The sequence below is a fragment of the Nelumbo lutea genome, chromosome 1, assembly GCF_056320005.1.
Source record: "Nelumbo lutea isolate HS-2025 chromosome 1, American lotus-T2T, whole genome shotgun sequence".
Classification (NCBI taxonomy): domain Eukaryota; kingdom Viridiplantae; phylum Streptophyta; class Magnoliopsida; order Proteales; family Nelumbonaceae; genus Nelumbo; species Nelumbo lutea.
The window spans coordinates 163,175,375-163,247,463 of record NC_142684.1 but is presented as its reverse complement, the minus strand read 5'-3'; the positions used below and the strand labels follow the sequence as shown (position 1 = coordinate 163,247,463).

Sequence of the window (72,089 nt, the reverse complement as noted above, 5' to 3'; positions counted from 1 at the left end):
CTTTTGTTTTGTTATTTAATAGAAAATTTTCAATAATTATTGGAGATTAAATTACTATTATGGAAAGTTTTAAATTTAATTTATTATATTTTTTATACTTATTGTATTTTTTATATAAGTTGTTGATATTTGTTAGAGATTAAACTATTATTTGAAATTTTACTATTTATTGACTAATTTAATTATTTTTTAGTACTTATTATATTTTTGTAATTTATATAATTGTTCTATTTTCATTATCAATATATTTTCAATAATTCCGTATTTTTGCTATAAATTTTCAATAATTATTGGAGATTAAACTATTGTTATTTATCAGAAATGATACTATTAATTTAGCTGAAATTATGAGTGTTCATGAGTTGGTTCGGTTTGTTCATAGGCTATTTGGCCAACCAAATTAACCTGGTTAAGTTAGGGAGTTGGTCAACTGAAACCGACTAACCTAAGAAATATGGGAAATTTCCCACTTTTCGTATTAAAAATTATATTTAAAATATAAAATATTAATATATATCCATCGTTAGGTTGTTCGGTTTTGGTCAATTTACAAATGGCCAAAGTGAAATTGGTCCAACGTGGTCGAATTGGGAAATTTTTTAACCAAAGCCAACCTAAAATACTAGAAAATAAAAAAGTTGAAAATATAAAACAATTGTATACTCTTATGTGTTTCTATTAGGGTCATTTACTAGAACACTCCTTTAGGGATGGCAATTTTCCCCATCCCCAACGGGGACATGACTTCCCCGACTCGATGGGGTTGGGGATGGTGATTGTTTTGGTGGGGCGGTGGCGAGGACAGGGATTAATAAGAAATTAGGAATCCCCGGTCGGGGTTGGGGTTGGGGATGAGGATTGAGGTTCCACCCCGACCCAACCCCGATTATCTCTCTCTCTCTGTATATATATATATATATATGTTATTTACATTAAATATACTATTATATTATTTATGTTATATATAACAAAACATATTCAAAATTTATTTATAATTTAAATTTTTTATTTATTTTAAAAAAATACTATTATCTAAAAACATTTTGGGGATTCAAGTCCCCATAAGGAACCCATCCCAGTCGGGGATCGGGGATGGGGGTTAATTTCAAAATCAGAATCAGGGACGGGGAATATAATCCATGCCCTATTGTCATTCCTACACACCTTATAGTTTTACATATTTACTTAAACCTACTTTATAGTTTTCATTTTACTAAAACATCCCATATATTTTACAACTTATTTACTTAATCAACCTTTCATTAAGGAGTATTTGTTTTGTCATTAGGCCCATGATTTTTTATTGTAAAAATTTCCTTAGCACTTTTTTTGTATAGAAAACAAAATTGACCAAATATAACCATCAAAGTGGTTGCTCGTGTCCTATTAAGGGCAAAAATGGTATTTTATTTTTATTTTCTTTTGATTAAGTTTATTTAAATGAACATTAGGGTCAACATTGTCATTTTCCTCTACCATCTAATGGAAGATTGATCAAATCCATTACAAATAATAAGTGGTGTTTTAGTAAGATGCTAACTATAGGGTAGATTTTAGTAAATCTATGAAACTATAAGGGATATTTTAGTAGATGACCCTTTCTATTATTTAGCTTTTGCTTAATAAATCCCGTACATCGCATGGGTCCTCGCTAGTATAAAATATAAAATAATACATATTCACATCTCTTTTTGATGGTCATAATTCACATCAATCCCTGAACCCCCAACTTTTACTTGAAAACATCATCAGTGGTTGAAGCCTGAAGGACGTCGTAAGCATGGTTTTCAGAACCAAACCGGTGATCAAATCGGTCAAGGCACCATTTTCTGGTTTGGTGGTTCAACCGTCCAGGTCGAACAGTTCAACCCATGATGTCATAAATAAATAAATAATTAAAAAATACTTATATATAATAAAAAGACCATAGAAATTTAAATAAAAAACAAAAAATACAAAAAAAAATCCAAAAAATATAGAAAATTTTCCAAGAAAATATAGAAAATTCCAAAAATATAGAAAAAATTCCAAAAAATTCCAACTGTAGTACTTAGACCCTTTGGCCTACCTGAAGCATCCATGCCAAAAAGATATGTAGTCTAATAACCAAAAACCCAAGGCCCTAATGCAAGGCAGCTTGGATCCATCTTGCCTTGGGGTAGTCTAATAATCTGTAGTTCTGTACAGATCTGTATTTTCAAAAGATCTGCAGTTCTATACATTCTTCAATAAAGGGGTAGTCTAATAAATATTAATAATATACTTATAGTTGCAACCAAACACCACAACCTACATATATATGAAGGTCTTTAAAGACAGAATTGCTACTGACTAATTGTCAAGAACTCATTCAAGAAGAGGGTTGAACAACCACCTTGTCTCATTTTTGCTTTAGATTTTGCAAAGAATTCCATCCATTCATCAGTCATTACAAACACAGGTTCTTCCTCTTCTTCTTCTTCTATTTTTCCGTCAAGTCTTCTTCCCCCTACTTATTAGAAAATACCCATTATAACAGTTCAATGCACCTTACCATTAGTTAGATAAATAAAATTTTTAATTAACAGAAAAATTTATAACTTATAATTGAGAAACAAAATCATTCCTTGAGAAATACCCATTATAACAGCTCAATGCACCTTACCATTAGCTATTTCAGGCTTTCAGCTTCTACTTTCTTTGAGTTTCTAACAAGCCCTTTTAACCTGTATTCCAAATATACAAAGAAAAAGGTAAGAAAAACGTCTACCGGGCCATAAGCAATGCAAACTATAAAAGGAGTACTTTCTTTCAACTTATGGAAATGGACCCCTTTAGATGGTCAAGTCTTTCAGAGTTTCCTCTGGACTCCCTGTTCAAAAACACTAAGAAGACAAGAAAAGAAATTTTGCTAAAGATTCTATACATATTGCTATAACATCCTACATTCTTAATTCATCAAACATAATACTTAAATATTCAAAAATAAAAATATCATAAACACAAGTAACAAAAAGATCAAAAACCAAGTTCACCAAGTATTAAACACAAATCAAAACTTCAAGTTCAACATAGAGTTTGGTTCACTAATTTAATCATCCGAATTCTCTAGATATGTTGCCCCACTTCTCAATGGTACCAACTACCAACCAAAGCCACGTGGCATTTCACCATCATCTTCATCTTCATCTTTGGGAGGTTGTATTTCATCTACATCTCCAACTTGGGTGTTGGCTGCATTTTCCTCCATGATTCCCCATTGCTCAATGAAAAATTTATCATCTAAAGAACGAAAATAGAAAATTAGAACTCAAAAAATAGCTAAAATAATCAAGTATGAAAATGCCATTTGAGATAATATCAATGATAGTTACCATTAGTCCTAGCTCTTTTTCTTGATGGTGATTCCATTATTGGAAGTGTTGTCTCATCATCTTTAAACATATCATCCTTCTCATTACTATCAAGTAATGGAGGATCCTCATCATCGTGCACTATCCAATCTTCCACAACATCATGTTCATGCCCAATTGGGTCAAGACTTTTAGTTTTTCTCCTACAAATCAATAAATGATACATTAGATGCAATGCAAGCATTAAAAAAAAAACAATCATGAAACATAAAAGTTAAAGCACTTACCTATCCATCACATGCAAGTTACAATGAATATATACTAGGTCATTGAGCCTCTGGTGCTCTAACCTATTCCTTCTCTTCGTGTGTATACATTCAAAAACAATCAAATTGCGTTCACATCCAAATGAGCTACACGTTTGTCTAAGGATCTATACAACAATCATTTTCAAACTTGAAGTGTCACAACAAAATCTCGACCACAATTCACATATATACAATGAAATAGAGTTAATTTAATTTATAAAATAAAATTGAAAATTGAAATAATAAACAAGTTATAAGAAAAAAATATTTATTACCTGGAGGCGTTGACTTAAATGTCTTCACTAAGAAAGGTCTTCCAAAATTACCACGACAATTTTCAAAAGAGTAAGCTCTTTGTTCAGCTTTATCTTCACATCATCTGATTTGATTGCAAACTTTTCAATGACATCAAAAGTTGCAGACATAACGGCTGGGGACTTAACTTTTGATTTTGGATCATATTGGAAGGTTGGGTTAAAATAATACCCTACAAGATGAAGCCTTTGACCCATTTGTCTATTCCATCTTCTATCAATAATGTCCATGATTGGGCCATATTCAGCTTTCTTATAATTAAAAAACTTTTTCAGTGATTCTTTTGCCTTCAACATTGCATGATACATATACCCCATTGCATGTCTAAACTCAGAATCTACAAGTCTCAATGCACTAACAAGAGGTTATGTGAAACCCACAATCATTTTGCATTGTGCCCAAAATTCAGAATCCAAAACTATTTGTATTACTTCCTTCCCCTTTGCATCTTTTGCATACCTAGAATCAATAAAACTCTAATCTGTCACCAAATTTTGCAAATCATGCATGTGCTTCAAAATGCTATTCAATGCAATGAAATTAGTTGCAAAACGAGTGGCTCTAGGGCGTACTATCTCAGTCAACTAGGTCTCTTCCTTAGCATTGAGAGTACAAAAATATGATTGTAGACAAATTTGGTAATTCTAGATGCACGTTGAACCACATTTGCAACATAATCCATTTCCCCAATTTCTTTAACATCAAGTTTAGACAATGTACTACACAAGGTGACAAATATATCCACGGAAATTCTGCTTCCAACAATCTTCCTACAGCTACATAATTTGCAGCATTGTCAGTGACCATCTGAACAACATTTTCTGCTTTTACCTAATCAATAACTTCCTTAAACAAAATAAATAAATTCTCTGCACTCTTGACTATTTCAGAAGCATCTACAGACTTCACAAATGTAGTACCTGTAGGACAATACACTAAAAAATTAATCAATGTTCAACTACACATATCTGTCCAACCGTCAGACATTATAGTGCAATCATATGTAGCCCAATCCCTACGGAGTTTATCAACTGACATTTGCACCTCTTGAACTAAATCCTTCAACAAATTGATCCTACAATTATGATATGAAGGAGCTTTGTACCCTGGACCAATAGTAGCAAGGGCATCCAACATAGGCTGAAAATACACGCTTAATTCCAGGGAATACAAGCATCACACAACCACTTCATAACAGCATGGTCCACATGATTAATTGCTCCCTTAGATGCCAATACACTCTTAATTCCAGGTTGTGCACCTGGAGTGGTCCATGGAGCAAAATGGCTAGTTATTAGCCTTGAAAGTGCATTCCCCTTTCCCGATGATGTAGTTGGTTTTTTCCCTTGATAGGTATCATGTGTACTAGGTGGATCTATTTCTCTAATCTCAATATCATCATCATTATCATTCATTCCACATTGTGCTCTAGTGTCAACAAAATTCATTGGTTGCTTTTCACTCCTTTTTTTGTCATTGATTTCATTCAACAATTGCTCCATTTTGAACCTTACATCATAGGGTACTTTACGACAAATTGCAATCTCACATTTCCTTTGGGCAAGATGTTGTTTCATCCTATTAATCCCTCCCCCTTCAATAGTCTTTTGACAATAAAGACATGTCATTGACTTTGATCCATTAAGAGGGTCAACTTTAAGGGAAACATGCTCCCAAGCAGAATCAGTTTTTCCCCTAACATTTGATGAAATAGACTCTTGTGATGGAGCTAGATCAGATGTATTAGCATTTGGACTTTGAGATTCTATCATCTTATTTCAATCAAAGAAACCCAACTCAAAAATAAATCCATTCATACAAACACAAAATATAAAATTTAAAACTTTGCATTGACTAAAAGAACCAACCAAAATGTAAAATCGCTCCATATAAACAAAAAATAATTAAGCAAATAATTAACCAAACGGTAAAATCACTTCATTAGAAATGAGAGTAAATTGCTTGCAAAAATTTAAGAAAAAATTTCAACATCTGATCATCATATGAAAATTAAGAAAAATATGCATATGAAAATTAAAAGCAAATTAAGCTAGATTAATTAAACAAAGAACTAAGCATATGATCATCAAATGAAGTTTGAGGGTTCAACAAGGCATATAATCAACAAGAAACTGATACAAAAATACAAGCAACAATTTTCTGCTAGTAAATCTATCAATTTATCGTCAGTTGCTCCTAATTATAAAATATAAAGTATTCATTAAAAGCCTCTGCCTAGTAGGTCCAAAGCAAAATGATGAACCAAATGAAGAACAAACAGGGGTTGATGAACCAAATGAATAAAAAAAATCAAAAAATCAATTAAGTCACAAAAAATAAATAAAAAAAATTATACCTTCAGGGTTTCACTACCGAGTGCCGGTAATGGTGGTGTGACAGTGGATTCACCGCCAGTGGGCTCAGCATCAGGCTTGGTCACAGGCAAGTTGCCGCTGCAAGCCTGCAAGTGCTGAATGCTGATTGGATTCACAGCCGTTGTAAGCCTGCAAGTCGGGCTTGGGCTCGCCAGTGCAAATGTTGAGCGTTGAGTGATGTTGCAAGCTCATCGGTCGTCGTCGGGTTGTATCACCGTCGGATGCCGAAGGTGATGGCCGCTGCAGGTGATCGATCGGTAGGGTGTGAGGGTTGAGAGGAGTGAGGAGAGAACTCGGGAAAATGGGAAATAACCCTAAAGCTAAAGGGAAAACCGAATAAGGATTTGAACTAGTTGGGATATAATGGGTATTTTATTTTTTATTTTTTATTTAAAACATAAAAAAAAAAAAATTAACCCACGAACCGCTACCTGGGTCGAACAGTTTAGCGGTCTGACCACCCGGGTCAATGGTTTTTTTTACTTTTCAACGTTTTTTTTTTTTCCAGTTTCTAGTAAAATTGGAACTGGATGACTAACCGGTTATTGATTTTTCCAGTCCGACCGTCCGGTCCAATCTGGTTTTGAAAACCATGGTAGTAAGTGTCCCTCCGAACGCCCAAAGATGGACACATAATTAGAACATTGACACAACGACTGAATACTTGCATTGCATTCTTCATGGAAAGAGTGAAATTGAACTCCATAATTTACTCGAAAGAGGCTCTTCTAATGATAGTGAGAGTGAGAGGAACATATGATATGAGGCCATTTGCCAAGGCCCAAACTGGTCCGAGACAATTGTAATGAAACAATGATGGCGATGATAATACAATAGAACACCTTAATCAATCCATCAAAAGAAAGAAAAATAAGGTAGGATTCTAGTGTATTAACTACCTTATTTAATAAATAAAGAGAATAGATAAGTAACTCAAATGTATTCGTTGCCTCTATAGCTCAGTGGTAGAGCGTCAGTCTTGTAAACTGAAGGTCTGTAGTTCGATCCTGCATGGGGGCAAGAGTATTTGTCTTTTTTACTTCAATTAACTGCGTTTTTATGACTTTATCAGTTGCAGTTCTACGATTTATCTTCTATGATTCTATCAACCATATTGTCTGTCGGACGATGAGACACGCCCAGCACAATGAATCGACGGAGTCCACGGGACTGGGAATGGTACTATGGTAGGTAACTAGCAGCAGATACTATACCGTATACCAGAGACACAGGTCAGGGCCTAAGCTAAGCTCCAGCCTCTAGCCGCTGACATCACTTAGAGGAATAAAGAATATATATATAGCGAAAATTAAATAATATAAATATATAATATAAGAGAATTGTTTTATATTGTAATCTTTTTAAGAATTAATAATTATTTATATTTTATATAATAATTTTAATATTTTTATAATATAAAAATAATAATAATTAATTTCATTTAAGGTTGTTCATCAAAATGATGAAACCAACCAATTGGAGCCAACTCGAACCTAGTTGTTTTGGTAATATGTCATTAACATTAATTATTAAAAGCAGTAATATGATTTGGTATTCAACTTTAGTAATTCTGAATTAATGATGAATATATAAATAATAGATTTTTATTTGAAGCTTTGGAGTTTTTAATTAATCCCAATATTAAAATAGTAATAAAAAATTAATTTAATTATTCATGAAAACAATTATTAATTTATAAATTTTAATATTCTTAAAATAATTGATAATTAATTAATTTTGGTAATATGTCGCTAATATTAATTACTAAAAAATGTAATATATTTTGGTAATTCTTAATAAAACATGGATATAAATAACAGATTTTAAGTGAATTTTGGTATTTTGTAATTAATCCTGAAAATAATTAATTAATGTTGGTAAACTATTAGTAAGTTATTGAAAATAATATAATTATTCCTAAAAATGATTAATTCTTAGAAATAGTAATATTGTTTGGGATTTTTTAATTAACCATGAAAATAATTAATTAATTTTGGAATAAGTTATAATAAAATAAATTGAAATTATTAATTATAAACCAGTTTTAATATACCATTCAAAGAAATGGGTCGTAACTGGGTTGGGTTAATGAAAACCGAACTATACCCGATCCATAAGTGGAGAGAGAGAGAGAGAGAGAGAGAGAGAGAGAGAGAGAGAGAGAGAGTTTAGGAATTAGGAGATGAGGTTTCTTAAATAATTGGAAAGTTGGTTTAGAAAGGGGAGAGAATAAATATAGTTCCAATAATTATGGTAATTATAAATGCAGTATCAAATACTTATGAAAATTATTAAAAATTTCCAATTATTTATAATTTTTAAATACTGAAAATATAAATAATAGATTTATATTTATTGAAATTACTTTTCCACTAAAAATAAATTACTATAAAATTTTAAATATTATCTGATAATATCATTAAATATTAATAAATTGACAAAAATTACTGAAAATGTAGAAAATATATTTATATTTATTACAATAAAATTTTCAATGAAAAATTACCGATAATTTTTAATTAATAAATTTGTATTTATTAATATTTAATTAATTATCAAATTTTCAGTAATTATTGATCTAAATAATTAATTTTCAAAAATTTCTGAAATTAAATTACCAAAATCAGTAATTTTCAGCATGTAATTTTTAATTACGACAAAGTATATTTTAGGTGTTGATGTTTACTGAATATTCTTCAATAATATCAATAATTATTGAAAATATCAAAAATATTTCACAAATTAATTTAACCACGTTTCTTTTTTTTTTTCAGTTGGTTTATTGGGCATATGATATAGATTAAGAGTTGTTTTAGGAGGAATTTTAGATGGGGATAGTTTAGGAGAAATTTTAGGAGGGGGTTGACTAAGTATTTTGGGAACATGAGAGAGAGAGAGAGATAGAGTTGGAATGGGCCTCTAATGAAGAAGAGAAAGCTGCCACGTTCCTACATGGATGGGCTAGGTTTTAGGCAAGTTTCCATTTGTGTGGATTGGGAGAGATTATAAGAAGAGATTAGAGAGAGATTATAGGAAAAGATATCTAAGTTAATGGGTTTTCTTCCTAAAATAAAGTTAGTGGATTTTCTTCCTAATTTAAAGGGGCAAAAAAGGGAAGATTGCGATGCTAGGTGGCAACTCCATGGGCTTCTAGAGAGAATCTTGCACCCCCTTCAGAATTGCTTGGCTTGGGTAACTGAGTAAGGAGAGGGGTGCTGACAAGGCAAGCTTTACTTTAGTATATATACTAGCGGTGACCCATGAGATGCATGGGTTTTATTAAGTGGTAATTAAATAATAGAAATAGATAAGAGTAGATAATTATTTTACATTTTAATTTTTAAATAATTAAGAATTATTTATATCTTATACATTATTTTTAATATATTTTTTACAATACAAAAATAACAATAATTAATTCCAGATAGGATTGTTTATCAAACCGATGAAATTGACTAAACTGATCCAGCTCAACATGAGTTGATCACTTTTTAGTATTTCTATTTGGCTTCGGTTCAATAATTTCCCAACCCGACCAAATTAAGTTAATTTTGGTTTGGCCATTTGTAAACTAACCAAAATCGAACATTCCTTCATTTCTCTCCTAAATACTTAAATCTCCCCTCTCTTTTTAGATCGGACTTAGACCACTCATATTAGGTGACGTCATTACAAAAATGTCCCCTCCGTTGACAATCCAGAGGGAAGGTCACAAGTGATTAATTTTGGAGCTCCTCTCACTAGCTTAAAGATCTGCTTTGCAAATACAAAAATCTTGCTCCAAATGGGGAGCCTGCTATTTTTCCTTTGTTTTGTTCTTTTTCTTTTTTTTTTTAAATGTTTCTGAGTTTTCGGTCTCTCATAGTGTGTCTCCTACTTTTCTTATTTTAGTGATCAGTTCTGTTTGGTTCGTGGCGGTAACATATTAGAAAGACAGAGGCCTGCCCATGGAATCAATCCCTTTCAAGCATCATTCATGGGCATGGAATCAATCCCTTTTAAGCAAAAATATGTCATATATTCTGGAAGGGGTGCAAATGGTCCGATCATGATCCAATCCGAAGTCCAGTCCTATATTCTGGGATTCAAATAGCCCCATTTCAAATCTTTGAATCGGATCAAATTCAGATCACCTGGTCCCTATCTAATTCAATAAGATTCGATCAGATATATATGTTATTTATTTATTTATATAAATATATAACACACATAGATATATTACTTATTTATTCATTTATAAATATATTTTTTATATTGCATTTTTGTAAATTTTTTATATTACTTATTTTTTTATAAAAAAACATGTATATAGATGACGAAAATAGTTGAAAAGATTAATGTAGTTTTGTTTTTCTTTATTTAAATTGTTATATTTATTTTAATTTTAATAATTTTTTAATTTTTTAAAATCAAATTAGATAGGATCATATATGAAAATCTAACTTCCTCATCAGATTCGAATTCAGATCGATGTGTATCATACCCGGGATCTGCAATTAACAGTATCGGATCGAATTCGGATATACCCTAATTTGAATCTAATCCAATCTATTTGCACCCCTAGTTTTGGGTGACTAACTCCCCAACCTAACTAAGTTGATTTAGTTGGCCAAACAACCTATAATCAAACCGAACGAACCCGTGAACACTCCTAATTTTGGCTAAATTCATAGTCTAATTTCTAATAACTAAAAATAGTTTAATCTTCAATAATTATTGAAATTTTATAGCAAAAATACAAATTTATTGAAAATATATTGGTGATAAAAATACAATAATTACAAAAATACAATAGATACTAAAAAATATATTAAATTAGTAAATAAATAGTGTAATATCAAATAATAGTTTAATCTTTAATATATATTGATCAATAAATTATAACAAAAATACAATAAATACAATAAGTACAATAAGTTAAACTTAAAAAGTTAAATAATAGTAGTTTAATCTCTAATAATTATTTAAAATTTTCTATTAAATAAAAAAACAAAAATAGATTTATACATACTTGTTGAAAATATATTTATCACAAAAAAATAAATAATTACTTGAAATACGACAAATATTGATTTTAGTATATTTAAATATATAATAAATACAGATTAAATTTTTAAAATTATTATTAATAAACTTTAATTTTTTAAAGTTTTTTCTAGAATTATTAATTGATATAAGTGAAATTAGTTATTTACAATATTATTTAGTTATTTAAATAATATCATTATTTAAATTTTAAAATATTAACTATTTATTGAATTTAACAATCCACAAAAGTATAATTCATACTATTATTACATAATTTCATTATTAATTTTTAAAATATTATATTATTATTAATTTTAATATTGGGTTGATGGGGACAGTGTTTTTAACACTAGATCAAACCAGATTGTTAGACCAGAAAAATTGGAAACCGAACACCTTTTCATCTCAAAACCGCTTTTTGTCCAAAAACCATTTATTTGGTTAGCAAACTGCTGACCTGGGCGGTCGAACTGTCAACCCAGACAACAGTTTTGGCCTTTTCCCTTTTTTTTTTTTTGTTAGAGTGGGTCATCTGTTTGGACCAAACAGTTGAACCATACGACCCCAAAACGGTTCTCTATCCAGTCCAATTTTAAAAACCTTTGACTAGGAGTGGGTGCCTTGCCTTGAGCTTGGCTCGGTGTATGGCATGGCCTGGCCCAAGGCCTGACCCATAGCACGACACACGTGCTCGTGCGGGCTCGGGTCGTGGGCCATGCCAAACCAACCCCCCAAATTACCCTAGAGGAGGGAGGCACGGCCCGGGACGCCTCGTGGGTCAGCACGGCATGAATCACACTTTGTACGGGCCACATGTGGGTCGTGTCATGTCAACCTAGCACGACCCAATTTACACCTCTACTTGAACCCGCCCAATACAAGGGATGGGGCAAGGAAATTCGATGATTCTCCATCCTTGATGAGGAGTGGGGTGCCTTGCCCCTGAACTTACCCGACATTGAGGAGTGGTTGCCTTGCCCTAAACCCACATGACACTAGGGATGGGGCAGGGATGGGGTAAAGTGTCTTGACCATGGGGCAGAGAAAGGGATGGGGTGTCCTGTCCTGAACCCACCCCATTGTCATTCCTATATAATCATTAATTATTAGTGGAATTAATAAAAATGTTATCTTTTATAATTATTTTTATTTATTTAATGTTAATCAAAATTTAATTTACAAAATAATAAAAAGAATAAAATTTATTAAAACTACTACAAATTATTAATAAAACTAAATTTATTAAAAAGTATTTGTTGATATTCAATTAACAATATTTATTTTTTATAAATCAATATTAAATGAAAAATAAAATTATTAAATCTTTTAGATTTTCCCATGCATCGCAGGAGTCCTTGCTAGTGAAATAAAAAAAAATAGAAAATTCAAAAAAGGAAAAAATTTCTTCGCTACTATATTTTAGTGTGTATGTGTGTGTGTGTGTGTGTGTGTGTGTATATATATATATATATATATATATATATATATATATATATAATATTAACTTGCATTCTCTTTCATTAAATCCTATATTTAAGGGATTTTTTTATCATTAATAGTTTATACTAATTGGATCTATATCCAATATTTTAATAATATAAAACTTGTCTTAAAAAAAAAAAAACCCAAAAATGAAACTATTACAAGTGGCTCGTAAGCAATTCAACCATTTAGGTCAAATCAAATGTATATACCCATGATATTATACCTAACTAATAAAATTTTTAAAATAGAAATAAATACAAAAAATTTGTAGAAAATTTGGCCATATCTTTGATATTTTATATTAATCATATTAAACAAAAATAAGTGTGATAAAAAAATTATTTTTATTGATGATGAAAATGATATACAAAATTTAAACTAATAAAAAAGCGAAATTGTTTTCTTGGTTGGTGGTGGGTTAATAGTTCTAATTTCACGTCAAATGTATTAACATTTGGTGTAATAATCAAATAATAAAAATACAAAAAAAAAGCAAAGAATACATAAATTTCATAGAAAACATTTGAATATATCTCTAATATTGTATATTCATCATATTAAACAAAAAACAATTGTGATAAATATTGAATTTGGTTTATCTCTAATTATGAGAGCAAAAAATGTAATTCAAGCTATTACTTTCACCTCACCCCCTCTTTATTAAGTCTTATATTTGAGGTATTAACTCCCATTTATTAAATCCTATATTTAAGGTGTTTTTTCTCATCAATAAATTATATTAGTTAATTCTATTGCCTTTAACAATATAAAACAAAAAAAAAAATAAAATCATTATCTTATCTAGGTGGTGGGTAAACAATTCAACCATTAGGGTTTAATAGGTCAACCTTCAATGTCATAATTAAATAATAAAAATTAAAAAATAAAAGACAAATTTATGAAAATTTTTATAAATTTTATAAATGAAATAAAAAAGAATTATTTTATACACATAAAAGCATAAAAATATGTAAATAAAATTAGCCACATTACTATTTAACATCATCATCAAGAATTGGCAAAGTATGTGCATGTTCGCTAGTTCATAACAAAGAAGATATTGAAAGGATGTCAACCATAAAATTAGGGTAGGATGGCAAAATGAAAAGATATTAAATATGCGAATGCCACTTGACTAAAAGGAAAACCCTATAAAATAGTTGCGAAGGCCAGCTATATCATATGAAACATTATAACTGGAGCCATATTGGTGTGTGAAATACCCTACTTAATTGTCATTGCCATGCTTATACAAACCAACCATGTTTCCTGGTTGAGTGAACTATAAAATAGTTGGAATCATAAATTGCTGAACCAGCATAACATTAGTTGTGTTCGCAAACCAAATGAAACACAAGCATGACCACCAACTGAGCAGCCCTAACTTGTCCCGTTATAATAAATCGCATTCAATAAGCGAATTAACAGGATGGAAAACAGAAAGGTGGTCATTCAGTTTTCCTAGTCCTAGATTCATGGCCGATTCTATAAACAATAACTTTGACACTGGAAATATAATCCCCAGCATTTCGTAGTAGGCAAAAAGTAAATGCCTCGTCAAGCTTTTTGCTTTTTCTTTGGGTAAAATAATGCCTTGTCAAGTTGGGATTGGTCATTTTGCACGATTTAGCTCAAGAACTGGAGAGATCGCTTTGAAGTTCATACAAGTGTTTAAATATGCTGGTTGGAAACGCTCTCCTTCATTGAGATGATTCAGTACTACCCTCGAACCAAAAGCCCAGAAGGATCATTCTATTTTCCAAAAGAGCAGTGAACTGAATGTTTCTTACAGCATCAACCAAAATATGTTCAGTTGAAACAACCAAACAAAAGCCCCTATCCCTCATTCTCTCACACGCACAAAGATCAAAATCTCACACCCACACAATGATGAAAGCATTACCAATCTGAATCTTCAAAAACTGGTTCAGCTCCGCAGAAATGCCACAGTGGCAACACGTGATCCTTCTGATCCTCCAAACGTGAATGTAGGGTATGACTGAACATGACTTAGATATCGGAACAGAGCTTGTTGGTCCTTGGGGGCCTCAGGGTCCTGGGAGACGAGTTTTCTTTGGTTGAAATTATCCACCTCGTGCACCAATTCATCTTTTGTATTGTTACATGATGTGATCACCTGCAACCATGACCACAAATAGGGTCAGAAATCAGAAAAAAAAAAATGGTGTTGGATTGGACCCAAGAGGCCCAGACCCGCGATTGAATATGATTAGATGGTATTTAACATCATTAACCAGTTCAGAAAACACCACAATAAATAAGAGTTAGCATTCAAAAACAAGCTTGGAGAAGATACAGTGCTAACCAATATTCCACCGGGAGCAACCAACTTCGAGACTGAATCCCAATACATGATCCTGAAAAGAGAAGATGAGCAAAAAAATAAACTCGTGTTTCTTTCAGCATTTGAAATCATGAAATGCATGGATTTAGCTTTCTTAGTTGCAGTTTGGGTGAATCAATTGATTCCAAAACATCTTGAAGTTTAAAACACATATTATGTTTACTCGCTAGGGTGATGTTTGGTATCTTGTCTGTTTCCACTTGAAACACTGCCATATCAACACCACTTTGATGGTTTGAGTTTAAACATTATTTTTCTCTTTTGTTGAAACTGTTTTGAGTTGAACCAGTCATAAAACGTTTTTACTAGAAACATAAACCAGGGGGTGTTGGGGGAAACAGCATTGATGTTTTCTCCATTGGCTGCACGTTTGAAGAAACAGTCCAATGACCTGGGTCTTAGTTCATGTCCTATGTGGCAGCATAGAAATACATTCTGGTGCATCACATACTGGATCTTAGTTCTGGCACGTTCAAATACCTATAAACCCTACCTCCAAAACAAAAGTTTATTTTCCTGGTTCTATGCTTTTATAACCATTAGATCTGCATCTAGATGTTAGTCTATGTTTAATAATGAGCCAATTAGTAGAAAACATTTATTTTTAAATTTGACCATTGGATGAGAATCAGTATAGTAGAGTGGTGTGACATTGAATATAAACATTCCATTCTAACGTTTTAGGTAGCAATGCCAATACTAAACACAATGCTGCTCAAAAGTCAAAACATTTATTCAACAGCTAGTCAGCATAAGTACCAACAAAACAAGTTTCGTGCCAAAATGTCTGTGTTGGAGTTTTGACATGAAATGCCATTGTCTCTCTAAATGTTTGAGCCTGAAAGGGCAATGGTACCAAACAAACCTAAGCAAGAAGAAAAGAAGTTAAGGGAAACTAAATTTTCCTAGCTTGGAATGAAGAGGAGGTTTCAGGCATTGAAATTGATAAAGGAGAATTCTCAATCTCTGTTCTCTTTACCAATAAGAATGATGGTTTCAGCTGGATTTTGACTGTTGTATGCGGACCAAATGCTCCCTTCAGATTGGCAGACTCTGGGAAGGGTTGAATGCTCTACATGAATTTGATGAAATCCCTTGGGGTCTTAGGAGGAGACTTTATGTCACAAGGTTCTCTCAAGAAAACTCCAACAGAAGAAAAGCAACTAGAAGCATGAGGGACTTCTCCAGATTTATCTCAAGACATAACCTTCGCGACCTCCCCCTCCATAATGGCCAGTTCACTTGGTCAAATCTTCAAGAGAACCCAACAAGCTGCAGACTAGATAGGTTTCTGGTAACTTCAGATTGGGTAGAAAAGGTCCCAAATTTTCTCCAAGAAATCAGACCCCGCTGCACTTCAGACCACTGGCCTTCAGTCCTAAGAACAGATCTGGTCCTGAATGATAAACCCCCTTTTAGACTGGAGAAAATGTGGACTTTACATAAAGATTTCCACAAAATGTAGCTTCCTGGTGGGAGGAATGTAGAGTCGAGGGCTGGGCTGGGCACAGATTGTTGCAAAAGGTGAAATTCCTGAAAAGAAAACTGAAAGCCTGGGAGAGAGAAGAATTTAAATCGTTTGCAGAGGAAAAAAGTGCCATCCTCTTGGAGTTGGAAGATCTAGATTACAGGGAGCAATCAGGAGTTCTGGACGAAGAAGGAAGAAGTAGGAGAGATGAAATCTTTTGTAGGCAGAGGTCTAGGGTCAGATGGTTAAAGGAGATAATAACTCAAAATTCTTCCACAGCTATGCGTCGGGTAGGCGTAGAAAGAACCTCATCTCAAAAATTAAGGTGGACAAGAGGGAGGTGGAAGATGCTGAAGAAATCACAGAAACGTTTCTTAACCACTTCAAAAATCTTTACTCTATGGAAAGTGGTAGAAAGTTTAATTTAAGAAGTTGGGAAGGGCCGACTCTAGCAGAAGATAAGAGAATATGGCTCAAAAAGGAATTTGAGGAGCAATAAATAAGAGAAGCAGTATTCAAGATGGATGGACACAGAACCCCTGGGCCCAATGGTTTCCCAATCTTCTTTTTTTAGATATGTTGGGAAGTTGTAAGAGTGGATCTTTTGGAGGTCTTTAAGGATTTCCACTCCATGGCGGTTGTAAACAAAGGAAATAACTCTACATTTATTTGCCTCATTCCAAAGAAAATGGTGTCTTGGAAATGAAAGATTTCAGACCAATAAGCCTAGTAGCGAGTGTGTACAAAATCCTATCAAAGGTTTTAGCAAAAAGACTTAGAAAAGTCCTAAAAGAGTCGGTCTCTCCAAACCAGTTTGCATTCATGAAAGGAAGACAAATTATAGACAGCACCCTAATTGCAAACAAAGTTGTCAAAGATAGAAGGAAGAGTGGAAGGATGGGCCTACTTGTGAAACTAGATCTGGAAAAAGCTTATGACAAAGTAGATTGGGACTGCCTTCTCCAAGTTCTGAAATTGAGGGGGTTTGGAACGAGGTGGCTGCAGTGGATGAAAGGCTGTATAAGTTCAACCTGGTTATCATGATCAATGGAGAGCCCAAAGGTTACTTTAAAGCAAGTAGGGGTCTCCGACAGGGCTGTCCTCTCTCCCCGTTCCTCTTCACTTTGGTAATGGATGTCTTTATCCAGCAAATGGAGAAAGCCCAAAGCCTTAACCTAATCAAGGGGTTTGAGGTAGGAAGAGATGCCATGAATATATCCCATCTCCTATTTGCAGATGATGTCATCCTGTTCCTGGAAGCCAATTTGGAGAATATCACAAGTATGAAAAGAGTGCTTCAATGCTTCGAATTAGTCTTTGGGTTGAAGGTTAATTACTCAGAGTATCCTAGCAACTGTGAACCAAATTGAAGATTCCTTCCTAGAAAGTTTCAAGGAAACTCTAAATTATCGAGTGGAAAATTTCCCCCTATCTTATTTGGGCTTGCCCTTTGGTGGGAATCCAAAAAATCCAAGTTTCTGGGAGCCGGTGATGGAAAAATGTGAAAAAAAGTTAGCTACTTGGAAACGTTGCTATCTCTCAAAAGGGGGCAGACTCACCCTTATAAAGGCTTCTCTTGCAAACATGCCCATCTACTTCCTTTCAGCGTTTCAGATCCCTGCCAAAATCAGATCACAGATTGTGGAGATTCCCCATTGAATCAAACTCCCTTTGGGCAGTTATCATCACCAGAAAGTATGGGTTAAATGCAAACGGTTGGGACTGCAATCTCCACTCAAACCGACTAGCTTCCTCAAATCCTTGGAAAGGTATCACTTCCATTCACCACCTCTTTCTTTCTTTCATAAGATTTAGGGTGGGTAATGGAAATAGAATAAATTTCTGGACTGATCTGTGGTGGAGTGATTCCGCATTAGCAAATTATCCTAGGATTTACAACCTTACCCTAAACAAAGATGCAACCATCTCTCAGTGCCTCCCCAATTCTCCCAATGAAAGCAACATAAACTTGAGCCTCAGAAAACCCTCAAGGGAACCGGAGATCACTGAGTTAGCTGACCTCCTCCTCTCTATCAGAGAAGTTTACATTTCCCCAAACTCCCAAGACTCCCGCGTCTGGAAACCCCACCCAGGAGGTGAGTTCTCGGCCAAGACTTTCTTCGAAGCTCTGGTTGTAGGAAACCGAGATTGTGACTTCCCTTTCAAGAAGATCTGGTGTAAGCTTGTCCCCTCAAGAGTGAGTTTCTTTGTTTGGGAGGCTTGTCTGAATCGAGTAAACACTTGTGAGGTACTTCAAAAGAAGAACCTTGGAAGGCTTTATAGACCCTCATGTTTGTATCATTTGTCTCCATGAGGGAAAGACAGCTGACCACCTCTTCATACACTGCCAGGTAACCAGCAACATCTGGAACTACTTCCTATAGCTAGTTGAGTATAGTTGGGTGGCTCCCAATCACCTTCAGGACTTGATTTCTCAGTGGCATGGAAGAGGTCTAAGCAAGAGAGGTAAGGTTTACTGGCTGATAGCAGTGTTTTAAAAGCGCAAGTCGCAAAAAAAGCGCAAGGGCCGATTTGTGCCTGATGGAAGTTCTCTGGGTAACCCTGGAGTTTCCAGCATAGGGGGAACCCTAAGAGATGAAAATGAGCTCATCTACTGGGCATACAGTGGACCGATTGGAATAGCTGATTCTACAAAGGCAAAAGTGTTAGCAGCTCTTACAGGGATTCGCCTAGTCAGCAAACTAGGTATTCAGAACTTCTCCATTGAAGGCGACTCAGCAAACACTATAAAATGGTTAGGACAACAGGAAGCTGGACTGTGGAGACTTAGTCACTTCTTAACAGAGGCAAGGGACCTATTGGCTCCTATGAATGTTTCTCTGTACTGGATACCAAGGGAGCTAAATGCCATTGCAGATGGATTAGCAAAAATAGGTGTCATTCTGGACTGATTGTATTGTGACAAAACTCCTGTGTAATTCTCAGGGATCTGGCCCCTGTTACGTATTTGTACACTTTCTTGTGTACCCTTCTCTACTTTTTATGAAATCAGTTAACTTCTTTCAAAAAAAATTCCCAATTATGACATCTAGGTTAGTTGTCTGCCCAGTGAAGAATGACTGATGCTTAGCAAGACATATCTCAGCATACAAATATGTGCATGGAAAATTGACAATCAATGAAGTAAATACTCAAGTTATTACCTTTTCAAGGTGCCATCTGGATGCAATCCAATTGCGTCTAAAGTACCTTTATCCATAACAAGTTGGAACTGCTTCTCCAATTTTGTCTCAAGAACATCATCAACCTACAACAAATGCATTGAATAAAAATTGGTGTAAAAAATTCCATAGAAAAAAAAACTGTATAGAGTTAGGAGCTCTAGAAGGCAATCCAGGCCCTTCGGGTATAGGGGGAGTATTCAGAGATGAAGATGGTAGAATTTTGCTATGTTTTCAGGGCCAATAGGAGTGGGAGATTCATTGAGTGGAGGTTATGGCTTTGCTTCAAGGTGTAAGATATGCCAAACAGTTAGGGCTACACCAAATTGAGATAAGAGACTATAAATTGCTAATTGAAGGGTTGCAGTCAGGTAGCTTGGGAGCTTGGATATATAGACAGTCCATAAGCAAACTCCTTAGCATAACAAGCGAGACAGGTGCTTGTTTCAAGTGGACAAGGTCAGCTAATGGACTAGCTGATACCTTAGTCAAACAAGGGACTGCAAGGGAGCCTTTATTCTGGGCAGTGTTGTAACAAAAATTACCTTGGGTTCAACACCCTATTTCAGGGGTTGCCAGTTGTACCTTGATATTTCTTTATATTGCTTTAATGGAGTTACCATTTCCAATAAAAAAAAAAGAAAAGAAAAAGAATCATAAAAAAAGTGAGACTATTAATTGTCAATCATATTTGTTGCAGACCCATAAAGAAACAGGGACATAACTAAACAAACCAATAGTGTATATGGTATGTCAGGTGTTCAGTTTCACTATGTTGTCACTTGCCACTTGGCCAGTGATGGTCACTGTTTCCCATCCATTCACCTTTGGGTAGGAGGGTGCGGATGTATCTCTTTAATTGAAAGTAAATAAAAAAGAAAAATTCATTAAAATAAAAAATATTACAAATAAAGAAAATACAAGAAACTTAAACAACCAACATCTCCATTTTCTAACTCTAATGCTGACCAAAAGTCAGACCCAAATGGTTCTTTGGAAGCTTCTTTAAATTCTTGTAATATCAGAATCCAATCCAATATTTTGATTCTATTCTTGCAGAAAGATTCTCTTTGATTGTACGACTGATAAAAAATAAAAACATACTTACTCTATGCCATTTTAAGTTAATTGGTTTCAAGCAGTTCAAATATCGTGCAAGCATCCAAAAGAATGGCTTACATGATGGTTTTTTTTTTTATTTTTACATTTTTTTATCGATAACAGTTACAAACTTTAATATATATAGTCATTTAGTGGGCTAGAAGAAGAAATGGAGAGCGAAAGACCCTTACTGCTGGCAGCAAAATGGAGGAAAACTCTCAAGTTTTGAGGCTAAGGTTTTATGGAAAATAACAAAAACACGAAAGAACATAAAATCAGAAATATGAATCATTACATACCAAGAAGTTGATGTTACTAAATCCATCACGATCAGCAAGGCTTCGAGCAAGGTTGATTGACCCTTCACTATAATCAATTCCAGTCAGCTCACAGAACCTGGAGGAGCACATCACAATTTGGTCTATTATTGCTTCAAATCCAAAACATAATAACAAAGAAATAAATGTAAAGTACTAAATGCTACAAATATATCTAAATGTTAGTTTTTAACAAGTTACCACCTTGTAAGCTAAAAACTCGAAACACATATGTTAGAATGTTAGAGTGATGTTCGGCTTATAAGAGTTCTTATTAGCCCATTCTTATGTTTAACTTATCTTGTAACTGGGCTTGTGTTAATGGGCCTGGGCCTAATCCTGTTTAATGATTTAAGTCATCTGGGTGTCCCATCACTAATCAGGGGCATCCCAGTAATTTCTTGTACCTTGTACCATATTCATCTATAAATAAAGGACTGGTCGACTGGATAAAACAGTTCGACATTCTCTTTAGTTCTGTGGTTCTCTTCTTCTCCTTGCTACTTCGAGTATAGCTCTTCAGATTACATGGTATCAAAGCCAGGTTCTTCCTGGTTTCAGCAGGCGCACTCTTTTCTCTTGCTGTCCTTTCATCTTCTCTCTTCCTTTTCTGGGTTGCTGCAGTGAAGACCTAGGAGTGTAAGAGAGTAAAGCAAGTTCGAACCTAGGGTTTCTCTTGGTTGTAGGACTCAAGGGAAGTAAGACCCAGAAGTAGATGTCCTACTAGATTACACCAGCAAGTAGTAGCTATTGGGCTACTAAGAGAGGTCTGTATAGGACAGACCTGGTTGAGGGTTGATTCAGCAGTCCTAGCACTAGCCGAGAGGGGGAGAACTTCCTCTACAGTTGCAGCTTCGTGCTCCAGCAAGACTTGTGCAGAACAAGTGGTAAAGACTTAGCTCCTTCAACTTCAGTTGCAGTCTTGGTGCATCAGAACAAGTGGTAAAGACTTAGCTCCTTCAACTTCAGTTGCAGTTTCGGTGCATCAGCTTCTACAGTTGCAGTCTTAGTGCATCAGCAAGACTCTTACAGAACTACGGCAACTTCAGTTACAGACCTTTACCTTTTACCAGAACTGCGGCAACTTTTGCACCACACAGTTGTAGCCTTAAAGTTTTACCAACACTGTGAACTGGTTCAGTTACAGACCTCTACTTGCTACTGTACCCGTACTGTGAACACAGTGACCAATTTGACCAGTCCTTAACAGAATCACCTATAGTACTGTGAACAACTCTTGGACTGAAGTCAGGATGTCCTCACTATCCGGTGAAGTTTCCTCTAGAAATAACAGACCTGTTACAAGGTCCTCAAACCTGGAAAACCCTAATCTTCATAGCTTGCAAATTACAAGTGTGCTGCTAGATGAGTATAACTTCAAAGAGTGGTCTGTCTCAGCAATGCTGTTCATTACCTCTCGTGACCTCACAGGCTATTTGGATGGAGACAAGAAACAACCAGAAATTGGCAGTCCTGAATACACCGTGTGGCGCAAGGAAAATGCCACAGTCATGTCTTGGTTGCTGGCCTCTATGACTCCTAGGGTGACCAGAACTGTTCATCACTTCCCCACAGCTGCTAAAATTTGGGAGAAAGTATCTAAGACATATGGCCAGAAAAAGAACAATGCTAGAATCTACAGGCTGAACCAAGACATTGCAGCCCTAAGGCAGGGAGACATGTCCGTGGCAACCTACTTTGCAACACTGGAAGGCCTCTGGGAAGAGCTTGACCACCATTTGATCTTGGATTGGGAAAATGCTAATGATAAGGGGAGGCATGATAAGCAGATTGAGGAGGGCAGAGCCTTCAAGATTCTGGCGGGTCTTGACCCTGTATATGAAGGTATAAGGTCACAGATTCTAGGGAGAGATGAATTACCTGAGCTTCACCATGTCTACTACCTGGTGAGGAATGAAGAAGTAAGGAGAAAGGAGATGCAAGTTGACTTCCAGACACAGTCAACAGAACTACCTGGAGAACATTCAGCCTTAGTCTCCACTAAGGGGAATAGATTTTCAGACAAGAAGTCCCTCAAGTGTACACATTGTGGTGGTGAGAAACACACAAAGGAGAAATGTTGGGTCCTGTACCCTCATCTGAAGCCAGCTGCTCTGAGAAAGGACAAAAGGCAACATAAGGGCCACACAGCAAGTGGGAATCTTGCCACCAACAACAGTAGTGACAACTCACAGAGTATTCAGACAGTGTCATCTTCCACCGCAAGGCAGGCTGCCGACTCCTCTGGACCAAGTACTTTGGGCTTCACAGCTAGTGAGGTAGAGGTTCTCAGTCGGGCATTAGCCCGTCTGAAGAACAATTCTTTAGCTTCCACCTCTCTTGCCAAATCAGGTACAACCTCTGCATTTAGTGCATCTAGTTCCATTAATTCTACCTCTTGGGTGATTGATTCAGGAGCCACTGACCATATGACACATATGTCCTCCTTATTCTCCACATATCATCTGTTGTCTGGCCAGGATAAGATGAGAGTAGCTGATGGGTCCCTCTCCACCATCTCTGGAAAGGGGGTGGTTGACCTAAGCAAGGATCTCTCTCTTAAATCAGTCCTACATGTTCCTAGTCTTACCTCAAATCTGTTGTCTGTTTCAAAGCTTACAAAAAACTTTAACTGTAGTATAACTTTCTTTCCTTCTCATTGTGCCTTCCAGGACAGATTGACGAGGAGAACGATTAGGAGTGGTCATGAGTATGGGGGCCTCTACTATTTTGATGAAGATGTCAGCTCAGCCTTGCAAGCTTCTACTACTAGTCCGGAAAGTGTGGAGTCAATAGCTAGGCTACACTTGAGGCATGCTAGGCTAGGTCATTTGTCTTTTTCTTCCTTAGCAATGTTGTTTCCCGAATTATGTAAGGGCATTCTGAGTCAGAGTTTAATTTGTGATGTGTCAAATGTCAAAACAATGTAGATCAATGTATCCATTTTCTAGTAATGAAATTCAAGCCCCTTTTGATTTGGTTCATTCTGATGTTTGGGGTCCTTCACCCATTGTTTCCATTGATGGCTTCCGTTACTTTATCAGTTTTATTGACCATTATTCTCGGTGCACTTGGATTTATCTATTGAAAGGACGTGAAGAAGTTCCCCGGATAACTATGATGTTTTGTAAGATGGTTGAAACACAATTCGATAAAAAGATCAAGCAATTCCGTTCAGACAATGCAGCTGAATACTTTGAAAGATCCCTGAACTCATTCATGGAAGATGCAGGCATGTTACATCAATCATCATGTGCTTACACCCCTCAGCAAAATGGGGTCGCTGAGCGCAAGAACAGGCATCTATTGGAGACAGCTCGAGCCCTTCTTTTCCAACACAATGTGCCCAAGCAATATTGGTCTCAAGCTGTTCTTATTGCATCTTACCTGATAAATCGGATGCCATCTAAGGTACTGGGTATGAAGACCCCTTTCTCTGTTTTGTGTCCCACTCTTCCAGAATTTCCTCTTCCCCCGCGGGTTTTTGGTTGTACATGCTTCATACATGTGAAAGATCCAAAGAAGACCAAGCTGGATCCTAAGGCTACAAAGGGAATATTTTTGGGGTACTCTCCTACGCAGAAGGGGTATAAGTGTTATGATCCTGTCTCCAAGAAAAAATATGTCACTAGGGATGTAGTCTTTTTTGAGTCTCAACCCTATTTCCAGTCTTCTCAGAATCCTCTTCAGGGGGAGAGTAGTGGGTTGGAAGAGGATTCTCATTCTCCCTTCTTTTTTGTTCCCATTTCATCACCTTCCACTACTACTAGCTATAACATTCCGGGTCAACCTAGTGAGACTTCCACTGTGCCAGTTGCTTCTCCAGATTCGGCTGATGCTCCTGAAGGTTCCAGTAAACAAGAAAAAGAGATACTTACATACAGTAGAAGGAAGAAGGCCCCTCAACCTCATGACTGCAACCAGTTGAACTCAGATCAATCTGTCTCTGCAATCCAAGGTAATTCTGATTCACTCAATTCAGATTTGGATCTTCCTATTGCTCTCCGTAAGCCTGTTCGTTCTTGTACCACTCGGCATCCCATAGCCGATTATGTTTCTTACTCACACTTATCCCCTGCCTATCATTCCTTTGTGTCTGCCCTTTCCTCTGTATGTGTCCCTTCCAGGTATTCAAAGGCGACATCTGATCCGAGGTGGAAAGAAGCCATGAATGAGGAGATGAAAGCCCTAATGAAAGCAAGGACATGGGAATTGGTGGACCTGCCAGAAGGGAAAGGCACTGTTGGGTGCAAGTGGGTATTCACAGTAAAGCACAGGAAAGATGGGTCAATTGAGAGGTACAAGGCCAGACTTGTGGCAAAGGGATTTACACAAAAGGAAGGAATTGACTACAAGGAAACCTTTGCCCCAGTAGCAAAGCTCAACACAATCAGGGTTCTACTGTCACTAGCAGCAAAATTCTCTTGGGAACTTCATCAGCTGGATGTGAAGAAGGCCTTCCAAAATGGTGATCTCCATGAAGAGGTATTCATGGAACCCCCACCTGGATATGATGTTGGAAAGAAGGTATGTAAACTAAGGAAAGCATTATATGGTTTGAAGCAATCTCCCCGGGCATGGTTTGAGAGACTTTGTTTGGCCATGAAGAAAGTAGGGTACACTCAGAGCAGTGCAGATCATACATTGTTTACAAGGAGACAGGATGACAAACTTACAGCACTCATTGTGTATGTGGATGATATGGTGATTATTGGAAATGATGTGAAAGAGATGAAGAGGCTGAAGGAGTTCTTAGCTTCAGAATTTGAGATCAAAGACCTGGGAAATCTGAGATACTTTCTTGGAATTGAAGTTGCTAGATCAAGAGAAGGAATCTACATATGTCAAAGAAAGTATGTGCTAGATCTCCTAGAAGAAACAGGCATGATGGGGTGCAGGCCAGCAGACACTCCAATAGAACCAAGCCATGGATTACAAGAATCAATGGGTGAGGAATACTGTGATAAGGAAAGGTACCAAAAGTTGGTAGGAAAACTGATATACTTATCTCTTACTCGGCCAGATATTGCCTATGCAGTGCATGTTGTCAGTCAATTCATGCACTCACCAAAGGCCCCTCATATGAGAGCAATGGAAAGAATCCTCAGATACTTGAAAACTTGCCCAGGGAAAGGAATTCTATTCAGAAAAAACAGCAGACTTGAAATTGAAGCCTACACTGATGCTGATTGGGTTGGGTCCGTTGGAGACAGAAAATCAACCTCAGGTTACTATACATTCTTGGGAGGAAACCTAGTCACATGGCGTAGTAAGAAGCAGAATGTTGTGGCTAGATCAAGTGCAGAAGCAAAATACCGGGCTATGGCACACGGAGTTGTTGAACTCTTATGGCTCAGGACTCTCCTTAATGAGCTTGGTATCAAGACTGAGGGTCCTCTCAAGCTGTATTGTGATAATAAAGCTGCTATCAACATTGCCAACAATCCTGTGCAGCATGACAGGACAAAACATATTGAAATTGATCGACACTTTGTCAGAGAGAATTATTTCAGGAGAACTTTGTGTGCCTTATACTCCATCAAAGATGCAGATTGCAGATGTATTAACTAAAGGGCTGGCATCAACGAAGTTCAGGGACATACTTGGCAAGCTAAACATGATTGATATTCATGCTTAGCTTGAGGGGGAGTGTTAGAATGTTAGAGTGATGTTCGGCTGATAAGAGTTCTTATTAGCCCATTCTTATGTTTAACTTATCTTGTAACTGGGCTTGTGTTAATGGGCCTGGGCCTAATCCTGTTTAATGATTTAAGTCATCTGGGTGTCCCATCACTAATCAGGGGCATCCCAGTAATTTCTTGTACCTTGTACCATATTCATCTATAAATAAAGGACTGGTCGACTGGATAGAACAGTTCGACATTCTCTTCAGTTCTGTGGTTCTCTTCTTCTCCTTGCTACTTCGAGTATAGCTCTTCAGATTACAACATATTCCCATTACTAAGCTGAAAACCATATGTTACACAATAGGAGACTTACTTCGAAGCCTAAGAGGATAAATTTGACTAGAAGAAAGAAAAATGAAACATAAAAGACAAAATTATGCATATCTAGCAACTATAGTTGCCTTATAGGGCAATCTAAAATTTTCTTTGTTAAATACCTCCCAAATAGTATATGCTCACTTAAACTATATGTTTTCCAATATAACATACATAGCTTTTTGTTCCTAACAACATCATCATTTGGAAGGATTTGGAACAAAGAAGTAGCAGTAGCGGAAGAAGGGTGGAAATTAGGAGGGAGGATAGAGAAAAGACCGACATAATTTGGAGTTTAACTTTTTGTAATGCTTGAAGAATTTAAAGCAAAAGGAATTGAACAAATTGAGAAGGATAGTATTGATGTTGTGAATCAAAAAACAGGAGAGAACTCAGAGAGAAAAAATAGAGGAAAAACTTGAGTCTATACCAATGGGCAAAGGAGCAGAAAGGACGATATGGTAGTGGTTAGAGGATCTGATCAAAGGGAAGATGGAAGATAGAATGCAAGTGTTACAGGCGAGTTTAGTTGGTAGATTTGTGGGAAAGGAGGCAAAGGTGGAGAAACTTGAAGCTTGGGTGGCACTGGAATGGGGAAGGGAGAAGGTGATGGAGGTAAGGAAGTTGAGCACAGGTCTGCTGTTGTTTATGTTTCACAGTAGACAGTATGCAGAGTGGGTGTTGAATTCAGAAAAAAAAATAAAAAGGAGAGCGTGGGATTTAAGGTTGGATTGGTGGTATGCGACAGCTGGAGAAGAAACAGAACAACAAGAAGTGGAATAAACAAATAGACACAACAATGTCTAAATCCCCCACGGAATTACAAATGAGCCCAAAACATAGATTGTCCCTGAACCCCTTGCTTAGCTAGACCATCCGCCAAGCTGTTTGCAGACCTTCTAACCCAATTAACCTGAGTGAGCATATCCTTTGAGAGCCAGCTGAACCATCTGAGATCATTCCATAGATGCCAAGACACTCCTTCCCCCTTCTTTAACCAGTTCACAACTATTTTAGAATCACCTTCAATAATTAACCTCCCAAAACCCAATTCTTTGGCTTTCTCAACCCCAAAAACTGCTGCCAAAAATTCTGCTGTGACAACATCACCTTGCTCAATTGGACCTGAGAAAAAGGAACATATGCTTCCTTCCTCATCCCTAATTACGCCCCCAATTCTGGATAGTCCTGGATTGCCCACACAACTCTCATTGAAATTCAGCTTCATCAGCCAATAGAAGGAGACTATTCCACTTTTATCAGCTGTCTTCTAGAGGATGAGTCAGCAATAACTCCCCAAGATCTAAAGAAATCATCAGAGAAGAGTTCCAATGTCTTGACCCATTGAGCCACTCTCAGAGATATGACCTCTATTAAGGCTTCCTTACACATCTCCTTGTCCTGGAAGGTTCTTGAGTTTCTTTCTTCCCAAACAGTCCAAACTATCGCTGCCCTACATTTCCACATCAATCTGCCCCTCCTTTTTGTAGAGCTGCAAACAGAAGGGCTAAACAACCCTTCCAAGAAAGCAGGAGGAATGCCACCTACGCCCAAAAAGAGAAGCAAACCAATCCCAGATAAAGCTGACAAAAGGGCAAGATATTAAGAGATGAAATGAAGTCTCGCCATTTAACTTGCACAAGTAGCACCAATTGGGGAACAAACACTAATTTGGCCTCTTCCTTTGCAGTAAATCACAAGTGTTAATACAACCATGAAACACTTCCCAACAAAAAGCACCAACTCTAGGAGGAATGGGAGCACACAATATTTCCTTAACAGGGAAGGAAGGAGGAGGACGTGAGGAGGCGACAAGCGAGGTAAACAAAGACTTACATGTGAAAAGACCGGTTGGATTGAGGGTCCACGCCCTACTATCCAAATCATCTTCCCCTAGGACCACCGAATTCAGCAAGGTAAGCAAAGCAGACACAATGGGAACCTCGGACTCTCTAAGATTCCTAGTGAAGCCCAAATTCCAGTTCAACACAAAAAGAGAAGGGGATCTAAGAAACTATAAATGGGAAATTGCTGCGCCAAATTCCTGAAGTTGATGATAAAAACAAAGCTTGGGAGAAGTTCAATCTGGCAAGGATTCTGGTCGAAGTCGGGGAGACGGGGACATTGCTGAAATTCCAAACAAACTAATGCTTTAATTTGCAGGAGCATGTTATGAGCTGAGAATAATTTGAAGGTCCAGAATAAACATTTCGGAAGGCAGAGGAGAAGATTATGGAGTAGAATAGGAGTGATAGTGAAGAAGAAATTGGAGTTGCGGAAGATGGAGAGCTGTCAGGTTGGCGGGTCGGACAAGAGAAGGTGGACAGGTGGCAGGTGTGGCAGGTGTGGCAGAGGTGTCGAAGGGAGGCCAAGGATCATTTTGAGGGGAGGCAAGGGAGAGGGATAAGCAACTAGTGATTGGCAGTAAGATTCAGTACAAAAAAGGGAGTGGGGACCACTTTTTTTAAGAATCTTGCAAAGAGTTTCAAATGTGGAAACGAGAACAAAGGGTCTCAAGTTTCTAGGGGTATATTTGGAAAAAAGGATATTAGCTTGAAGAAGGGTGGATCTCGGCAAATAGGGGTTGATCCCATAAATAATTGGGCAATAGGTGGTTACAAAGTATAAAGATGGTAGAGTGATTGGAGTTTCAGAAGGAAGGAAGATGAAGGTGCTCCAAGCAAATGGCAATCGAAAGGATGAACTACTGCAATGCAAAGGCTTATAGGTGGTGGAAGAACTGAACTCAAGAGGGGATCATAGCAAGGAAGGTTCTCGAGAGCCTGAATTGACCTATTGATAAAAAAAAGAGCCTGAATTGACTGGACATCCAACAGTTGGAGACCAATAGCACATGCAGGAAAGGGGAGAGCTTTTAGGGGGAAATCGAAGGGGTTGTTGAAGGTTCAGCGAACAGGGAACAAGGAATTTTGGTAACAACTGTGGGAGCGAAAACATTGGAAATCATCGCTCAACTGAATAACAAGGTGGGTTCTAGTTGTTCACTTGATACTTCTCCATCTAACTTCATCTTCTCCTTTGTGATGGGGGTGCTTTGAGAAGGAAGGAAATCTCAAGGGAGTTGGGTTTGAAGCAGTGGTCGAAGGGAGCAATAATTGAAAGAGAAAAAGGGATGGGGATGCTTCACATAGGTCTAATAACAGGAAGAAAAAATGGTGGGCAAGGTGTGATAGGAATCAGGGTTGAAAGGGGAAACGGGGGAGCAAAGGGAGAATGGGGAAACCACAAGAGAGAGAGAAGAGGAGAAAGTGGGGGATGAAGCTGAAAAGGCAGTTGGGGAAGATGATTCAGAGAAAGGAAGAGTGAGCATTGGTCGGTTGGTGGATAAACATGTGGAAGAATCATGTGGAGAGCTACAAGAGAAGTGTTTTGGGGTCAGTTTGGGAAGAAAGAAATAATAGGAACTTTAAAAATGTCAAAAGATCCAAGGAGGAAATTGTAGAAGGAATAACCGTCAAGGTTATTCACTGGTTGAAATCAAGTGAGTTGTTTAAAGACTTCTTAGTTGATGACATCTATAGAAGTTGGGGTGAGAGGTACAGGAACTTTGATCCCTATCAACACAACAATGGACGAAGTTGAACTTTGATGGAAGCTCTATAGGTAATCCGGGCCCATCAGGTATAGGGGGAGTATTTAGAGATGGAGAAGACAGAATTATTGCTATGTTTTCGGGACCAATAGAAGCAGGAGATTCATTGAAAGCAGAGGTGATGGCTTGGCTTCAAGGTGTAAGACATGCCAAACAGTTGTGGTTGCATTGAATTGAGATTGAAGGGGACTCTAAGTTGCTAATTGGTTGGATGCAGTCAGGTTGCTTGGGAGCTTGAAAACAAAGACAGTTGATAAGGGAAATACGTAGCATAACAAGGGAGATTTGTGAGTGTTTCAGGTGGACAAGAAGGTCAGTGAATGGGTTAGATACTTTACCAAAACAAGGGACTGTTAGGGAAAACATGTTTTGGACAGTATTGTAATCAGCATGCAGATTGGGTCAACACCCTATTCTTGGGGTTGACAATTGTACTTTGAATTATCTTTAATGAAGTTACCATTTCCAACCAAAAAAAAATCATTGGGTATATTTTTATAGGATAAAATTAAAGAAAATAGAGTACAGTTTTACAATTTTTTTCTTAGGTAAAGATTCCTGATGAAAGGTATTGGAGGTGTTTTGATGGGAGTAACATGGAAAGTTCGGGAATGGCAGGTATTCTAGGTTTTCTAGAGAAGGCAGGGTGGTGGCTATGTTTTCAGGACCCTTAGGATTGGGAGACTCACTAAATGCTGAACTGTGGTATTGCTGCAAGGCTTAAGACTAGCTAAGCAATCAAACTTCCAACACTTAGAAGTAGAGGGAGACTCAAAACTGGTTGTTTCTTGGGCCAGGAGTAAGCATCTTGTGCTATGGATCTACATGCTTTTAGGGAAATAGAGACCCTATCAAGGGAGCTGAACATTACTTTTAATTGGGTAAGAAAGACTGCAAATGGGATGGCTGACGCTTTAGTAAAACAGGGGGTCTACAAACAGCAGTTGTTTCGGGAACTATTGTAATTTTATTTGGGGTTAGGTTTGGTTAATATGGGTGGCTGGAGCCAATCTAATGTATTAATTTGTTTTCACCAATTAATATAATTAATAAGATTTTTCTTGCTGATCAAAAAAAAGAAAAGAAAAAGATGTTTGATCAAAAGAAAAACAGGGAACATGCATTAAAACGTTGTTCTTTGAAGGCCTGAAAGAAGATGGAGGAGGTTAACACTTAGCAGTTTGTTGAGGTGTCTTCCAGTAGTGGAGGTCAAAGATGTTGGAAACTAATGGAATCAAGTTACTTTTTCTGGAGTATTGTCTTCTTGGAAGATTTTTAGGTTTTGACCCAGAAGAGAAATTAATGGAATCCATTGATTATCCTTAGCAAGAAGAATAGCCTTCCAAATTGCTCTTAATTCAGCTACCACTGTATCCTTCCATGTACCTCCTATACCACCTGCAGCCATAACACAAAGTCCGTAAGTAATCCTACCCAAGTTAGAAACACCCTCATCACATTGAATAACTATACTTTGACCCAAACTTCCAAATCTTCCAACGAAATAACGTTTACAGCATAACTAGAATTTATATAATTTGACCCGCTGCCCCTTAACCCAATTAATTTGTTAGCTGAATTCAGAACCCAACCGATTGATCTATTAATATTATTAAATATATAATCATTACGAGCTTTCCAAACAAATACCAAGCAATAGCTAACCATTCCAAAACTTCATCAAAGGCTCCCCAAGAGACCAAAGTGTTTGCTGAAATAGGGCTGTCGAATGAGAGAAGAGGAAGAAGAAGAAGAAGAAGAAGAAGAAGAAGAAGAAGAAGAAGATATGAGATGGGCGGCAGAATTTAATCCTCAGCCAGCCCTAATCTACTATATATAAGGACATTACATAATGTTACATGAATAGACAAGAATGCCCCTGATTAGTGATGGGACACCTAGTCAAAAATAAACACTAAATAAGATTAGGCCCAGTAACTAATGACTTAAGACCCAACAAAGATAAACATACAAATTAAGACAGCCGAACCAACACTCCCCCTCAAGCTAAGCATGGATGTCAATCATGTTTAGCTTGCCAAGTAAGTCCACGAATTTCACTGTAGCTAGCCCTTTAGTCAGAACATCTGCAATCTGCATCTTGGAGGGAGTATAAGGAATGCAGAGTTCTCCTGAGACAATTCTTTCTCTAACAAAGTGACGGTCTATCTCAATATGTTTCGTTCTATCATGTTGCACTGGGTTATTTGCAATGTTGATGGCAGCCTTGTTGTCACAGTACAACCTGAGAAGGCACTCAATCTTTATTCCAAGTTCACCAAGCAGGATCTTAAGCCATAAAAGTTCAGCAACACCATGAGCCATGGCTCGGTATTCAGCCTCTGCACTAGATCTAGCAACCACATTCTGTTTTTTACTCCTCCATGTAACTAAATTTCCTCCAACAAAAGTGCAATACCTAGAAGTAGACTTCCTGTCCCCAACAGAACCAGCCCAATCTGCATCAGTATATCATTCAACTTCAATTTTACTGTTTTTCCTGAACAGAATCCCTTTCCCCAGGCAAGACTTCAAATATCTGAGGATCCTTTCCACAACTTTCATGTGAGGAATTTTAGGAGTGTGCATGAACTGACTGACAACATGTACAGCATAAGCAATGTCAGGGCGAGTGTGGGACAAGTAAATCAACTTCCCCACCAGCTTTCGGTATCTTTCCTTATCAAGGTAGTCCTCTCCTACTGACACCTGTAGACCATGATTCTGTTCTATTGGAGTATCTGCTGGCCTACACCCCATTATGCCTGTCTCTTGAAGAAGATTAAGGATGTATTTCCGCTGACATATATAGATGCCCTCTTTGGACCTTGCAACTTCAATCCCAAGAAAGTATCTCAGTTGGCCCAGGTCTTTGATCTCAAATTCAGCAACCAAAACCTCCTTTAGTCTTTTAATCTCTTCCTGATCATCCCCTGTAATTACCATATCATCCACATAGACAATAGGTGCCGTAAGTTTATCATTTCCCTTCCTTATGAATAGAGTATGATCTGCCCCACTTTGAGTGTAACCCCCTTTCTTCATAACCCCACATAGCTTCTCAAACCAAGCTCGAGGGGACTGCTTAAGGTCGTATAGGGCCTTTTTCAGTCTACATACCTTCTTGCCAAAACCATAACCTGGTGGAGGATCCATGAACACCTCTTCATGCAGGTCGCCATTCAAGAAAGCATTCTTCATGTCCAACTAATGTAGCTCCCATGAGAAATTTGCAACTAATGATAATAGAACTCGGATTGTGTTGAGTTTTGCCACCGGAGCAAAAGTTTCTTTGTAGGCAATCCCTTCTTTTTGAGTAAACCCTTTTGCTACCAGTCTAGCCTTGTACCTCTCAATGGACCCGTCCTCCCTATGCTTCACAGTGAACACCCACTTGCATCCAACAATGCCTTTCCCTTCTAGAAGATCCACTAATTCCCAAGTCCTTGCTTTCATTAAGGCCTTCATTTCTTCGTCCATAGCCTCTTTCCATTTTGGGTCAGATACTGCCTCAGAATACCCGGTAGGAACATGCACAGAAGAGAGAGCAGACACAAAAGAACAATAGCAAGGATACAAATGTGAGTAAGACACAAAATCAGCAATGGGGTGTCTGATAGTACAAGAACGAGTAGACTTACGAAAGGCAATAGAAAGATCCAAGTCCGAGGAACTGATAGGATTACCTTGAGTTTCTGAGACAGGTTGATCCGAGTCCAATTGGTTGTTGTCATGAGTTAGAGGACCCTTCTTCCTTCTGTTGTAGGTGATTCTGATATCTCTTTGCAGCCTGTTGGAGTCTTCAGTAATATTTGCAACATCACTAGTAGTAGCTGGTACAATGGGAGCCTCACTAGATTCACCCGGGATACCACAACTAGGTGGATCAGGAGGAGAAGATGGAAGGCCTGAGGTCGAGAGAGGTACAAAGAATGGGGAAACAAAAGAATCATCTTCCATCCCACTAGTCTCCCCCTGAAGAGGATTCTGGGAAGAATGAAAATAGGATTGAGACTCAAAGAATACCACATCCTTTGTGACATATTTTTTCTTAGTGACTGGATCATAACACTTGTATCCCTTCTGAATAGGAGAGTACCCCAAAAAGATTCCCTTTGTAGCCCTAGGATCCAATTTGGTCTTCTTCGGATCCTTGACATGTATAAAGCATACACAACCAAAGACTCTCGGTGGAAGAGAAAAGTCAGAAAGATGAGGGCAAAGAACAGAGAAAGGAGTTTTCATCCCCAATACCTTGGATGGCATTCGATTTATCAGATATGATGCAGTAAGGATTGCTTGAGACCAATAGTTTTTTGAAACTTTGTGTTGAAATAGTAAGGCTCGAGTAGTCTCCAATAGGTGCCTATTCTTGCGCTCAGCAACCCCATTCTGTTGGGGGGTACTAGCACAAGATGACTGATGAATCATTCCAGCATCCTCCATAAACAAATTCAAGGACCTTTCAAAGTATTCTACAGCATTATCTGACATGAATTGTTTGACCTTCATACCAAATTGTGTTTCAATCATTTTGCAAAATGTCATGGTTACCCACGGCACTTCTTCTTGTGCTTTTAATAAGTAGATCCATGTGCATCGAGAATAGTGATCAATAAAACGGATAAAGTATCGAAAGTCATCAACAGAAATAATAGGAGAGGGGCCCCAAACATCAGAGTGGACTAAGTCAAAAGAGGCTCGAATTTCACTACTCGAAGTTGGATAAACAGTTCTACATTGCTTTGATAGTTGACAGACTTCACAAACTAACTCTTGACTTGAAACACCTTTGAATAATTCTAGAAACAACACTTCCAAAGATGAAAAAGGTAAATGACCTAGCCTAGCATGCCACAGATGTAACCTAGCTATTGACTCCACATTGGACTGACTACAAGTAGCAGATGTTGCAAGGCCGAACTGATGTTTGCATCAAGGTAATAGAGACCTCCACACTCATGACCGCTCCCAATCGTTCTCTTCGTCAATCTGTCCTGAAAGACACAATGAGTAGGAAAAAAAGGCTATGCTACAATTCAAATTTTTGGTAAGCTTTGAAACAGATAAGAGATTTGAAGAAAGATTGGGAACATGCAAGACAGATTTGAGTGAGAGGTCCTTGCTTAGGTCAACCACTCATTTCCCAGAGATGGTAGAAAGAGAACCATCAGCAGCCCTCATTTTATCTTGACCAAACATTAAATGATAGGAAGAAAATAGAGAAGACATGTGTGTCATGTGGTCAGTTGCACCAGAATCAATAATCCAAGAGGCAGAATCAATAGCACTAGTTGCACTAAAGGCAGAGACAATACCTGATCTGGCAAGGGAGGAGGATGGAAGAGAGTTGGTCCTTTAACGGGCTAGGGGCCGGCTAAGTACCTCTACCTCATCGGCAGTAAAACCCAAGGACCCGGTTCGGGGGGAATTAGTCTGTCCCATGGAAGAGAAAGTAACTGTAGATGAGTGTTTTGAACCATCATCACTTTGACCCGTAGCCAGATTCACACTTGCAGATTGACCCTTCAGATGCTTCTTATCTTTCCTCAATGCAGCTGGCTTCAGATGCGGATGGAGAACCCAACAGGTCTCTTTCAAATGCCTTTCCCCTCCACAGTGGGTGCACTTCAGATGTCTCTTGTCAGAGTGCCTGTTTCCCCTTTGATTTGTAGAGATTAGGGTCGAATGCTCCACAGACTGTTCAGCTAGTTTCATTTGAGTATCAACCTGCATCTCTTTTCTTCTCACCTCTTCATTCCTCACAAGATAGTAAACATGATGTAAGTCTGGCATTTCATCCCTTCCCAGAATTTGGAACCTTATGCTCTCATATATAGGATCTAAGCCAGCCAGAAACTTAAATGCTCTACCCTCTTCAATTTGTTTGTCATGCTTTTCCTTGTCTCCGGCACTCTCCCAATCAATAATAAGGTGGTGATCTAACTCTTCCCATAGTCCTTCTAGTGTAGCAAAATATGTTGCAACACTCATATGTCCTTGCCTCAAGGCAGCAATGTCTTGATTCAGTCTGTAAATTCTGGCATTATTCTTTTTCTGCCCATAGATTTTGGAAACTTTTTCCCATATCTTGGCAGCTGTGGAGAAATGTTGAACAGTCCTAGCTACTCTTGGAGTCATTGAGGCAAGTAGCCAGGACATAACTGTAGCATTCTCCTTGCGCCAAGCTGCATATTCAGTACTCCCCACTTCTGGTTCCTTCTTCTGCCCGTCCAAGTAACCAGTGAGTTCCCGGGATGTGATGAAAAGCAAGGCTGAGACAGACCATTCCCTGAAGTTGTACTCATCCAACAACACACTTGTGATCTGTAGACTGTGCAAATTTGGATTCTCTAGATTAGGAGACCTCCCACAAGCCCTAACATCTCTAGAAGACACTTCCCCGGATATGGAAGACATCTTCACTTACTCGTAAATGTCAAAACTGTAAACGCAATATATAGCGAATTGTTTCACACTTACGGAACTTGCTGCACTGTAAACTCAGTCCTGAGAACCCGACACAGAGCTGAAACACCAAGTACTACACTGCACTGTGCCCTAATTACTGCTGTCACAGATTATACTCTGTTGTGCTACCTTCTGCTGTGTTCTAATCACTGCTGCCGCAGCCTGCAACTTGCTGTGTTGGCTTCTACTGTGTGCTAAGCACTGCTATCGCAGGTTATAACCTCACCCACGAACAGTTCTAGGACTGTTGAGATTAGTCCTTCCGCCTAGATCTGTTCTACACAGATCTATCTTAGCCGAATGGCTACAGTCTGCTGTACTGTGTCTATTAGGGCATCAGCCTCTGGGACTACCTCCCCTTGGGCCCTACAACCAAGGGAAACCCTAGATGTAGGTCTAGCTGTGTTCTACAACCAACCCTAGGGTTTCTTTGCAGCAACCAAAAAAAGAAAGATGAGAGAGTTAACTGCGAGTAGAAGAAGAGGCGGCTGATGTAACCAGTCGAAAGATTAGTGCTCTGATACCATGTTTGCTGAAATAGGGCTGTCGAATGAGAGAAGAAGAGGAAGAAAAAGAAGAAGATATGAGATGGGCAGCAGAATTTAATCCTCAGCCAGCCCTAATCTACTATATATAAGGACATTACATAATGTTACATGAATAGACAAGAATGCCCCTGATTAGTGATGGGACACCTAATCAAAAATAAACACTAAATAAGATTAGGCCCAGTAACTAAGGCCCAATAACTAATGACTTAAGACCCAACAAAGATAAACATACAAATTAAGACAGCCGAACCAACACAAAGAATTAACAAGCTCCAAAATAAAGTCTACTAAAGAGGAATACTGAGAAATGACTCTTAAACTCCAAGCACTACCAAACAGAACAGCCCTAATAAAGGGACAATAATAAAACGAATGTACACAGATTCTTGAGCATTCTTACACAAAGGACAAACATCATCCACATTGATACCTAGTTGAATCAAATCCCTTTTAGCAAAAATAAACCTCCTAATGACTCACCACATGAATAATTTGAACTTGGGAGGAATTTTAACCTTCCAGTAACTTTGGTGTAGGATTTACCATCCACCATTTCAGGGTTACCTCTAAAAGTTTTTGGAATATTTTCTTTTTCAAAGCCTACCTCAGGTTGTGCCCCAACTTTTGACTGTTCCCCTTCCAAATTGAACATGCCATAAAACCAAATCTCCCCTCCTTTCCTCTGCAGCCACGTCTATTCCTAGCTTCCATGTCTACATCATCTTCAACTTCTAGCTCCTCTCCCCAAAACGACGCTTCAGATTCTGTCACCAACCAAACTTTGGTGCAGAGGCTGTTGACAAGGATGTCAATCAACCGAGGGGCGTCCTCTGGCTTGACTCCGGTGATCTTAACCTTTGCTGCTCATAAAGTAGCTACATCGAGCTCCAAAAGCACACACCCTGGAGCTTAAACAATTCACTCAATTGAAGGTTTCTTACACAGAGAGAAATGTAAGCCAGTCAACCTTATTTCAAAAGCTCCAGCTTCTACCTCCCTCTTGCTGCAAGGGAACGACCAAACGACCAGTTTTCTAGTAAAACCACCCCCAGTTCAGCCTCCATTGATTTAAAGTTTACCATCTTCGACCCTGTATTCAGAATCCAGAATGGCTCTTCTATCATCAAAAGGGAACACTGAAACTCAAGAAATTACTTGAAGTTTTCCCTTAATAGCCTCTACAATCACCTTCAGTTAGAAACCTTCTTCCAAGCCCAGCCTTTAAAACCAGTCTTTCCCAATCTCTTTTATCATTTTCCAAGACCAGCCTCTGAACCTTACTTAGGCTAGCCACTGAAAGGTGTTGCTGGACTTCCTCTAGCACACAGTTTTCAGATGCTCCTTCAATCCAAGGACACTCAGAAGAAATCACAAAAGGTTCTCCTTGATTGACAACAGGGATTCTGAAAGTAGCCAGTTCACCTTCTGTAATTGTCAGTAAGTTTTGTATCTTTTGTGCCAACAGTCTCCAACCCCAACCTCTTTTTCCTTCTAGAATACATATAAGTTGTTTTCTATTGCTTCAAAAACACCTGAAACCTCCAAGAACCACCCTTTCTGGTTGTTTTTTTTTTAGAATCTCTTGATACATTCTACTTGAGAGTTCCAGTGTGCTTTTCCACCCATCGATCTTAATGGTAAACAAAGCCCCATCTGTGTATCCTTTCAGCCATTCTACTGCTTCTCCTATTATGTAGATAGTGGTTCTTCCTTCTTCCCTGAACTTCATAACCAAATTTCCTCTTTCTCTCACATTTCTCTCATCTCTTCTCTTTATCCTCCATTTATCAAGAGATTCAACACTCTAATGGAGATTCTCCCATGTGGGTATCATAGCTCCAATCTCTTCTATTGCAGGCTAGGTCAGGCCTGGGAGAGGCTTGAATTATTATTTAGGTCCAGAGTCCAGACCCAACAATGAAATTTCCGGGCTAGGTAGGGCCAAGCTTCTGGGCTGGATTAGAAATGATCACCCCTATTTGTGCTCCTCCAAAGCACTTTACCCCTTTTCTTGGGAAGAGAGAAAAACGAGTTAAGGAATAAACTCTTTAAATTTGCAAGAGGGATCCACCTATTTCCAGATAGAGGAAGAAAAGAATTCTAAATAGCAAAACTCAAATCTAAAGGAGATTAAGTGGAAAGAGTTTTCACCATGTGCTCAATACATGAGGCAAATACAAGGAGAGAGCAACCACCATGGTTTCTTTCTTTAGCAAGCTCTCACAGGTATTAATCTTGTCATGATAGATCTCTCAACAAAAAGGCTCTAATTTTAGGTGGGATTGGACCTTTCCAAATGTCATTAATAGGGCAGATAATGAATGATTGAGGGTTTCTTTTTCTTTATCAATAACAGTGAACTTTATTAATGGAATAAAAAGTTACAAAGCAAGGGAACTAAACAATCTTAACTCCCAGAAACAACCAAAGTACACCCAAATTAAAAAGCAATTACAAATTTACAACACAGCCCAAAACATAGAGTTTCTGTTACCCTTGCCTAGCTAGACCATCTGCCAATGAATTTGCCTTATCTTTACCCATGTACATTCAATTTCAAGTTCCTTAGTCATCCACTTAAATCTTCTCTTTTCGTTGCTGTACTACCAAAGCCTAGAGTTGTCCTCTTTTAGCCAGTTCACCACAATTTCAGAATCTCCTTCTATGATCAATTTCTTGATATTCGTGCCTTTATCCCTTTGTACCCCTTCAAAATCCGCTAGTATCTCAGCCCTCAAGGAATCTCCTGTTAGACAGTTTTGTATGCCCTTAGCTTCAATCCAATTTGATGTACTTTTGACATTTAGTGTAAATAAACAAAGTACATGTTTGATTTATGTTGTTTGGTATATTTCTGTGTAAGACCCTAAAACTAGACACTTATAGAGACTCGTGTTAGTTTTAAATGCTCACAGCCATTGGATAAGTCTGGGGAGATTTTTCCTGCCAAGGCTGATACTGATGTACCACCAAGTGTTGGGATGGCTTGTCTCGGCCATCAGGGTAAGACCCAAGGCACATGCAGTATGGAATTGCTTGAATCCTTGAACCGGACCAGATTTCCAGTATTGCCCTAGACCTTGGAGACAGATGGGCAAAACTGGAAAGTTACACCTGACCCCTGGACTCGATTATGACACTTCACAAGGTTTCGGATCGGGTTGTCTTTGATATGTCAATCAGTGAGATCCTTAGTGGGGTCAAAACCTGGACATGTTGGGGTTGTCTGAGAATTCATCTGAGTGAGTGATCATAGTGACAGGATCAGCCCCTTTGTCAGACAATGGTAATGATCGGGAATGCACTCTCTCTGATGGAAACCAAATTGCCGGCAGTTGATTTCAATCGTTGGAATTTTGTTTTGCAAAATTAAGATATATATATATATATATATATATATATATATATATATATATATGTATATGTACGGTTTCAAAAACATTTGCAAAAGGTTTTAATTCCCGGGATCCATGTGAGTAGAGAGTGCAGCACTGTTCCTTGCAGCCGAGGGAGAGGTCTTCTCTTGTCGGGTAGTGCTTGATCATTAAGGGCTGAGAGGTTAAGTGTAAGACCATTTAGGATAATACCTGATGGGCTAATCTTGCACCTGCCCACAGTCCCTGTGTTTTTATAAGATGGCTTGGCCCAGGGACCACTTAATGTAAGTGTTGGGCCCATAGGGTCCATGTGATGGGCTCAAGGGGTTCATTGAGTTTTTTTTCAGTGAATTCGGCTAGGCCGAACCCATGTGGCTGGTGTGTAGATCAATGCTTGGGTCCCACGCCATACAAAGAAGCCCAATTGGGCAGCAGATTGGAAACTAGTTAAACACTGAACACTTAATGGGCCAAAAGCCCATTACGAACTGAGCTGATATAATCACCCATCCATGGGGCGAATCTAAGATTGATGTTAGTAAAAGGATTGGGCTTTTGACCCTATCCACTCTGGGAGACCAAATTCAAATTATATTTGAATATGATAACCTCCTGATAAGATCAGGAGTAGACTAACTTAATCTGCAGATAGGATTAAGATTATCCCCTATCTAGATATTGATTTGGATTGGGATAACTCCTAATTAGGAGGATTTCTTAATCAAGAAGAAAGGAGGAGAAAATAAAATTCGAATATACCAGATTTCAAACCAAGTTTTTCCAAGAAGAGAGAAGAAAGTCTTCTGCAACAGAGATTTGATCTCAAGAACTCCAAAGAGAAGAAAAGTTGTTCAGCCATCTTCGTCCCAGGAGTTCTCCTCCAGCCGCTGCCAACCCCTCTTGCAAGATTCGATCTTAGTAGGAGAAAGAAGTCAAGAAATCAGTTCTTGACATCAGTCTTGCAGAAAAGACTGAAAAGGATTCAGTGTTCAGAGTTTCCAATGGGTTCTTGCGAAGGATCCAATGTGTAGGGCGCACCCTGCTGGTTCTGTTCCATCAACAGTTGTGTCATCTTCAGCAGGAGCGGATCTTGGCATCTTCTTTGGGCGTGAACACCAACTTTGGGAGATATTGTTTCTCCGGATCAGGTATAATCCTTCCTGTTTCCTTTTGGTTCAGATCTGGTTTGATTATGGTTCAAGTAGAATCCTTGAATATTGTATTCTAAATTTAGGGAATATGATTCCCAGTTGGGAAAAGGTAGGAAAATTTTTGAAATTTTCCCACCCATTCCGCACCCTTCATGGCATCCATCAGATGGATCCTACCCTTCTTTCATCTCCCACCCCAATTGGACCAGAATACATGGCTAGCAGATTCCCTTTTTCATCTCTTATAAATCTCCCTATTCCGGAGGGCCTTGGATTGTCCATACTGCTGCCATCAAAGTTCAATTTAGTAAAGCCTTGCGATGGAGGGGTCCAACAAGAACTTGAAGCCTTCTTGGCTGAAACTGATTCTGCAATCTCCTTCCACTTTCTTAGCAACTCATCTACAGAGAAATCTGCAAAACAAGTCCAAGGTTTTCAGCCAATGTATCACCCTAATATGAGTAACCTCCACTATTGTTTCCAAACTTCTCCTCTTTTCTGAAAATATCCGTGAGTTTCTCTCTTCCCAGAAAGTCCAACAAACTGCAGCCCTAACACATCGCCACATAGTCTTACCCCTTTTTGTTAACCAGTTAGGAGTGGAAGTTAATAAGCTTTGCACACCCAATGGGGATGTTTACCTGCACCTAAACAAAGAAGTAAGTCATTCCCAAATGAATTTAGCAAACTGACAGGAAATTAATAAGTTGTATCTAGACTCATCATCGGCTTTACAGAGGACACACTAGTGAGGAGACAAACAGTTATTGGGTCCTTACTTTTGAAGCAAATCTCCTATATTAACTCTTTCCAAAAAGGCTTCCCAACAAAAACTCCCAACCTTCAGAGGTATAGGTTGACACCGCACCTCTTTAACAAGAAAGGACACTCCAACAGAAGATGGTTGTAATAGGGCTTTAAAGAATGAGACACAGGTGAAGAACCCCAAGGGAGTGAGTGTCTAGATTCCACTATCTGCCTTTGTTGGATCTAGGAAAACCCCATCAAGGATGGATAATAACAATAAGGTACAGTCTAACTTTAAGTCCCTTATGTCTCTTCTCAAACCCAAGTTCCAACCAAACCCAAAAGTTGAGTTGGAAGGTACAAGGAAGGTAGAAACCGATTCATTTTTAAGGGTAGTGATAGAAAAAAGAGCCAGGAATTGGTCTTTTAAAGGAGAATTTCCAACCCAAACATGTTCCCAAAATTTAATGAGATTGCCTAAGTGCAAGTCATACCTGATCCAGGGAGAGAACAAAGGCAAAATAACTTGAATAGCTTTCCAAGGAGATGCTCTTGTAGTCCTTGTCAGAATCCTAGAGTCCCATCCATTGTCTACAATCCCATGAATACTACCACTATCTTAACCCAAAGCTTTTCTTTCTCCAGTGAGAATCTCCACAACCATTTCCCTAGTAGTGCCAAGTTCCTATTTCTTATGTTCCCAATACCCAAACCTCCTTCCTTCTTGCTTCTACACACCACCTCCCACCTAACCCTATGGTCCTTTTTCTCCTTCCCCGGCTCCCAAAGAAAGTCTCTTGTTAGTTTTTCCAACCTACTAGCCACCCCAATCGGGACTTTAAAAGCTGACAAAAAATAAACCAAAAAGTTATCCAATGTAGACCTAATTAGGGTGATTCTCCCTCCTAGAGACAAATAATTTTTCTTCCATGTGGCAAGCCTCTTCTCAAACCTCTCCACAACCAGATCCCAAAACTTTCCTTTCTGAGGGTTATCTCCCAATGGCAAACCAAGGTAGTTTAAGGGCCAATTAGATACTACGCACTCCAAAATGTCTACACATTGAGATATCTCCACCTCCCCCAAATTAACTCCTACTATACAACTTTTCTCAAAATTCACTTTAAGGTTTGACATTTGTTCAAAGAGTTGTATAGTGAGCTTCAAGTTCCTGATCCTATTGGGGTTCCCTCCTTCACAAAACAAGATCGTGTCATTTGCAAACTGCAAGTGTGTGAGTGGTATGTTCTCCCTTCCAACTCTCCACCCCCTTATTAACTCCATGGAATCTGCTCTACAAATTAGTCGCCCCAACACCTCTGCAACTAAAGTAAATAAAAAGGAGAGAGGGGATCTCCTTGTCTAATCCCTCTCAAAGATGGAAAGAAATCCATCACTGTCCCATTCACCAATATAGAGTAGTAACAAGTCCTAATGCAACCCATCACCCACTTACACCAATTGTCTCCAAACCCAAAATTGATCATCACCTCCAACAGGAAAGACCAATCAACCAAGTCATAAGCCTTTTCCAAATCCAATTTGCAGACCACCCCATTTTTCTTAGATCTCTTGAAATCCTCCAAACTCTCATTAGCTATAAGTATTTTTCTGTTATCTGCCTCCCCTTCACAAAATCTCCTTGGTTATTTGCTATAATTTCTAGGAGCACTTTCCTAATCCTGATGGACAACACCTTATTGATAATCTTATAGAGGCTATTAACTAAGAAGATTAGTTTGTAGTCCTTCGGATGGTTTGCACCTTTTTTCTTGGGTACCAAGGCAATGAATGTGGAATTATGGAATTCACCAAATACCCTCATTAGATCCTCTTTTAGTACCTCCAAACAATCCTGATAGAAAGCCATTGTGAAACCATCTGGCCCTAGTGCCTTTGATCTATCCATAGAGAACACTACCTCCTTTATCTCTTCCAGGTCAAATTTCCTCTCCAGCCACTCCCTATCCTCTAACTTCAAATTTGGCCCCTCCAACCACACCCTATTATTCAGGGGTCTTCTAAATATAGACCTAAAATGATCCGCAAAAGCCCCAGCAATCTCTCTTTGATTGGAAACCGTTACCCCTTCAATCTCCAAACTTGAGATAAAGTTCCTTTTCCTTTTTCCATTTGCCACAATATAAAAAAACTTGGTGTTCCTATCCCCCTCTTTCAGCCACTTACATCTTGATTTTTGCCTCCAACTTATTTCCTCCTTGAGCAGATAATCTTCTAACTATTTGCACAATTTCCATCTTTGTTCCTATCCTCTTCTGTAAGGCATCCCCTCTCTTCTTTGATATCCAGGACTTCAATTTGTGTAATCATAGATTGCTTCCTTTCTTCCAATCTCCCAAACTCTAAGAGGTTCCATTCCTTGATTCTATCTTTCAAATGATGGAGCTTCTTGTGAAACCTTATTTCACTCCATTCCACTACTGGATTACTCTCTACCCACCACTCTTTAACTTTCTGAAGGAAGCCCGGGTGTCCTAACCACATATTTTCAAATCTGAAAGGAGCAGGTCCTGCATTTACCATCTCCTCCTTACAAATTACAATAGGCTAGTGGTCGGAAGTTACTCTTGGAAGTGATCTAGAGATCAAATTCCTCCAATGTTCTTCCTAATCATTTGAAAATAAGAATATGTCCAACTTGGAACAAACAAGATTCACTTGGAGATTGGACCAAGTAAAACAACTATGTGATAATGGAATCTCCTTAAATTCAAAAGCATCCGCAAATTGATTAAATTTCTTCATGCTCGTAGTCAACCTTTGTCTGGGACTGTTTGTTTCTTCCAAAAATCTGATTACATTGAAGTCACCGACTAAACACCATGGCCTTTCCCACAAACCCCGTATATTAGCCAGTTCTTCCCATAACTTCCTCCTCTCCCTATAGTCATTCGGCCCATAAATATTGGTTTAACACCAATTCAAATCCATCCTCCACTTGCCTAAACTTCAAAGAAACTGAAAATTGTCCTATCAACTTCTCCAGACCTATAAGTACATCATTTTTCCACATTGTCACAATGCCCCTTGCAGATCCCCAGGAAGGCAGGGAAGCCCAACTAATCCCCACATTGAGGGTTTCTATTAAGAGATTGAAAAAAGGAGCACAAGTAAAGGCTCCAAAAGTTGTAAGAGTCCAAATTCTCTCATCACACTTACTAGGATCAATGACTTCTTCTAAGATATCAAGTAAGGCAATGATCTTTGAGGTTTCATTGCCCCTTAGACCCCTTCTAAAGCCCAAATCACAAGCAAGCCCATGTTTGGATATAGAAACACAATGGGATACCACACAATCTTTGCTGAGTACAAGATTGAATGAGGGATACAAATCCTTAAAGCCTTCCCCCCAACCAAAGGTCCTTCCAAAACAAGGTTTTAGAACTAGAATGAACATAAATAAAAGATGGAACGATGGATGTGATGGCTTTCCAAGGTGACAGCTAAGAAGCTCTAGCATGAAGACTAAAGTCCCACCTATAGGAAATATGTCCAGGTATCTCTAGTGCCATTTGCCTAATAATGGATGTATCTCTAGAAGTCACTTTTCAAAAACTCAAGTGTCCTTCCTCCTTGCTCTTGTGGACTGTTGGCTCCATGGAGATACCTAACCCCTCCCTTAATTTCTATAGATTACAATTCAAACCTTATTGGTGTTTTTTAACCATCCTAAAACCACCCTAGAATCCCCTTCCACAACCAAATATTTTGAAGGCAATCAGAGGCACTTGTGGTCACTTCATTTCAGTTGACAGGAAAAACCTCTGTTGGAAGATCATCAACAACGCAAGAATTCTTGTAGAGGTCAATTATTTAAAGAGGATTCGACTTGAAGTGGATTTGTTGTTTACAAGGGAGAAATATGATAAGAATTTTTGTTGAAGGGGAGGGTTTAGGAGTGGTTGCAGCTTCCTCTACTTTGAAAAAGAAATTAGTAAGAGAGTGGGATCCACCTGAGATTGGCTTTCTCAAGCTAAACTTTGATGGAAGCAGCTTTGGCAATCCAGGGCCCTCCAGTATAGGACGAGTGATAAGGAATGAAAAGGAAGAAGTTGCGTAGTATTCAGGACCATTTGGTATAGGAGACTCTACAACCGCTGAATTAAAGGCTGTGATTTTTGGGGTGCAAAAAGCAATGGAGCTAGGGGTGAGGAAGCTGGTAACTGAAGGAGATTCCAAGGTAATTATTAGCTGGCTGAAACCAGAAGAGAAATTTCCTTGGCATTTCAGCAATGAGATCAAAAAGCTTAGAAGGCTTTCAAGGGAGATGCTGGTGTTCATTCATTGGAATCCAAGATCAAATAATGGCTTTGCAGATCATTTAGCTAAGCAAGGAGTAAATGGAGAGCAATATTTTTGGGTTCAGTGGTAATGTAAAGAAATTAAAGCTTTTTTTTTTGTTTTATTGTTTAAGCTCTTTGGGGGGATTAGGAATGATGTTGGAGTTCAAGGTTGGAGACAGGGATGGACATCAAAAAGTTGATTTGGAGTGAATTGGTGATCAGAGAATTTCTTGTTCAAGTTGGGTTTTAGTGGTGAGAGTATAGGGGGCAGAGGTCATGTGGTAAGAAGGGGGCTTAAGTTGGGTTTTAATGGGCTGAAGCTTTTAAGGGGTGGCAATGTAGGATGGACTCTTTGGGTCCCAATGCTTTTCCTTTTTTTTTTTTAAGATAGAGAAAGTTAGTGGAGGGAGATTATCTAAAAAAATATTTTAGTTGGCATTATAAAGGTAGGGTCTATTTGGCAGTTTTTCATATGGAGGCTTAGTTTGTCAAGACAGGTTGTATGGGATTTCTCAAGGATAGATAGACATGGCTTACAGGCAGTTTTAAACACGTAGGAGGGGTATCAGTGATCTACAAACTTCAAAGACCAACAAATAAAAGATTATACTTGGATAATGTTGATTCGTCTAGTGACTAGCCAATTTTTTTGGATGGTTACTTGATATCCTTAAAGTACCTGACTGTGCTTGTAGCAGCAATCTAGTTGAAGATTCTAACAAAAGATATGCCTGAAAAGTTGAAAAGTTGACAAGAAAAGGAAGCTAGAGAATGTGATATGAATGGCTTGGAAAATAACTGGTTCTCTTCTGTACCGGCAACAGAGATCAGCGGTTTTGGTGAGTGGTTAGTGGTCCCCATGAGAAAACCTGATGTTCTTTCTCTAGAGATTGTTGATATGCCAGAGAAGAAAGGCAACAAAGGGATTAATCTCATGAAGAATAACAATAGTTGTTTTTTCTTTCTTATTTTTGTTGCTATGAATACTTATTGAGAATGACAATGGTTTCGAATTAAACTATAAAGGAAGACAGCATAGAAGGGGACTTGGGGAGACTCATTATTAAATAATTATAACTGAAATTAAAGGAAAAAAAATGAAATATTTCTGTTGAAGAGGGCAATTCAGTGGTTTTGTTGTGTCAAATGAATGGTGTTTGAGTTAGTTTCCAGTGTTCGAAAGCAAATCAGCAATATGCTATGTAATCATGCATGGATGCAAAACACGCAAATGGGGGAAGGGAGAGATGGCACAAATGTTCCTCAAAATTCAAGGAAAAAAGGAGGATGAACAGTATTTGCCACTAGCAGACAGTACCATTTTGAATCACGTAGAGGTAAAAATATAATAAATTGCAAACAATACCCTTGCTTTGCAAGCTCATGGAGAAGCAGACCATTGCCGGTTCCAATATCAAGTACATTCCAGCTAGATAAAATTTTGCCACCCTGTTCAACTGACTCAGATTTGGCACCATCAGCAAGACCTTGCAACCGACCTTGTGCTATGTCATCACATAAATTTTTGGTCCAAGATGCAACAATGTCCATGACCTCAGCTCCAAACCTAAAAGACAATGAACAGTTAAATTAATCAATTCCTATGTGAATATAAGATGTTGTGCATCTCATAACTTAGGTGATGACCTTGCCAAATGTCATCACATAGGCTTTTGGTCCAAGATGGCTTTTGGTCCAAGATGCAACAATGTCCATGACCTCAGCTCTAAACCTAAAAGACAATGAACAGTCAGATTAATCAATTTCTATGTGAATATAAGATGGTGTGCATCTCATAACTTATGTGATAACCTTGCAAAATGTCATCACATAGGTTTTTGGTCCAAGATGCAACAATTTCCATGAGCTTAGCTCCAAACCTAAAAGACGATGAACAGTCAGACTAGTCAATTATGATGCAGATATAAGTGTTGTGTATCTCATAACCAAGCAGAACAAGCATTTAGGAAGCAATGCTTTCAAAAATCCTGCATTTCACAATTCTAACAAATTCCCTACCGAAAAAAGAGACAATTTTGACAACTGTTTATATTTATTTGTAGGTGGATAATGAATTAAGCAACCAAAACAGACATAACAGGTCAACAGTCAAGCTGCAGGTGAAAGCACTGACTGAAAAGAATAGTCAGAGTTGTGGATGCAACCAGGATAGGCTAGCTAGATAAAGGCCAAGCCAAGCCTAATCCTAAGACTTGGGCCTAAGGCTCAGGCCTGGATCGAGCTGAAGGTCAAGACAGATCTACACAACCCAGACTCAGACCAAACTAAAATTTGGCATACTCAAGCTGGGCTCAGGCCTGGGCCAATCTCACATCAGTAATCTAAATCATTAGATAGGAATATTATATATTTTGTATGTATGTATGTATTTATGGCATTAGACAGAAATATTATGTATGTGTATATGGTTTTATAGTTGGGCTGGTTCAGGTTGGACAATGATCTGGCTACCCAAGGGCTAGACCCAGGCCCAATCAAAAAAATGAAAAAAAAAAGTTTTGGGCCCAAGCCCAGCCTGTCTAAAATTTCAGGATGGGTCAATCCAGGCTCGGAAGTTAGTTATGTAGCTTTGGGAATGAGTAAATACCCACTCTGGACTTTGCATTTTTGAATAGAAAGAACCCCTAGTTGACAACTGATTGAACAAGAAAAGGAATATAAATTCCCAAAGAGATGCCTCACCTTGTACCAATGAAATTTTTTTGTCTCAAACCTATCAGTCAATTAACTATTTCCTATTTATAGAGTAGGGAAAGAAGATGAGGAAAAAAAATACTTTCTTAGCTTGTAGGCTAAAGGAAGTAGGTGCAAAGGATTAATTAGTTTTATGAGATCATATGCTTGTCCTGAAATTCAACTAAGAGTGCACTTTGTTTCCATATATCCCATTATCTCTTTTCAATTTTTTACTCCAGTTCTTCCAAAGTTACAACAGAAGACGATTGAAGTATCTTTTGAAATAATTTCAGTGACCACATCAGATGCTGTTCAAAGTTCACTTGAGCATTTCAACTAGCAATGCTTTTGCAAATATCATCTGCCTCTTCCATGTCAGAGGTAAATATTAAACATTATTATAACAAGTAATGATCATAAACCTAATATCTAAATAGACTGTCAACCTACTAACATGCTAGACAGTACGGCTGGATTGAAGTCATGCACCAAAAATCACATAAGCAGAAGCAATCACAATGCAGAAACATCGCATACAATGTTCCCCTTTTTCTGCTAAGCAAAAATGATGCTTCAAAGGTGTAAAGAGAAGGGAAACCCCCCATGAGAGAGCAGAAAAAATACCACACAAGAAAACAGAGAAACTTTGACTACCAGAAAATGGAGAAGAGAAGCAACTAATTAACGAAATGAATCTTTCCCTAATGGAGCTACGATTAGCACTCACCAGACTTCACCAGAGTGACCATGTTCATGAAAATTTGCCAATTCATCTGCATACGTGGCATCCCAGTAGCTCTGCAAGCCCAACACTGATGGCTCCACTTCAGCATCTGGTTCCTCCTTGTCAGAACTGTTTCCAAATATATATTTATGGATAAGTAAATATCCACCAACAACAAAACCTCATTTTACAATCAACTTTACCTTTACTGCTTAATGTTTTAACTTTTAACACGTCACATTTTCACATCCCATTGCATACATTCCATAATCTCTAGTTCTCTACAAGCTTTTTTTCTCACCGAGAAAAATTAAAGAAATGTGGAGCCAAAACTCAATCCCATCCACTATTCAAGAACGGCAAACCAATTCCAATGCATTAGCCATTATACATCTAAAGACAGAACCACAAACGAGAAAGCTTGTTCATCTAATCTAAGTAATTACATTTCCTTTTCTTCAAATTCCACCAATACCTTAAAGCGAACAGGGGAAGAATAATCAAACAAAGACGAAAAAAATAAATAAACATAAGCAACTGAGAGGTACCAACCTGTAATCGGATGCAGCTCGAAAGGTGCCGGTGGAGAGCGCATCAGCGGCGTCGACGTGACGCTGCTCGTCGTCCAAAGTGCTTCCGTAATCGCTCTTTATGGACCAAGAATCCGCAGCGATGGAGCGATCGTCATCAGAAATGAGGTCGGAGGTGCTCGGAACTCTCGCTTGGGAAAGCTCCGAATCATCGGGAGGCCAACGAATTCCCGCCATGATCAAGAAGACACTCACACAGGGATAAACAGGAAAGCCCTAGAAGAAGTAGCAGCGGAGTATTCAACGAGGGACGTGAAAGAATGAATGTCAGCTAAACGGATACATCGACAGAAGGCCTCAAGGTCAAACAGAATGTGCATTTAGTGGGATTTTCGATGGTCATCGTCTGGTTTTTTCTCGTTTTCGCCGAGGGATGTAATTTAGCGACGCGCGCGTTGTCTCAACAAATTCTGAAATTCAGCCCATTACCCGACCAGACCTGCAGCAGCGGACCGACTGCTTGATTCTACTTCAGCGGTGAAGATGTCCGCCTTGTGCACGTACGGCGTTAGTGTTTAGTTTACTGGGGTGTTTTTATTTTATTTTTTTTTTTTTGGGTAATCATGGTTTACCGGTGTTAAATCTTTCTCTTTTGGTTGTGTTTGGTCCGAGGTCCCCTACGATAGAACCCCCCGAACTCTTGGATTTTAACACTTCACAGCCGCTAGTTAACTTCATGCAATATTTCGTTAAACATTTTTCAAACCCCAAACTATTAGTGTTTTATAAAGGGTTATTTACTAGAACGCCACAATAGTTTTATAGATTTACTTAAACTTATCCTATAATTTGCATTTTACTAAAACACCCATTAGGTTCAGTTTAGAAAGAATACATATGCAAATATGTAGAGTGCAAAACTTTATATTTTGTATTATTTTGTATTAGTAATTAAGAACATGCGTTGCATGTGAGAAATTTTTCTTTATATTAATTACTTGAGTTTTAGATATATCTTAGTTGAGATAAAAATTGAAAATTAACAAAAGTATCAATATGATTAAAAATTAAATTAAATGCTTATAGAAAATATCAATTATTATTATTAAATTTTGTATTGCATTTTTATCATAAATAAAAGTAACTTTTATTTTAACAATTATTTTTATTTAATATGATGAATATATAACGTCAAAAATGTTCTCAAATGTTTTTGACAAAATTTTGTATATTTTCATTTTTGATGTTCTATTTTTTTTAAATATTTATTATTCAATTATGACATCATAGATTTCTTTGAAAAGTTTGATCATTGACCCACCATCTAAATAAGAAAATAGTTTTGCTTTCAAATTAGTTTTAAATTAGGGAAAAATATAGTCGAAGCTGCCTTTAGATTTAAAATTAGGCTACAAGTTGGTCTATGAATCAACAAAACTTTGACAATTGGCTCTACATTTCAAATTATAAAAACCCTTGCCATGTCATTAAAGGCTTATGTGATTATTGCCAATATAGGACTCTTAATTCATATTAGACACAATAAAATACTTATACCAAAATTGCCCTTTAATGTTGGGTGATTGGAAAAATAAAAAAAGGTTTTGAGAATCTCTCTCTCTCTCTCTCTCTCTCTCTCTCTCTCTCTCTCACACACACACACAAACACACACAACTGAGAACACAACTGAGAGAGAAAGAGAGAGAGAGAGAGAGGTTTTGATTTGGCTATAGACCAAAACTGAAAGAGTGGGAGATCGAGAGATGATTGTGAGAGTGAGAGATAAGGGAGGGAGATCAAGAGATAAATAGAATAGGAGAGAAACTGAAAACCTATTTTCGGTATAGGCTTTTTGCTATGTCCAACATGGACTAAAAGTCTCATGTTGGCAACAACCACATAAACCTTCAATGATATGGCGGGGATTTTTTATAATTTGAAATGTATGGTCGTTTGCTAGAGTTTTGTTGGTTTCTAGACCAACCTACAACCTAATTTTAAATCTACAAACGACTTTGACTATAATTTTCCCTTTAATTATATATTTCATTTACATATATCTTTTACTTATTGCACTTAATTTTTGTTTGTCTATGGTGTCATTTGACTCAATACACTAATCCACCATCTAAAAAGAAAAATAATTTGATTTCTAGGTTGACATTAAATTTTGTATTACATTTCCATCATTGATAAAATTGTTTCTTATGTATAAAACTTATTTTTGTTCAATATAATGAATGCACTAGTGGGGACTCGTGCGATGCACGAGATTTTTTACGTGAAAGCTAAATAATAGAAAGGGGCATTTACTAAAACACCCCTTATAGTTTCATGGATTTACTAAGATTTACCCTACATTTTGTATTTTACTAAAACAACACTTATAATTTACTATGGATTTAATCAATCTTCCATTAGATGACAATGGAAAATGACAATGTCGACCCTAATGTTCATTTAAATAAATTTTGTCAAAAGAAGACAAAAATAAAAATACCATTTTTCCCCTAGCAAGATACGGGCAATCACTCTGTTGGCTATATTTGGTCAAGTTTGTTATACAAAAAAGTGATAAGGGTATTTTTGGAATAAAAAATCATAGTCCTAATGACAAAGCAAACACTCCTTAATGAAAGGTCTATTAAGTAAATAAGTTGGAAAATATATGAGATATTCTATTAAAATGAAAATATAAGGTAGGTTTAAGTAAATATGTAAAACTCTAAGGTGTGTTCTACTAAATAACCCTAACAGAAACACATAAGAGTAGGGGTGTCAATGGACCAATTTTGGGTTGGACTCCATCCAAATCAAAATCCATTTGGATGGATTGGATGGACCAATAAGACATATTGAATTTGGACAGATTGGACAGACCAATATGATATATTGGATTGGACCTGGTCTGTCCATAATGAATTTATATTGGATTGAGCCAATATTTGGTCCATTGATAGAAAATAAGAACATAGGTGTCAAAGGACCAAGTTTGAGTTGAAAACAATCTAGATTAATAGGAATTTGAATAGATTGGACAGTCTCTGGATTGGTCCAAAATATTCATTGGACTAGATTGGACCAGGTCCATTTGTAATGGACTCACATTGGACTAAACTGGATTGGACCAAATCCAGTCCAATTGACACCCCTACATAAGAGTATACAACTATTTTATATTTTCAAATTTATAAATAATTAATAATTATTCATATTTTATATACTACTTTTAATAATTTTTTTTATAATACAAAAATAACAATAATTAATTTCAATTAGGTTTGTTCATTAAATTGATGAAATCGACCAACCCGATCAACTTGACCTGATCATATTGGATCAGTTTTGCTTTGGTCATTTGTAAATCGACCAAAATCGGATGACTTGACCACTTATATATATATATATATTAAATATAATTTTTAATATGCAAAAGTGGGAAATTTCTCATATTTCTTAGTCTAAAATGTTTTATATTATAAATTTATTTTTTAAAATTATTTTTTAACAATTGCACTACAACTTTTAAAATTTAAATTTAATTTTCAAGTTTAAATCTTTTGAACCAACTGACAAAAAAAAGACCCAAACTAATACAACTTGAGTGGGTCGGTTTTCACAAATGGTCAGTCAGATTCAATTGACTAAGTCAATTTGGTTGGCAAATCAACATACAACTGAACCGAACCAAATCATGAACATTCATAATTTCAAATAAATTAATAGTCTCATCTTTGATAAATAACCGTATTTTAATCTCCAATAATTGTTGAAAATTTTATAGCGAAAATATACAATTATTGAAAAATATATTGATAATGAAAAATACAATAAGTACTAAAAATATATTAAATTAATCAATAAATAGTATAATCTCAAATAATAGTATAATCTCTAATAAATATTAATCAATAAGTTATATAAAAAATACAATAAGTACCATAAACAAAATTAAAAAAATTCAATAATAGTAGTTTACTCTCCAATAATTATTGAAAGTTTTTTGATAAATAACAAAACAAAAATAAATTTATACATAATTATATTGAAAATACATTTATCACAAAAAATAATAAATAATTACTGAAATACAATAGATATTAATTTTATAATATATAATTATATAATAAATATATATTAGGAGTTTATAATTTTTATTAATAAATATTAATTTTTATGAAAGTTATTTTCTCAAATTATTAATTGAAATAAATCAAATTAGTTACTTACAATATTATGTAAAATATTAAATTATTATTAAAGTTATTTAATGATTAATTTTGAAAAATATTAAATTATTTTTATTTTCAATATTATGTTATAAGTATTTTCTACTTTTCATGTTTTTTTTTAAATTTATTACATAACTTCTTTATTTAACTAATTTAAAATCTAGTTATGTTAAACATTTTGTTATTTAAAATATTTAGTTACTTAACTACTAAAATAATATGTAAGATAATTAAATTTTAAAATATTAATTATTTGTTGAATTTAATAATCCATAAAATTATAATTTATACTATTATTACATAATTTTTATAGTTAATTTTGTAAGATATTGAATTATTATTAGTTTTAATATTATGCTATAATTATTTTTCTACTTTTAAGAAATTTTTTAAATTTATTACATAATTTCGTTATTTTAACTATTTAAATCTATTTATGTTAAATATTTAGTTATTTAAATATTTAAATAATATATAAAATATTTAAATTATTTTACTGAATTTAATAATCCATTAAATTATAATTTATACTATTAGTACATAATTTCGTTGTTAATTTTGTAAGATATTAAATTATTATTAATTTCAATATTATGCTATTATTAATATTTTTATCCTTTTATGAAATTTTTTAAATTTATTACATATTTTCGTTATTTTAACTATTTAAGATCTAGTTATGTTAAATATTTATTTAAATGTTCAAATAATATGTAAAATACTTGAATTTTTTGTTATTTGAATTTTATTTATTTAAAGTAATTACGTATTACTAAATATTTTGTTATATAGTTATTTTTATATTTATAATATTTGTTATTTATGATATTTATTTATTGAAATATTTAAATAAGATTTTATTTTTAATGTTAAGTTTTTATTATTTGAATAAAATTTAAATTGATAATCTGGAAAAACAGAATTTAAATTGTTAGTACATAATTTCAAGATATATTTTGTAAAACCATAAAATTATTTCTTTTTGTGTTTTCATTATATATATATATATATATATATATATATATATATATATAATATTAGAGATTCACCCAATATTTTATTTTTTTAAATATATAACATCAGATATGTGCCCAAAATTTTCTTTATCTTTTTTTTATTTTTTATTAGAGATGCACCCAATATTTCTTTTTGTGTTTTTATTTGACTATGGCATCATTTTATTTCTAGATAGATTTTAACATTCTATTTTCATCATTAATAAAAATACTTATTACATTTCATAGTTATTTATTTTAATTTTTTATTATTTAATTATGGCATTACTTATTAATCTATTTCACCCCAAGTGGTCAAATTACTTTCTTACCAACAGGAGGGAAGAAAATGGTTTTGTTTTCAAATTACTTTTCAAAATATTTATTTTTATACTATTAAATTTAATATTATGGATTTAGTTACAATAGTTTAATTATGAGAAAAATGTATCTTAAATATTGGAGTTAATGAGTATAATAGGAAAATATTTTTATTTCTAATTGGTTTTAAATTTTACATTTCATTTACATCATTAATAAAAACATTTCTTATTTATCATACTTATTATTGTTTAATATGTATGCTAAAAATGTTCTCAATTTTTTTAATTTTTCATTTTTTATTTTATTATTTAATCATGGCAACATGTATTGACCCATTTGACCTAAAATGATTTTTTTTTGCCATCACCTAGATGAAATTACTATTTTTGTTAGGTAGACTTTAAAAGTATAAGCTTTTATGTTATTGAAATTATTAATTTATTAAGTATGTATTTAATTAATAAAACTTAATGATGAGAAGAAAACAAAAATGACTTAAATATATGATTCAATGAACATGAATGCAAGTTAATAACTTAAATGTTGGATTTAATGAGAGATAATTGAATGCATTGAATATCTTAAAATTACTGCTTTTAAGCTCATTTAATATCAAGAACTGATTACCAGTTTTGCCCTCATTTGTTATTAATAAATTTAAATATAAAAGGGTAAATTTTGTCCTTAGAAAATTCCAGAAATATTCTTGAGGCCATTGGTGCTTTTTAAAGTAGTATAGATGTATTTGCAGTGTACATATTTGCATTTGTACTCCTTCCAAACTCAGCCTTATAGTTTTCAACCTATTTTCTTAACCAACATTTCATTAAGAATTATTTATTTTGCCATGTAAAAATAGTAACATAATCACCTAAACTAAGTGGAAAATGTTTAAGGGCATGGACCCATTGTTGTTTATTCCAAAAGTACTCCTATCACTTTTTAGTATAGAAAACAAAATTGACCTAATAGAGAAAAATAGAGTGCTTATCCACGTTTTACTAAGGGCAAAAATAGCAGTTTTGTTTTTAGTTTCTTTTGATTAAATTTATTTGAATGGATGTTAGTGTTAAAACTATCATTTCCACTTTCATCTAAAGGAAAGTCAATATTGCAAATTATAAGAGATGTTTTAGTAAAATACAAACTATAGGCTATGTTTGGTTTGAAGGGAAAGGGTAGGGAAAAGAAGGGAAAGATGAGGAAACTATAGAGGGTGTTTTAGTAAATGACCATTTATAAAACTATAAAATTATTTGGCCCTTTTGAGTTTAGTTTTTTTGTTAAAAAACTAACTCTTATGTTTTATTCTTAACTTTCATTCTACAAAGTTTATCATGAGAACAATATGTGCTTTAAAATAGCTATTTTCATCATGTTGATATTTGTTGTTGACTTGTTTTGTAAGCCCATAGAATCTTCACCCAATAGTTTGGTGATTTTACTTTCACTATTAACTCCATTAATGGGATAGGGGGCAATGTGCTGGAATTAGAAATTTGAGGCAGGATCGATCACAAAATAAAGATGGCGTTTGGTTCTGTGGTTGATTATTTGAAAAATGGTATCCGTCAATCACCACATAGGTGTTTATTCTAAAATGCTATTTGATAAGATATTTATTAGATAAACATTTTGGAATAGTATTTTGATTATTTATATTTTTTAATGGGTTTGATAAGGATAATGAGGTTATTATCGTGATATGAGATTGCCACATGCAACATATTTACTTGGATAGATTCGTATTCAATCCAAATATAAGCGAATCAAGTTCAAATCACCCTTAACCATATCAAATTGGAAGTGGAATTCAAACAAATGGATGCTACCCTATTGCAACAGTTGTTGTCCTCTTGAATCTATTAATTAAAATAAAACCCATCCAATATCCAAATTTGATTCGATGTCCAACGGATATTGAAAATTAATATTTGAATTTGAATTTGATTAAATATTCGAATATTCATTTCAAATTCGACCAATTAATTATTTTAGATAATTAATAAATATATAAAATAAATATTTTATTTGTATAAAGTATATAATATATATAAATTATTTATATAATTTAATTATTATATATATAAATTATATAAAACATTTAAATATTTTATATACTATATATAAGAATTAAATAATTGGTCGAATTCGGATATTTATCGAATCGAATCAGGTCATATCCAAATTTGAATCCGATTAACTATTCGATATAAATAAGATATCCAAAATCAATCAATTAGATATTTGAATTATTCAAGTTTGATTCGATTTTGTCAAATCTCGAATTTGAAATCAAATTTTCGAATACCATTGACACCCCTAATTAGATCCCATTTATCAATTAAATTCTATTGGAGATGAAAAGGTCTCCAAAATAAGTAGCAATGGGAAAAAGTAAAGAAAAAAGAAACCTATTACAACATCACATGTTTTTACTACATTTTTTAGGTAGGAATCTACTTTTACTACTTAGTGCGTTGAATACTGCTCTTTTGGATGAAGCCCAGCTGTAGCTTGTCTTTTGCTTTGTCTTGTGTTAATTATAACAAATGGAAAGTACCAAGCAAAATGTTATCATCTATCATAACTACCACATAGTTACCAAACCATTGAAGAAAAAAAAAATAAATATAGAAGTAAAATCTCTTTGGGGCCGGACTCAGTCTTCAAATGTCACTAACAATTTTTTTTTTGAGAATAAATTAGTTTTTTTAATAAAGACTAATTGAATCATCTACCTCATATAATGATACATCCTTAACAATGTTCTTTTTTTTCATTAAAAATAAACCTGCTCTTTTGAATGAAGATTAGTTTTGCTTCTCTATTTTTTTGGAAGTTAGATATGTTTTATTTTTGTACTTCACAGAATTTTCAGTCGAATATATATTATTGTTTATTGATGATATTGTTATTTTGTTGGTAAAGGATGACTTTGGTATTTAGGGTTATTCTTCTTTGCAATTTATTTTATATTATGAATTTATGATATATATTTTAAATTGATTCAATTTCTTCTTTTAATTTATTTACTATCATTTTATATTAATAGCCATGATCTTAACTGCAAGCTTTGAAATGGTTGCTTAATTAGTTATACATTTGCATTGTATTTCAATTTAAAAGATTAAGATGAACATAAAAGTTAGTTTTTTAAATAAAATGGTTTCCAGAAAAAAAGTAATTATCTTATAACGATTTTCTATTGACCCCCATCAAAAACTAATAATTCAAGCATATAAGTCTGCAAGTAACGAAAGAAATCATACCACACCTTTCCCTTCAAACCAAACATAGCATAATTGAAAAGTATTCATAATAACATCTCTTTATTATTATTATTATTATTATTATTATTATTATTATTATTATTATTATTATTATTATTGTGTGTGTGGTGGGGTTGTACAAGATTCATAAATCATAATAGCCTCTTTGAATCATAGGGGGAAAGCAAACTCTATTAAATACTGATTTAGTATCATTTTGATTAGTTACTTCACATATGCTGACTAATTAATAATCTCTCTTTACATCTAAGACTTCTAACTTCAAACTTGAAAGCAAGGAATTTGTAGTGGATTCACCATAAAAATGTTTTATATATATATATATATATATATTCAAAGTTCTAACCTCTCTGATTCATTAGATTTGCTAATGTATTAAGGCTTCAGGTAGAAGGATTATCCACACAATAGAAGTGTTTGCACATTGATCCACAATAAGGAGGTGCTTCTACAATACGAATGTTTATGAAATTGCTCATCCGCAAAAGAACAAAATCATGTTCTTCAACTACATTTTTGTTTTGAGAAGCAAAACTAAGTTGGTTTTATTTCATATAACAATTTATGTTCTGAAACCATCAAAATGATGGGTTTTAAAAAAAAAAAAAAAAAAAAACAAATTATGGGGCACGAATAATGTATGACTTATGAATGATTATGATCAGATATCATCAGATGAAAACATGTTTTTCAAACTAAAAATTGAAGGATTTTTTTCCCTGTTTCAGTTTTGAAAAAAAAGCATATATTATACAACTAATTAAGATCGTGTTTTTGTTTTTAGAAACAGTGTACAGTTTGTTTTCAACACATATGGTTTTAATTTTTCTTTGAAACTCACAATAAGAAAAACAATTCACATAGAATATCTCCTAATTATCTGATGAGTTCTAATCCAACCACCTTAACCTTTGAGGGACAAACACAGTGGTAAAACGTGCAAGAGATGTAGTTGCCCATGTGCGAAGAAGAAAGGAGGAATTAATTTGATGGTTAATGGTTTCTTTCTACTGGTTCAGATTTCAGAACGTCTTCTGGGCTGAGTTGAAGAAGGTGGAGGATAGAGACGACTTGAGGCCTTGTTCTTTGGTGGGTTGTAATGTTGTATGCATAGATAAGAAGAGAAGAGTCGCGGGAGATTCCGGCCAGTTGGGTCTGGGTTGACATATGGTAGAAGAGTCCGCGTCGGAGGAATTCAGAAAATGAGAGTGAGAGAGAGATATATAGATTCACAGAATTCCTTTCTCTGGTTTATGCATGTGCTCGGTTAGGCGTTAGAACTTGGGAGAAACTTGGCTGTTGTCGCGCGTGGGACCCATCATGCTTTGCTTGTGAATGAGAAACTTGGTTGTTATCAACGGTTTTGTCGCAATGAATTATGTGGTATTTGATTTTGTTTTTGATGAAGTAAGATTTGGCCCGACCTCGCAAATTATGTCATGTGGCAAAAAACAAGTAGCTCGGCACTTAAAACAGCGTATCGAGGGTACAAACACCAAAGGGAAGAGACCAGCGGTCCGAACTCCCTATTTAGAGTTCGAACTCCCCACAAGGTGCCCGAACTCCCTACTTAGAGCTCGAACTCCCTACGAGGAGCCCGAACTCTCCCTTTGGCCCCATCACACAAAGCAGAGACCCGAACTGGCCCGTCTTATGACAGTTCGGAACCTCCCCCTCATCCGAACTCAAGACTGCCTCACGCATCGCTCCAGGCACTTTGCTTCCAGAGCGTTGAACTGGACGAACCACACCGTACCTGACACCGAAGGAGTCCGTATCCAGGGGCGGCGCATCCGACTGACTTGGGATCTGACGCTTGATGGCCGCACTACAAATGGCCACCTGCCACCGTCACCTGTCACCGCTACCTCCAGTTACAGAGACGGCTCCAACAAAAAGAGCAGTGACGGTTCTGCCCCAGCAGAGGCGAGGATGCCCGAACTGACAAAAGCATGGAAATACTCATTCCTGACCTGACAGGAGTCTAGGAGTGAGTGCACGAGGTGGTTATAAAAGGCTTTCCACTCCCCCAAAGAGGAGGTATGCAAACTTTGCACTATCTGGTTTTATCTTGCCTTTGAAGGATTCTAACTTAAGCTTCGGAGCCTCTACACCGGGTTCCCCCCGGAGCTTCCTCATCTCTTCCGTTTCAGGTTCCCTGCTATTCAGTTCAGAAGCAAGGTCGTTGACAGCTAAGACCGGTTGGATCGCGCATCATCAATTGACACCGTCTGTGGGAATCACTTCAAAAAGCCTCCCTCTAAACTTCCATAACCCCTTTTCTTCAAAAAAAACCCAACACTCATGGCCTCCTCCAGCAACGCCGGACGTGGCACGGAGACAAACACCACCGGAGAACAACTTCAAGTCCCCGTGGTGTGCGTTGGACAGTTCACCATCTCCCTTTCGGTGGATGGGATCCCCAGCTTGAATGCGCCACAAGCAGTGGAGCCCGTAAACCTTCATGCCACAAGCATCCCCTTTCCTCCCCCTATTGAGACAACCTTTACTGAACCGACTGTCGTCCCCCTGCCAGCCAGCCAAAACCGGTTGGACGACCTAATGTAGTGCATGCGGGCAATGCAAGCCCAAATGCAACAGTTCCAGCAGCACCAACTTCACCAGCACCAAGTGCTGCACAACATCTCCCAGTATCACTATCAATAGCAGTTCCCCCAACTGCCACTGAACCAATCACTACTTCCACCTCGCCACCCCGCTCCAAGGCCGGTCAAGGCCTCCCCGCAAGATGGACGCCCCCACCAAGAAAAGGCCTCCCGGCCCCAGAACCCCCCTAACAGTCAGGCCTCGTCCCCAGGCCGAAGAGAGAAAAAAATCATCCCCGCCTCGCAGCTCGCAGGCGGGTCGAGAACCTCGCCTGCGAGATCGGCACCTCGGCGCTCCAAGCCCGAGTTCCTGCTCACGGAAAACCGATTCGGCGCCCTGGTAGCAGACTACCAGCATTCCGGGCCTATCGAGCTCGGCAACACGGAGGCCAGCAGCGCCAGTACAAGGCCCACTCAACAACGAAGGCGCCGACGAAGTCGCCGAACCGCCACCCGTGTCTTGTCAGAGCTCAGAGGCAAAGAAGAGACGAGCTCGGACGAGGTAGGAGCTGCCCTGATTCTCTCGGTTCCTTCCCCCCTTGCATCAGAACTCCTGGCGGTCCCCTTACCCAGAAATTTCAAGCTCCTACATCTGGACAAGTACGACGGGTCCTTCGACCCCAACGACCACGTTGACGCTTTCCAGTCCCAAATGCACCTCGCTAGGGCTAGCGAATCGTGCATGTGCGTGGCCTTCACCACCACCTTCAGGGGGGTAGCCCGCACTTGGTACAGGAACCTGGCCCCTAGGTCGATAAAGTGTTGGGCCCAGTTCGTGCAAGTCTTCACCGCACACTTTGTCACCAACAAACGGTGCCCCATAACAGAGGAAAGCATCTTCGGAGTAGTCCAAAGGGAAGGAGAATCCATCCGAGGATACATCAAGCGATTCAATGAAGCATGCTTGCAGATACCGCGGTTGGACCCCGCGGTGCAACTCACGGCGGCCAAAAGAGGGGTAACGCACAAAGAATTCAAATGGCATATGGTAGCTAACCAGGCCGCAACCGTGGCCGAATTCCTCAAGCTCGCGGACAAGTTCATGAGGACAGAGGAAGAAATCAACCAACGAACCGAAGGTGGGAACGAGAAAAGAAAGAGGGAAGGCGAGCCCTCCAACCCAGTCGACAGGAAAAACCCGGCCCGGGAGCCAAAGCCGAACCAGTCATCCCGAGCTCCCCTAGCAGTTCGGACGAATTACACGTCGTTAAACACAAGGCGGACCGAGATCTTAATGACGATCAAGGACGCTCCATACGTGAAGTGGCCACCTCACCTAAAGGGAAATCCGAACGAGAGAAATAAGAATTTGTATTGTAGTTTCCATAGAGACCATGGTCATAGTACCGAGCAGTGTAATAATCTCCGAGACGAGATAGAGGGGCTCATCCGTCACGGATACTTGAGAAACTTTGTACAGCACAATAATAATAACAATAAGGCAGGTTGGCAAGGGGAGCACGAAAAGGATGCCCCCGAGTCTAGCAGCAGACCTGCCGAACCGTTGCAGCGACAGCCTCCGGAAGAGAGGCCAGTTCGGGGAACCATCCATGTAATTGTGGGAGGTTCGGTGGTAGCAGGGTGTACCTCGGCAGCGGCCCGGACTTCAGTTCGCGAAGCGGCCCTCGAGGAATGGAACCCCCAAAGAGACCAAAGACCGAAGAACCGATATTCTTCACGAAGGACGACGCGCGAGGGGTCCGCTACCCCCATGATGGCGCGCTTGTCATTAAACTAAGGATCAGCGACTTCGAGGTCAGACGCGTACTCGTAGATTCGGGCAGCTCAGCAGACATCCTCTTTAAATCAGCATTTGACCAGCTACAGTTACAGAGGAGTGAGCTGAAGCCCGCGAACACTCCCCTGGTGGGTTTCAGCGGAGTGGAAGTCAGGCCCCTCGGAAAAATAACAGTACCTGTGGAAGTCGGCACATGGCCTTGTGCGGTCAGACTCAACCATGATTTCTTGGTGGTCGCGACCCCCTCCCCATACAATGCCATAATAGGGCGGCCGATCACACATGTCCTACGGGCGGTGGTCTCCACCTACTATTTGGCCATGAAGTTCCCTACGAACTTCGGTGTGGGGGTAGCGCGGGGCGACCAGCTCGAGTCCCGTAAGTGTTATGTTGCCGCCCTGAAGGGAAAAACCAAGGCGGCCGACGACCTCAAACTAGAGCGGTCTGTGGAGCAAGGTGAGGAACGAGCTTCGCCCACAGAGGAAACGGTCGCAATCCCGACTTCGGCTATAGACCCAGCTCGCACACTTCAGATCGGTGCTTCCGTCGAGGAACCCCTACGAACCGAACTGGTGAGTTTTTTACTTCAAAGTTTAGATATTTTTGCCTGGTCCGCGGCTGACATGCCCGGCATTATCCCCGGCCTGATAACTCACAAACTTAATACCGACCCTGTAGTCAGACCCGTTAGACAAAAGAAACGCAACTTAGCCCCAGAACGCTGGAGGGCGGTCAACGAGGAGGTCGAGAAGCTCATCGCAACAAACTTCATAAGGGAAGTCCATTACCCGAGCTGGGTGGCCAACCCGGTGCTGGTTAAAAAGGCAAACAATAAGTGGCGCATGTGCGTCGACTACACCGACCTGAATCGAGCTTGCTCGAAAGATTGCTTCCCCCTCCCCAGAATTGACCGCCTAGTGGACGCGACCTCGGGACATGAGTTGCTAAGCTTCCTGGACGCCTACTCGGGCTACAACCAAATCCGGATGGACCAATCCGATGAGGAAAAAACCAGCTTCATAATCGAGTTCGGCCTATATTGCTACAAGGTCATGCCCTTCGGATTAAAAAATGCCGGGGCGACCTTCCAAAGACTTGTAAATAGGTTGTTTCGGCCCCTGATTGGCACGAAGATAGAGTGCTATGTAGACAACATGGTCGTCAAAACACAGTTTTCACAAGTATTAATACAAGACTTAGATTCTGTCTTCCAAATCCTGTGTCAGTTTAGCATGAAATTGAACCCCAGCAAATGTCTTCGGTGTCACCTCGGGCAAATTCCTAGGCTACATTGTCAATCGGTGCGGTATTGAGGCCAACCCGGACAAGATAAAAGCCATTCTAGATATGAGACCACCTTGGAAAGTAAAAGAAGTTCAGAGGCTAAACGGCCGCATAGCCGCTCTAAGCCGCTTCATGTCCAAATCAGCAGACCGCTGCCTACCTTTCTTCAAAGCAATCAAAGGCAAAGGTTCGAGTGGACCCAGGACTGTCAGCTCGCGTTTGACGAGCTAAAAGGTTACCTCGCTAGTGTGCCGACCTTAGCCCGGCCCGAGGAGGGCGAGGTCTTAGAACTGTACCTCTCGGCAAGTGACGAGGTGGTCAGTTCGGTACTAATAAAAGAAACAGACCGGGTCCAGCGACCCATTTATTATGTGAGTAAAATTTTGCAAGGAGCAGAGACAAGGTACCTGCAGATAGAAAATCTAGCATACGCACTGGTGACAGCAGCTCGGAAACTCCGCCCGTACTTCCAAGCTCACACCATCATTGTCCTGACTGACAAACCTCTGAGACAAGTTTTAAAATTTTGCAGGGAGCAGAGACAAGGTACCCACAGATAGAAAATCTAGCATACGCACTGGTGACAGCAGCTCGGAAACTCCGCCCGTACTTCCAGGCTCACACCATCATTGTCCTGACTGACAAACCTCTGAGACAAGTTTTAAAATTTTGCAGGGAGCAGAGACAAGGTACCCGCAGATAGAAAATCTAGCATACGCACTGGTGACAGCAGCTCGGAAACTTCGCCCGTACTTTCAGGCTCACACCATCATTGTCCTGACTGACAAACCTCTGAGACAAGTTTTACTCAAACCCGAGGTTTTTGGTTGACTGACGAAATGGGCCATCAAACTCAGCGAGTACGACCTCCAGTACAACCCAAGAACTGCTATTAAGGCCCAAGCCTTGGCAGATTTTATCGCCGAGTGCACGTTTAGCCTCGAAGCCCCTGAGCCGGTCGAGCCCGAGATCTCCAGTTCGGGCGAGCTCGGAGCTCCCAAGCCAATAGAGTTTGAACCCCGTGAAGTAGCAGCCAGTGTAGCATCTCTCCTGGCTAGACCAAGCGCGAATTGGGATGAGGAGCCCTGGATCCTTCACGTAGATGGCTCCTCGAACCAGCAGGGCAGCGAGGCTGGAATAGTGCTACGCGGCCTGAGCGAAACAAAGTTGGAATACGCACTACGCTTTGAGTTCACGGCATCCAAGAACGAGGCGGAGTATGAGGCACTGATAGCCAGGCTGAACCTAGCGCACAAGGTCGGAGCAAAGCACGTAATTATCTGCAGTGATTCCCAGCTCGTGGTCAACCAAGTTACAGACGAGTACGAAGCACGCGAGCTCACTATGATTGCATACTTGGCAAAAGTAAAGGAGGCTCTGCTCAACTTCCAGTCACACTTCATTAAGCAAATCTCGAGGTCAGAGAACACTGAGGCCGATGCCCTGTCCCGACTAGCCGGCACGAGTCACAACGCCATGAGAACCGTGTACATAGAGGACTTACCTCAGCCCAGTATTCTCGGTGGGGCAGAAGAGGTCGCTCCCGTCTTTGAAGTAGAGCCGAGCTGGATCGACCCACTCGCGAGCTTCCTGCTAGACAGAACCCTCCCTGCGGACCGCAATGCAGCCAAGAGGGTGCAGCACCAAGCAGCCAAATACGTCATAATTGACGAACGGTTGTACCGACGATCCTACACACTCCCCTACCTGCGATGCTTGCGACCGGCCGAAGCCGAGCTCGTACTCTGTGACACTCATGAAGGCTTGTGTGGCAGACACCTGGGGGGCAGAGCCCTCGCTCAAAAGGCACTTTGACAAGGATACTACTGGCCAACGATGAAGACAGAGGCCATCGAGCTCATCAGAAAATGCGACAAGTGTCAAAAGCATGCCAATATCCACCATCAGCCTGCTTCCGACCTCAAGTACCTCACCAGTCCATGGCCCTTTGCACAATGGGGAATCGACCTTCTGGGGCCATTCCCACCAGCGACAGGTGGGAGAAAATTCCTAGTGGTGGCAGTAGATTACTTCACAAAGTGGATAGAAGTTGAACCTCTGGCAACGGTTACAACCCGAAACATACAGAACTTCTTTTGGAAGAACATAGTATGTCGCTTCGGGCTACCTCGGGTACTGATCTCTGACAACGGCAAACAGTTCGAGGATATCAAGTTCCAAGAATGGTGCCAAAGTATGGGAATTAGTCAGAACTTCACGTCGGTCACACACCCGCAGGCAAACAGCCAAACAGAAGTAATGAACAGAGCCATCATCCGCGGACTGAAAGCACGACTAGACCGAGCTAAAGGGTTGTGGGCGGATGAGCTACCAAGTGTTCTATGGGCTCACCGAACCACGGAAAAAACCGCCACAGGGGAGACCCCCTTTAACCTCACATACGGCACCGAAGCGATAATGCCGACGGAAATCGAAGTACCTACGTTGCGACTAGAAGCATACGACGAGTAGATGAACGAAGACGAGTTTCACACCAACCTTGACCTACTGGACGAGGTGAGAGACCTCGCACGCATCCGAACTGCGGCCTACCAGCAAAAGGTAGCTCGATACTACAACGCCAGGGTAAAGAAGAGGAATTTCCGTGTCGGCCACCTGGTTCTCCGTAAGGTCATGGTACCCGAACCCGGTGTAGGAAAACTCAGACCAAATTGGGAAGGACCCTACAGAGTAAAGAAAGTACTCGGGGGGCATACGAGCTCGAAACCCTAGAGGGAAAACAAGTACCCTGAGCATGGAACATTGTCAACCTAAGGTGATACTACCTATAGACCGCCAAGCAAAGTATATAAAATCACCACCAAAGCCTACGGGCTAGGATGCCGAACTAACGAAGAAACCTCGGCACAGGTAAGCAAAGAAAGTCAAAGGCGAAACGGAGACAACGAACTAATAGGGACCGACATCTCAGAGCACCAAAACAGGCCACGCGAGTGCGGTAACCCAGTAGAAAACAGACCGGACGTATAGTCATTTCGGCAAATATGCTCAGTTCGGGAGAAAGAATAACCAGCACTTAAACAAGTCATTCCATTTCAAAAGTAAGGTAGTACATAAAAAAAAAATTTACAAGCCCGGAGCTATTTCTTCATCATCAGAAGGCACTTCAACAAAACCCGAAGGCCCCGCCTCGCCCTCGGAGTCTGGCTCGACGTCAGCAGCATTAGCCATCTCCTGAGTTATGCGCGAAGTGGATATGGCGCTAACATCGAGCTTGGGGTACGTATTCCGGATCATCCACCGGCTTAGTTTAAAACCCCTCCTATATGAATCCACCATCAGATCATCAAAGCCCGGCGAAGCAATGTACTCATCGACGGCCTTCTTCTTGGCATCTTCGATACCTTGGGAAAAGATCTGCGTCCTCTCCCTGATGTCCTCCTAAAGATACTCGACCTGATGCTGCAGATCCAGCCTCAAGTCTGCCATGTGCTTCACCACCACTCCCATGGCCTCGGCATCTCTCTGAGACCTCGCCTGCCTGATCCGTGAAAAACAAGCACTCTCTTCGGCAGCACGAGCAGCCTCCTCGGCAGCGCGACGAGCCTCTTCGGCAGCTCGCGCCTACCTCGAGCTCCTCTCCACCTGAGCCAACAAGGCGTGAATAGAAGAGTTCACCTACCAAAAGAGACTGAATGATCAAAAGAACCAACAAAACAAAAGCCGAAGAGCTCTGAAAAAGGAAAACACTTACCACCATGGCATGGGTAACGGCACGACAGGCCACTTGATGCAGAGGGAGATCAATCCACACCGCGACCTCCTCGGGGAAGATAGCCTCTTTACTCTTTTGAAGAGCATGGGTTGGCGTCAATACACTCCTGAAATCCCCCGGGGCCCCCGAACCCGAGAGCCCAGCTCGCGTAGGAGAAGACCCGAAGTAAGCAGGAGCCCTGGAGTATGTAGGAGCCCCTGTGTATGTAGTCTCAGCATAAGGGCCCCCTGCCGGCTCCTGCATCAAAGGGACCACCTCGGGCTCCCTGGGCAGGTCTTCAGGCTGATAGCCCGGCACCTCGGGCTCCACATCCTGAGGCATCTCGACGCTAGTTCGCTTGGCAACCCTTTTTCTCCTCTTCATTCCTTGAAACAAGTGCCCACCCCGGGTCCCTCGCGAATCCATCACACCTACGAAAAGAAGTTCGCCATTAGTAAAAAGCAAGAAAGACAGCAAGATAAGAGTCTAAGTGAAGAACCTACTCGAGCTCAGGCCGACCGCAATGAGCTTGGCCTCCGTCAGATACTATTGACACTTCAGCCCAAGCCGCGCCCATTGCCGGAGGCCCTTCGCCGTCTCCTTGTCAAGCATGACCCCGGAGTCAGGAGCGGCCATCCCCCACCCGGTCTGAAAAGGCCACCCAGCACACTTCGCACCCCAAAATAGTCTCGCTTCCATGCTGGGACCTTGTTGGGGAGCTCGTGTAAAAGCTTAAAGCCCGGGCGAGGAGACAGGTAGTAAGCCCACCTGCGCCCGGGGAGGGGACCCGCATGCTTCTTAAGCATCAAGATTAAAGAAAAAATCTCCAAGTCCAATGGAAAGCTCTCGTCACAGAATAAGGAGATTGTCCCCACCAAGTTTCGAATGGAATTCGGGTGAAGCTGGCCGACCATCACGCAGAAGTGGTTCAAGATTTCGACAAAGAGGGGATGGAAAGGCATGCAGCCCCGCGGTGAGCTGCTCCCGGAATATCACGATCTCATCAGGACCGTGTTCCCAAGGAAAGCTACCCGAAGGTATGAAGTAAGCATACTCCCCGGGCAAGTTATAGTAAGTAATGAGGGATTGGAGCCCCTCGGGCGTCATGGTCAAAGGGCCGAACTTGTCTAACATCCAACCCCGACGAGAGGTGGACACCAAACTACCCTAAGCGCCACGGCCTACGAGCTCGAACTCTTCCTCGAGCTCTACCTCCGGCTCGCTAGGGCTATTGGGGGATGCAACTTGGTTCGTAGAACTTGCATCAGACCCACTGAAAGGACTATCTGAGCCATCCGAGATAGACATCGGGAGTGATGAGATCCAAGAAAGTACTCACCCGGACAGAAGCTGTAGACCACAGGAGCTCGGACGAGCGGAAGACCTTGAGCGCGAACTGAAAAAACCTGGATGCGAGCTGAAACTCAGACGCGAGCTCGAGAGAAGTGACAACAACTGGGGTCCCCCCCCCGCTATTTATGCTCACAGTGACCGAAAGGCAATGGCTTAGATCAAAGCCAGTCCGATGGCCTACAACCGCACTGACTGCACGTCTCCCGAGACCGAGACGTGATTGGTGCACGTCTTTCTGAAACTGACAGCGCCGACGCACATCTTTTCAAAACTGACAGATCGCCAGCGCACGTCTCCTCAAGAAAAACGGCAGCGGCACATCTTTTTCAAATTTGAAAAGATGCCCGCTATCGCACCCCCCAAGTGGCATGCTTTTTTGAAATTTTGAAATAACGCACTCGCCGCCACATCTATCAGCGTTTAGACAGGCCAGCGCGCTTCCCGCCTAAATGGACGCTCGAAGAAGCTCAAGAAACCCTGACAACGCACCTCGCGCCAGTAGAACCAAGATTCAAAGTGCAGTACAAATCTACCTGACACCTTGCGAACTCCCCGCGCCAGAGCAAGACCCTTAGCACGAGGAGTGGGGGGCAATTGATGAAGGAAGATTTGGCCTGACCTTGCAAATCATGCCACGTGGCAAAAAACAAGTAGCTCGGCACTTAAAACAGCGTACCGAAGGTACAAACACCAAAGGGAAGAGACCAGCGGTCCAAACTCCCTACTTAGAGTCCGAACTCCCTACAAGGTGCTCGAAATCCCTACTTAGAGTTCGAACTCCCTACAAGGTGCCCGAACTCCCTACTTAGAGTTCGAACTCCCTACAAGGTGCCCGAACTCCCTACTTAGAGCTCGAACTCCCTACGAGGAGCCCGAACTCTCCCTTTGGCCCCGTCACACAAAGTAGAGAACCGAACTGGCCCGTCTTATGACAATTCAGAACCTCCCCCCTCATCCGAACTCAAGACCGCCTCATGCACCGCTCCAGGCACTTTGCTTCCAGAGCGTTGAACTGGATGAATCACACCGTACCTGACACCGAAGGAGTCCGTATCCAGGGACGGTGCATTCGACTGACTTGGGATCTGACGCTTGATGGCCGCAC

General features: G+C 38.6%; 1 protein-coding gene and 1 non-coding gene across 2 annotated transcripts; one reads left to right on the top strand and one right to left on the bottom strand.

Annotated features, from left to right (window-relative positions):
• Positions 1-7,278: 7,278 nt before the first annotated feature.
• On the top strand, positions 7,279-7,350 carry TRNAT-UGU (transfer RNA threonine (anticodon UGU)). Its single transcript has one exon. It is a non-coding gene; the product is annotated as a tRNA-Thr (tRNA).
• A 7,220-nt stretch (positions 7,351-14,570) lies between these two features.
• LOC148878839 (uncharacterized) lies at positions 14,571-52,119 on the bottom strand. Its single transcript, XM_088960208.1, has 7 exons — positions 51,466-52,119; positions 50,917-51,042; positions 48,859-49,059; positions 21,259-21,355; positions 19,841-19,944; positions 15,170-15,221; positions 14,571-14,980 (listed from the first exon to the last, which is right to left on the bottom strand). Exons 1-7 carry the CDS (start codon positions 51,678-51,680, stop codon positions 14,771-14,773), a joined length of 1,005 nt encoding a protein of 334 aa, XP_088816334.1. The 5' UTR covers positions 51,681-52,119; the 3' UTR covers positions 14,571-14,770.
• Between the last annotated feature and the right edge of the window lie 19,970 nt (positions 52,120-72,089).

Coding starts and splice junctions, on each gene's coding strand:
- LOC148878839 (XM_088960208.1), bottom strand. CDS start 51,680: ATGGCGGGAATTCGTTGGCCTCCCGATGATTCGGAGCTTTCCCAAGCG. Junction 49,060..50,916: donor GGTCACTCTGGTGAAGTCTG/GTGAGTGCTAAT, acceptor ATTGTCTTTTAG/GTTTGGAGCTGAGGTCATGG. Junction 19,945..21,258: donor TTAGTAACATCAACTTCTTG/GTATGTAATGAT, acceptor CATTTGTTGTAG/GTTGATGATGTTCTTGAGAC.